The 72,089-nt window shown below is 41.6% G+C and overlaps 1 long non-coding RNA gene across 1 annotated transcript; it reads left to right on the forward strand.

Moving 5' to 3' along the window:
* Positions 1 to 14,643: 14,643 nt before the first annotated feature.
* LOC140697852 (uncharacterized) lies at positions 14,644 to 24,050 on the forward strand. Its single transcript, XR_012075225.1, has 3 exons — positions 14,644 to 14,716; positions 18,420 to 18,614; positions 23,908 to 24,050. It is a non-coding gene; the product is annotated as an uncharacterized lncRNA (long non-coding RNA).
* The last annotated feature ends 48,039 nt before the right edge of the window (positions 24,051 to 72,089 follow it).

Raw genomic sequence — 72,089 nt, forward strand, 5'->3', positions numbered from 1 at the left:
ACTAGTCTGACTCTGTTTACTTATTTATTTATGTAATGGAGGTACTGGGGATCGAACCCAGGACCTCGTGCATGCTCAACACTCCCTCTACTGCTGAGCTGTCCCCTCCCCACTTGACCCTGTGACTAGGAAACACTCTGTGGTAATCCCATCAGCAGCCCCCATGTCGCAAACCAGTGGCGGTGTTATTCAGTGCCTGTTTCTGTGCTAAATGCTGTATTCGTGTGATCTCACTTAATCACGCAACAGCCTCATAAGCAGGTATCACTATCAACTCCATTCCACAGATGGGAAAACTGATGTTCAGAAAGGTTAATTTATGTGTCCAGGGTCACAGAGCTGGTGTGGCAAAGCTGGGATTCGAGCCCAGGTCCGCCCGGCCCCAAAGCCTGCCTGTGTTCTGAACCAGCACTCTGTGCTGCTACCCTCGGATAAATAAGCCAGAATGGAGTCTCCTCACGTTGCAAAGCAATTTCTTCAAAGTAGAAATTTCACAGGTGTGCCGCACAAGACGCTTCCATGATCAATACTTGAAAATGCAAATGCAATCATTATATTATGTTCACCTCAGAACACAAAAGCTTGATTGCATAAAAATGCTGCTTTTATTAGTAAACAGGAGAAGGTTGAAACAGTCTTGCAATTTCTGTATTGCTTTATCACTACTGGTTTACAGTCTGAAAATTTGATCAAAGCACCTTCTTAAGAATTCAGTTTCATTTATATTTTCAGTCCCCAAACATAAATATGGCGATGGTACCTATCAGGAACATTAAGGACACTTGCATAAAAATGGAATTGGATGTTGCATTGTAATCCTCTCTTTCATCCAGCAGAACGTGGGGGGAAAAATATACTTAAATGACTCTGCAAGCCATAGCTCAGCAAAATGCCATAAAACAAAATCTCTCTCTGATATCAAATGTTCAGGAGTTATATTTTCAATAAAAGCATCTCTCTTGGGTTTGCAGCACCAAAACAAGAAGAGGTGCAGGATTATAATTTTATGATGTGTTCCACTTAGAGAAAAAAAAAAAGAGTTTTCTTGACTTGCTTTGATGTTGTCAAAACAAATCATCGCCCTACTTGCTGTGCTTCTCTCCCTGGTGAGGCAGGAGATTCGAAAGGGGAAGATGTATCTGCACGCAACAAGGGTCCTCCAAATTTTACCGGCAATTAGAAGGAAAGATATGATTTGTCACAAATCTCCTCACCATTCTCTGCAAAGGAAGTTCCCTGAACTCTCTCTTTTAAAGAACCTGGTGATGAGTCCAGGCATGGTTCAAAAATGTGACTCCTGAGCTCTGCTGGGCCTGAGAGGGGGACGACCAAGGGTGCCTCTAGTCCCCTACAAGCTCATTCTCAACTCAGGCCACCCCCGCCAGGAGTCAAGCAGATAATTTGCAATGTAGCATCAGCGGCATTTGGAAGGATTTTTCCGAGAGCTGCTGTAATCAAGCACCGCGGAAATCAGGTGCAGACACATCAGTCAGGAAAACAGCTTTGAAAACTCTTGTGTATTTGATGGTTTCCAATTTAGAAGCAGGCTCTGCCTGTCGAAGGCTTGCGTGTTCGCCTGATCTGTGGCAGTGCTCACTCTCACCTGACCCAGTGGGGAATTACTATCACTTTGGCTCGAAATCAGTCAAAACCGTGGACGTCACCATCTAGGGTGATTCCGGGTTTGTCAGGAGGTGTGGAGAGGGCACCCTTCCCAGGTGGCACCCACAGGTGGAGCAGGTTAGTTCCGAGTCACAGCGGGGTCATGGGGGAGAAGCACGCTGTTCATAATAGGACACTGACTACATCTTTGAAGAGGTCTCCTGTGTCTCTTAATTTTTTTTAAGAAACCTAAATTCCCTCAAAAAACAAAGAACGAAGTTATATTCAGATACACGTCCATGTGTGCTCCCTAGGGGGGAAAAATACAATTTATCTTCTGTTTTAAGATGAGAAGGTGCCTAAAAATCACAGGTGGAGAAAGGATTCAGTTAACTCACAGTGTCAACCAAAGAATGTCACCTTTCATGAATTATAGATTTTCCACAGTACTGTTTTATCTTAGTTGCCCACCTGAAGTGAGTGGCGGGGAGTTAAAAAGAAATTTCTCTCTAGGATAGTCTTCTTTTTTTTTTCATGATGGAATGCTTTTACCATGTTTCACCAATTCTTAGACTTCTGTTTTCTGAACAATTTAACATCTCTGAATTTTGCGTCCTAAAATGTTTGAGGCATCAGTTTAATTAGCAGCATTTCTTCTTTCTTAGTTTCAAGAACATATGGTATTCCCAGGATAATTTACCTATTCTAAACCCCCAGGTATCCGCAAACTTCCTGTCTTATAAAGAAGCCCAGGGCTATCTTGAGATATATTAAAGACCTGAAGCAGAAACCCACCTCACGGCTGAGTCTGAAGCTGGCCAGCCTCTGCTGTCCCAAGCACACAGGATCTTCTCAGCACGATCTATACCTTTGCTCCTCACCTGGGATCTTGGGCAGTGACTGACCCAGCTCTGGCCCAACCTGGTCTACTCGAGACTAAAAATGAACAGTTCTCACCATGTTACCTCCAGTGATAACCACCGCTACCCCTGGTCTACCTTCTTTTCTGTATTTTGTATGAGCTTGCCAGATATATTTGATAACTAGAAATAAAGCAAATAATGAAGGGTTAAAAAGCACTGACAATCTGTATATGGAACGAGCTGGTGAAGGAGCCCTCAGACAGGGACTCTGTCTTCAAATATCCAGGCCCTGAGATCTTGCTTATCAGTCATAACTTCCGGGATCGTCCCCAGCACTGAAAGACTCTGTAGAGGGTGGTGTCATGCCCAAAGATTAGATGAGAGTAGGCTTAGTATCTGCACGATAAAATAATTAAAACAAAACAGAATAAAATTAGAGTAAAATAGAATAAAATAAATTCCTCTTGTAATTCTTTAAATTGGAGAAGGGAGGGAAATTGACAGGCTTCATATAGCTGTTTTTAAGTTTATTTGGATGTTTTATCTGGCATATGCTATTTTAAAAGGCGAAGACAGGGAGGGTAACTGTTCAGTGGTAGAGCTTGCACTTAGTATGTACGAGGTCCTGGGTTCCATCCTCAGTACCTCCATTATTTATATTTTTAAAAAAGGACGAAGAAGGGAATTTTTACTCTGTACCACCAGCTGCTTTAAGCTGTCATAAAAACGTGGGAGTCAGATACAGAGAAGACGACTGGGGAGAAAAATGCTGATAGAAATGCTGTAATATTGATAAACTAATAGGATATTTACCAGATAGAAAGTTAAACTAAAGTGCAAAACCAGTCACAGAACAGGGTGGACTGTCCAGGTGAAGATCTGGCAGGCTTGGCACTGGAGAGTGGGCAGGAGTTTCAGAGGCCAGAGATCCAGACCAGGAGACACTCACTAGTGTGTTATTATAGCCACGGTGGGGAATGCACCTGCAGAGGCAGAACGTGCAGAGAGAAAAGAAGAGGGTCGAGTACAGATGCTCTGGGTGGACAGCCACATTCAGGAGATCTGAAGCAGAAAAGAAATTAGAGAGACTGAGGTGTAACTGAGGGACAGAAATAGGAGAGTATCACATCATGAAACCTGAGGCAAGAGACACTTAAAAAAGGAGTGTTAAACATTACCAGACGCTGCTGAGAGGTCAAGGATACCAGCAGGGAAAAAAAGAGAGGGATGTGGAATCTGACAGTTGCAACGTAAGTGAAGAGGATGTTGTGAATAGAATTGGGGGTGGGGGGCAGAAGCCAGATATTAAGTTAGGAAGCAAGTGGGAAATGAGAATGAAGGCTTGGCTTTCAGAAAGTCCAATGTTCTGGAAAAAGCACAGAGAACACAAACCATGTTTGTAACATACTCACCAACCAGGAATCCCAAATGTTGCTCACTTTGTAAAATAATAGGCACACTTCTTTTGTTTCAAGACATCTTGGGAACTTCCTAGCTATATATTTCAAAATCACCCTTTCTCCCACCAAACTGATCAATTCACCCCTTGCACAGCAATTACTCTTTGTGGTCAGGATCAGGGCTTGGAAATCGACCCTTGTCTGAGGTCAACGGCAGCACCGTGGTTCTGGCTTCCTCCTTGCCACTCAGCAGCTGTCCTTCTAGAATTTACTGAAAACAGTTCCCCTGCCAGGAAAATTTGCCAGTGCTATTTATTGATTTCAGAAAGCTGTGACAAACAACCATGAATCCGCATATAGTAAATTGTCAGAATACAGGGTATCACCTACGGCTCTCAATTGACTTGTCGGCACTGTGAATTCACCAGAAACTGGTGGCTTTACAGCACACCAGATTTGCCGTTTAGTTGATTCTTTGGAGGTTCATCAAACTTCAAACTTGATCTCATGTTAGTTGTAGTCCACAGAAATAAGCAACTTTATGCACGTGCTCTGTGTAATGCCACTTTACAGTAAGTTTGGGGACCATTCAGTTGACATTACACCCCCTGTGAAGCCAGAAATTTACTCCACTGAAAGGCTGTAACAGACCAGACTAGCAAGCTCACCCTCTGCTATCTATGTTATGTCTTATCTGCTGTGTGTTCTGCCCTTTTGGAAGTACTAATCTACAACTCAATCATAGAAAAGATGATATAAAGCTGTCAGCAGGAGAGGCAAGATAGCCACTCTGGGCCAAACAGTCATTTCCTTCCACGATTCTCTCCACCCTGAGTTCTGTGCCTCAGGACTTCAGTCTGCGCGCTCAGTGTTGATCGGCCTTAGGAGTTGAGCTTGCCTTGATTGAGCTGGAGATGATGATCTGGGGAATGTCAGGTTATTAATCTGCCATGAGAAGCCCAACTTCGCAATGGATCAGGAACTCAGCACCACTCTTCAGCACATCCGCCCATAGGGAAGAGCAGGTGACCTGATCTCAGGTGGAGCTGGAATTCATGTATTACCTGCCACTCAGCGGCTGCGTGATCCTGGCCAAATAAACTCTCTGTGCTTTAGTGGCCAAATAGGTGCAGTTGGTGTAGTAACAGTGTTTTTCATGAGGCTGTTGCAAGTATTAAATGAAAAATTCATGTAAATGTTCATCACAAAGACAAGTAAATGCTGACTGGGTATTTTCTACTACTGCTGTGTGGAGAGAGAAACCATAATCAGACTGCGGTGACCAAGGAATCAGAGAAACACGGACCTGATGGAGAATCTCACTCCATCACTACTTGATTCTGGGCTACTTGTCATGCGTAGAAAAAGCTTCTTCTACCCAGAGCTGTCAAATTATTTTCCCATATTTTAGTCTAGTATTTTATGGTTTTATTTTTCACATGTAAATCTTTACTTCCTCTAAAACACATTTTGCTTAAGGCATTTGGCTTTCTTTTTTCCTTAAATGGTTATTCAGCCATCCCATTTGATTATACTTTTATTTTTCTATTTTCTCCCTGATGGATACGTTTCTGGGAGTAGAGGCATACTTTCACACCATATTTGCTCTTTGCCGGTATGAAATTCTTTTCTAGGAATTCTATCTTTGTAATTTTTAAATGATGCACATATGGCTACAGTTTTGGATCACTTTGCAGATCAATATAATGAAATTTCCTGAGAAAGGCAGAGAGCATTGCATCAGGATATCTTTTAAGTTAGACAGCATTAACTAGGTCAGCACAAACCCTTACACATTGCCCTCATCACCTGATTTCAGGCTTATTTCAACAGGTGGCTGCTTGGTCTCATGAAAAGGGCAAAGAGCCAGGGACCAAATATCTGAGTTCTGACCCTGGAAAAATTACTTAATCTTTGAGGCTTAAAGTTCTTATCTGTAGAATGAGTAAAATAATATTTGTTGTTTTTCTCTCAAGATTGTAGAAAAATAAAACGATATCCTAGAGATGCTTATGCTTTGAAAAAGCAGTAGCGCTCTCCAACGTAAGGGGAATCGTGGACCATATGAGGTTTAAGAGATCTTTGGCCTGCCAAGGGGAGGTTTCCTCTTGATCATCTTGAATAGGAGTTGTTGAAAAGGAAATCTACCTGGGAAATCAAGGATTGAATTTGGAAAATTGGAAAAATATTGATATAATTAGGGATTTTATGGTTAAGTATGCTCTTACAATATCTCCTGATTAAAAAGGACTGCAACACCTGCTGCAGTGTTGGTGCTGGAGGGTGCTCCACAGGAACTGCAGATGGCATAAATCACTTACAAACTAATGGAACCAGGGTGGCCCCAAACTGTGTCTTCACATCTCTTTCCCACCAATCAGTTCTCGAACTCTCCAGTTCACACTTGCATACACACCCTCAGTTCACAGCCCCTGTGGTGGCTTTGGGAGTGTGCCATTAGGTCTCCCTTCAACAGCACCTGCCTTGTGGAGGGTAGGCAGCGCCAGCTGTGAACTTGGATCCACTTTGGATACCTTTGGATCCACTTTGGTCTTCGTGCTAGTCGATTATATTCTTCCCGGGCTGCTCCCAACTGATGACAGAGCACAGCAGCAGAAGTCGGTCCAGGGGCTTGTAAGTTAGGGACTCCCCTAATACAAGACCTTTGCCCCGGGGCTCCCCATCAGCCTGGTCAAGACTCAGCTGCCTGCAGTCTGAGGCTTTTCTTTCCCAGTCTACTTTTCTTCTCTTTCTCTGTAACCTTCATCTCAATCTGAAGGTCTCCCCACCAACTCCTGCTCCCTCCCAAATGTGTCCTTCATGGGTGATTCCCCCCAGTAAATCTCCTGCACATCTCAGTCTGTCTTGGTATCTGCTTTTCCAAAAGCCCAAACTACTACATTCACTCACTGTCCCACTCCTAATTTATAGGTATTTCTTCTCACAAACTTTAGGAAGAAGGCCATTGTGGTATACAACTCTAGGGGGCACCATTCACATCACCAACTATATGAATGTATTGACACTTATCTGGGGCCTAACATGATCTACCCTGGAGAATGTTCCACGTACACTTGAAAAGAATATGTATTCTGCTGTTTTGGGGGTGGAATGTCTTGTATATAGCTAATACATACACTGTGTTGTTTAAGGCTAATATTTCCTTATTGATTTTCTTCTCTGGATGATCTATCCATTAATGCGAGTGGGATGTTTAATATCCCCACTGTTAGCGTGCTACTGTCAATAACTCCTTTGTGTCTGTTAATATTTGCTACTATGTTGTGTGCATAAGTATTTACAAGTGTTATATGCTCTTGTTGGATTGTTTTCTTTATCATTATATAATATTCTTTTTTGCCTCTTGTTACAGTCTGTTTTAAAGCCTATTTTGTCTGATACAGGTAATGCTACCCCAACTCTCTTCATGTTTCCATTTGTATCTAACATCTTTCTTCTTCCCCTCATTTTCAGTCTGTGTGTGTGTCTTTAGATCTGAAGTGAATCTCTAATAGGCAGCACATATTAATTTGGATCTTTTTTTATCCTTTCAGCCACCCTATGTCTTTTGATTGAAGTTTTTCATCCATTTACTTTTAAAGTAATTACTGATAGATACATACTTATTGTTGTTTTGTTAATTGATTTCCAGTTATTTTTGTCGTTTTTCTCTCTTTCTTCTTCTCTTGATCTCTTCCCTTATGATTTGATGACTTTTTTAGCATTACATTTATATTCCTTTCTCATCATTTTTTCGGTGTCTGCTGTCAGTTTTTTGTTTGTAATTACCATGGAGTTCTTATATAATAACCTATCTATATAGCAGTCTATTTTAAGTTGATGGTTGCTTAAGGCTGAGCATGTTTTAAAAGCACTATGTTTTTACTACCCCCCATTAAGTTTTGTGTTTCTAACACCATATTTTATATCTTTTTATTTTGTGTATCCCTTAACTAATTATTGTAGGTATATACAATTTTGTTTCTTCTTCCTTTTTGCTGTTCCAATCATGTGATTTCCAATAGCCTATCTTCCAGATCACTAATTCATTCTTCTGTATCATCTAATCTGCTGTTAGTCTCCTCCAGTGTATTTTTCATTTCAGTTATCATATTCTTCAGCTCTGATTGGTTCTTGTTTACATCTTCTAGCTCTTTGTTGAAGTTCTCACTATGTTCCACCATTCTTTTCTGTTCAGTGAACATCTTATGACAATTACTTCAAACTCTTTATCTGATAGATTGCTTATCCCCATTTCATTTGGTTCTTTTTCTGAGGCTTTTTTCTCAGTCCTTCTTTTGGAATATATTACTTTGTCTCATCATCTTGCCTAACTTCCTGTGCTTGTATATAGTCAGTAGATCAGCTACATTACCAGCCTTGAAAAGTGGCTTTATGTAGAAGACGTCCTATTCAGCCCAGTAGCATGGTGCTCCCTGGAAGCCAGCTCAACATGCTTCAGAAGTGTCCCCTGTGTGGGCTGCATGTACCCTCCTGTTGTGACTGGACCAAATTCTATGAGCACTAGAGGGGCTGGCGCTCAATGTGACTGGCTGTAAGGTCCGAATGCAGCTGTTGCTCTGGTATACAGGGCCTACCTCTGGGGTGGGAGCTGCTTTGGGGGGATGCTGATGAGAGCTAGGGAACCTGTCAGGTCTGGTGGGGTGGGGGGCCACTTTGAAGGAGCACTGGTTGCATTAGGTCCATAGGTAAACCTGGGGCAGGGAGAGCCATTCTGGTAAGTTAGATGGGAAGAGTCAGAAATGACACCTGCCGACAATGGACCAGCAAGGTAGAAGATGAGCAAAAATAAACAAACACTAAAAAGCTGGCACCCACCAATTCCTCCATGCAAAGAGAAAGTTCGAACAGACCCCTGCTCCTGGGCACATGCCCTAAAATTGGTCAAAGATCTCCTTCGTGTATGGTCCAGGCTCTTTCCAACCTGCAGCCTCTGTCCTGGGACTTGAGGCAAGTGAATTTTTGTTCATGATGTTTAAGAGTGAGATCTCAGTTTCCTATATCCCTCTGGCTCTCCTAGATGTAAGCCCTGCTGGTTTTCAAAGACAAAGGTTACGGGGGCTGGTCTTTCCAGCGCAGCTCCCGCAAGCTGGGGAGCTCAAGGCGGGGTTGGGAGCCCTCTCTCCTCCGGGAGGACCTCAGAGCCTGTGACACCCCACCCGTCTGTGGTTTGCAGCGCTGGGTTGTGGGTCCCGGCCCAGACCACATTTCTGCCCCTCCCATCTGTCTCAGTGTGGCTTTTGCTTTTTATCTTTAGTTGTGGAAAATCTTTTCTGCTAGTCTTCGGGTCATTCTCGAAGCTAGTTTGTCTATATGTAGCTGTAATCTTGGCATGTCCGTGGGAGGAGGTGAGCCTGGGATCTTCCTACTCCGCCATCTTGTCCTCTAGCTGGCAGATGTCCTACTCACAGACTAGGATGCTGCTTGAGGGTTTCTGCAGCACTCCAGGACACCACCCCTACCATGCCCAAGCCAGCCAGTGAGTCTCAAAGTGGCCAGTCTAATTGGCTGCAATTACTTAAAGCCTTTCCAGTGATAGAAATAGCGTTTTAGGGCATAGAGCTGCAAGCTTTTTCTGTAAAGGGCCATAAAGTAAATACTTCTGGCTTTGTAGTCCACATAAGTCTCTGTTACAACTACTCAGCTCTCGCACTGTTGTGTGAAAGCAGTCGGAGATCAGGTGTAACATGAATGGGCATGGCCATGTTAAAATAGAACTATTTATGGTCACTACAATTTGAATTTTTTTATAATGTTTACATTTCACACATATACACACACACAAGTCTCTTTTTTTTGGTTTTTAAGTCAATCATTTAAAACTGTCAAAATCGTTTTTAGCTTGCTGGTGGGCCAAATACACAAACAGGTGGGGACCTGGACTTGGCGCACAGGATGTGTCTGGCTGACCCCTGGTTCAGGCTTCTCTGTAGGATCACTCCAGGGAGATCAGTGAGGGTGCTGCTGGTTTCGGATTGCTAACACGCTGGTCTAGTTTGGCCCTGTGAGGACACTGGATCAACTTTGATCTGAAAATGACCAGCTTGGGGAAAAGGGGAAGGTGCTCATTGCAAATTTCTCTGTATTCCTTTGGATTCCCAGCCTTGCTATTGTCAGTGTCACTGACCTCAAAAAGCTAGAAAATGTTGCTGGCTGGTTTCTTGCAATGTTCTGAGAGTTTTAAGGCCATCTTACTTGGATTATTATGTTCAGAATGAAAGTCACAGTTTAACCCCTGAGATGGTGCCTTCTTCCTGGGCAGGTGTCTATATATATAACATGTTGCAGATTAGAGAACATTCTCCCATTGCAAACATCCTGCTGTGGGATTTTTTGTTTATTTTTGTTTGTTTGCTTAGTTTGGGGGAGAGGGAGTTTTCCTTGTATATTTTTAGGAGATACAGAAAAAAAAGATAAAAGGAAAAGCCCCTTAACTTTCTACCAAATGTGACTGAATTAAGCACTGGGATGAAAATGCAATATTCTGTATGGTTTGTTTGATCACACTGTTCTCTGATGCCATATCTAATTTTTCCAGCCTGACCTTTCCTAAGATTCTGCTGGCTCTTTCATCGGGATTTAAATGAAAGGGCAAAGCATTTTGCATGAATATAGAAACAGAGTAGGAATTGTATAAATCCACTGAAGCAAAAGAGACCCAGGGCAATTGATGGCATTCGTTGAATCCACTTGCTCTCAGGGAACTTACTATCCTCCACCACACAGTGGACCCCTGGGGAATGCACTGTTTATCATTTAAGGAGGAAAAGAGGGCTGTAAAGAACAAGAATGTTCATATATCAAAATCAAACATTAATCAGACCACTGGTTTTGACTTGTCTATTTCAAGAGTAAAGACTTGGATGGTTAGTAATGTTCTGTGTACCTGTGACCCAGCCCCTCCTCCAAAAAGTATCCTTCCCCATCAAAAACAACCCACTCCCACCCCATAGACAAACAAAAGTCTTACTTTTTAACCTATAAAATAATATGAAACATGCCTAGGAATTTTCACAGTTATTGAAAGTCTAGATTAGCATCAGCTCCAAAGAACAGCGGGACCGATTGTTAAACCCAGACTCACGTTCCACGTCCTCGCTTTTCTTTTGAAGTTCCCAGTAACTTTGTCTTTTTTCTTTCCTTCTATTTTTTGTTTCCTTTTATTTTTAAAAGTTAGTTTATTTTGAGAAAATTTTAAATTATGGAAAAGTTCAAAAAATATAACATCACATTCTACCATCCAAAAATAACACATATCACATTTCCTTCTGTTACAAAAAATTAAATATTGCAACTGTAACTAAAGTCCCCCTTCCCCCTCCCCAGAAGCAACCACCATCACGAGTTTGTTGTATATTTTTCCATTCCATTTTTTGTTCTTTCCATACATATATGAATCCACAAATATTCCACAGTGCTATTTTATAGATTTATATTTAAATACATGGAATCGTTCTGTATGTATCATTCTGCATCTTGCTTTTTTTCAATCAATACTATTTTTTTAATCTTTTCATGTATATCCTCTTTCTTCTTTAAAGCTGTTCATCACTCACACTATCCTTTGGAATTATTGCCTCTGCCTTCCCAGAGCCCTAGATTCCTGATGCATCCAAATAACAATAAATAGGTCTTCCTAATTTTAAGGATTTTATTACCAAAAACGATAGGAAAATAGGAAATGCTAAATACAAGAAAGATGGAAAAGTACAGAATTTCAGAAATCATAGAAAGTTCTTAAAATAGAGCCCCATGCTATAATTCCTAATATCCTGGCCAAATAAAGATGGCGCTGGAAACCTGTATCCTGTTCTGCTTTTGTTTTTGAAAGCGGAACCCAACCAACCTCATCCTTCCTTCTGACCCAAAGAAACGATTCTGCTGACCCCACTTCCTGTAGTGAAGCTCTACCTAGACTCCTGTATTGACATGAAGGGCACAAAATAAACACTCCTTTAGTTCAAGTGGGTGCGTTGCTCTCTGAGGACCTCCAGATCAGACAGAACCCAGTTCACAAAAAGATTCAGCTGTGAAGAAGGCAGAGGGTTTAAGAGCCAGCAGTCTGGGATCCAACGGCCTGGGTTTAAATGCCAGGTCTGCCCCTGCCTAGTTCTTCAGACTTGGACAAGTTTCTTTACCTCCAGGAGTAATATTTTCTCACTTCTAAAATGAGAATAATAATAGTGGTTTGAGCATTAAGAGCTAATCTATAATGAGTCCTTGGTAAGTGTTAGTAGCTATTATTATTGTTATTGTTTTTCAGGGTCCCGCACACTCATGGTCCCACGTCGATTCACAGTCAATGAAGAGAAATGAGCCTTACGCCTCTTCCTGAAAACTTGTCATTTAGATGCAGTCAATACTCTGAGTTATCTAGTGATATTCAATTTTAAGGGCAAGCTGAGCTAAAAATCCATACATGAATATAGGTTCAAAAGTTGATATCTCACTTACGTGCAGCCCCATGAATTTTCAGGATTAAAAAACCAGCATCATTACCTTCAAGAAGGTTTGTGGGTTCACATCAGAATGCCAACTAGCGAATCAATATTTTAGCAATATTGAAGTCTGAAAAAGTGGGCCCTAAAGAATGCCCTGAGGACTGGGTGAGGCAGTTATCTGTCCCAGTTATTTATTGTCTATGAAGACAGTGGTCAACAAAGAAGATGTTTATTAGAGGTTATGATTATTTCTGCCAAACCAAGCCCACTTGGTGGAATCACAGTCACCCACAGAAGCAGGAAGATTAAAATAATTATTGGAATATTTTATATACTTGGGAAAGTATTCGCTATGATTTTTCTTTACAGGAAGGAAGTTCCTATGATAAAATCAGGTTGAATCGCCTCTGTGATCATTTAGAAGTTTGGACTGCTTGTCAAGTGTTTAGGTGGAGAAGCTACCTCTGTCAGTAATGAACAACTTTGCCAATAACCATTTTGTGTAACTCTGAAGCTCAAAAAACAAAAATCCCCCAAAATCAGAGCCAAAGGGTAGGAGGAAATTAAGGACGGGAGCTCGAAAACAAAAAAGGAATATAAAAGGCCAGTAGCAACTTGAAAGATTTTAAGCAAATGGAAAACACCAAGAACAGAAGAAACCCTTACTGAATCAGCACGTGGGTTAGGATTCAAGAGTCCACTGAAGGACAATTCTGTACCTGTCCTGAGCACAAACACACTCTGAGAGTCAAAAGTCGGCCTCCACTGTGTTCAGTACACATTCTAGAGCCTGAACTTGATTGCTACTGAAAACACTGAGGTGGTAAGTATTGTGCAGGGGTCCATAGAGGCACGATCAGTGTACACCTTATCTTCATATACATCTCAGGAAACCATTTAATGGACTTGTTTTTAAAAACGGAAGACTAAAGCCAGAGCCAATGTTTGATCAATTTCTAGCCACAGAAAACTGGACTCAGCAACCATGTCTTCTATAGCATTCTAAATTTCACTTGGGCCATATTGGATCTTATTCAAATGCACAAATAATTATTTTTAATTTCCTAATAAGAAAACACATGGAAGCCTCTGACTATTAGCTCATGCTGGACTCCTGTCTGGCCAGCTCTTTGGGTGGGGCTCTAACTCTACCCGAGGAGGTTGTTGAACACCTTGGTGCTCCCACTGTGGATTAAGATGCTTCTGGGAGATAATGTTGGCATCATTTCCTGGATTGTAAACAGGCCTCATCCAGGTTATTCATCAACCGTTAGCAAAGAGGACATATTCCTCTGATTAAGGGAGATTTTGTTCTTGGAATTGCTTCCTGAATTCATGACTGCATGGTTTTTGTCCGATTAATGGTCTCTCTGTTAACAGACAGAATTTATTTACCGTAGGTGATCCCTCACCAATGCCAAATCTACCTTTCATAGCAAGATGTCAATGTCCAGTGGATTTAAAGACAACTTTAAAACTGTGGTTTGATGATATGTATGGTATATCTAGTATAGAAAATTTTGATACTGCTCAAATTAGAGTCTACTTCTTTCCAGCCTTTTTTAAGGTGTTATCATGGTTTGGGATTATTATTGGCAAGTTTCGTGTATTTTAGGACATCAAACCCATAAATAGGAGATCAAGTTTCTACTAGCCAAGGATTCATCTTTTCCCCTTAGCTGCTAAAACATTCCACTTTGATGTGACTTAACTTTGAAAGAAAAGTTGCAGCCCATAATAAATTATTTTACCACAATGCAAAGTAACATACATACTCATTATAAAACTAACAATAAAAATAAATCCTGCATATGAAGGACTTGGATGAATTTGAGCCATTAGACAAAAAAAAAAAGGCTGATCACACATTTACTAAATATTAATTCTCTACTGAGCCATGAAATGGAACAAAGTTCTAAAGATAAATATTAATGGGGAGTTTCTGCCAATACTATCCAAAAGAATACATTATAATAGTAAACATATCAAGTGAGAATGTTTTTCCCTGGAATTAAAATAAACCAAAACTTCCTTTTAAGAAGAAATCTTTTACTGGTTTGAATTAATATAGCCTCTGTACAATTATTTTCCTTTAAACATTGATTATTTGGGACCTAGAAAGTCTTCCTAACCTTTTGGTCTTTTGAGAAAGCTCTTTGCTCTGTCCCTGTCAAATGCCTGCATGTTGACTTAGTTTTCATGAACATCTTGGTGGCTTTAATAGAAAATCTTGTATCCTAGATTTTTCTCTGCCACTCCGTGACATCATTTTAGATAAATTCTTAAAAAGAACAATGAAAAGGGTGTTTAAGATTCTACCATTTTAACAGATCTGTCATTTTCCTTCTTGATTTATCCACACACAAAAAATTAACTCACACTTCTAGAGGTAATTACTAAATTTATATATTCATAGAAAAACCAGCATACAAGTAGATGATATCACAATTTGATATTTATGAAATGCCAGTTTTCCATAAATATAGAAAGTCAGCAATTATAACGGGGATTGTTTATTAACATTTGGAAGAAAATAAATAACAAATGGGCTCACTATTCATTAAAATTCCTCAATAATATAACAACTGTCTCCATCTCAGAATAGTCCCGAGTGATGTCCATGTTTTGACTTCAGAGCAACTTACTCTCATACGCTTAAAATTATCCTTGCTAAAATATTCTCATTAGGCATTTTTGTTTTTAGTATTTTCTTAGATGTTTAGCAGTTTTAACTATTTTGTATATGTGTGTGTGTTGATTCAAAGCACAATCTTACTTGCTATCAAGAATCCGATTTGTTACCCAAGATTGTGGGTGAGATACTGAGATGGAATCAGCACGAACCTTTTCCATTAACTATGTATGTGTGTATATATATGTTAAGCCCCACTAGTCATCTTGCTCTTGTATCAAGAAACACATCAGCACCCCAGGGAAGGAACCTCAGGGTGCCCGAGGAGGGGCACGCTTACTGGTTCACAATTTAAAGACGGAAATAAGTAGTACACTCTTTATCAACCCAAACTACTAAATTTTCTAAAGAGAGCATTAAATTTTCCAAAAATCACCCTTTGATCCAGCCTTCAGAAGTTTTTCAGGTTTTGGTTTGTTTGTTATTGTGGTTGTCCCCTCTCAAAGTAACAGAGATTTAGATAAGCCATCTCTTGCCAAGGTTCCCTTCAGCTGTGGCTAAGAGAGCTATTTTAAGATGTCAGTTTCTACCCAGTTAGGTGTTGGGTTGTAGCTTTTGAAGGAAAAAAGGAAACAATGCACAAATAAAACAAGTTTAGGTAGATTATTTTCTTACAAAATGACAGCTGTCAGTTGTGGAAGAATTCACTGTTGTTGAAGAATTGAGAGTAAAAAGAAAGAATGTGGAAAGGCATACAATCAAGATCACGGGCTGTAATCGGCTCAGAGATCAGGCACTGAGCCCTTCAGAGCTCTACCAGCAATACCCACAGGCTCTTTCTCGGATTCCGCGTGGGTCGGTGAATTACTCATTCTGGCGCTCATCCAATGCACTTGAGTCATAAACATGGGTTTTGGTGTCCTCTAATCTTAGAGTTGGAAGAAAATGTTAAGGACAGCCAGCCTAACCTTCTACCCAATCTCTTCTTTCTTGTCCCCAACAAATGATTATTCAGCTTTTTTTCTGCTTAAATACATTAGCTATTACTATTCATATTCATTGCCAAATATTTAGATAACCTTTTTTACGTATGTAATATGCTCTTAAAAGGGGAAAAAATGTCCCTACAATCTCACCAACTAGATTAACCTTTGGTGCATAGCTATCTATTTATAGACACATATAAAACCATCCTATAAGGTTTGTTCTGTTACACATTTGTTTAATCTACTATATATCATGAACCTCTTTCTCCGTCAATAAGTGCTTACATAGTCATTGTAAAGCCTGTAGAGTGTGTGGATTTACTATAACTTATTCAACCAAATCCTTTATTGTTAAGTAAATACATTATTCCATATTCGTGATATTTTAAGCATTGGAATCACGATCATATATCTTTGCAAACCTTTCCAGTTATTTCTTTGAAAAAATTTCTTGAAGCTCAGCCTGTTTTAGAACTTTTCTACTGGTGGGAAATTCTGTACTTCTTGGGACAAACTTTTTCATTATTGGACAGGTCCAATTCAAATAAAAGCTGCTCCCTATTCTTTATTTTTTACTTTTGTGGGGAGAATTAATTAGGTTTTTATTTATTTATAATGGAGGTACTGGGGATTGAACCCAAGACCTTGTACATGCAAAGCACCCACTCTACCACTGAGCTGTACCCATCCTCCAGCTGCTCCCTATTCTTATAGAATAAGTCTAATTCCACTTTGGGGCTAGAGCTTTTACATACTTGATAACAACTAAAAATTACAATTACTCAAAAAATTTGCTTTCCACATTCTCACTTCCTGATGACCTTTCTCTGGGCATTCCCTGGTGGTTTCTTCTCTCTTCAGACATTTTAAAGGGTGAGGTAGAGTTACACAGATGCTGTACATTTTCATATGTTTCAAATGTTGCATGATTTCAACTGATGTGCAAAACGATCCAAAAGGCCGTCTTTTATTTTTAGGCTTGGGTGGATGTGGCAGAGATTGTTGGATTTCCCCCACCATCTAATCTATTCTCTAGGGACAGAAGATTGTGACCAGACACAAAACTACATTTCCCAACTTCCTTTGCAGCTAGCTGGCCAGCAGGATGTAATTGGAAGTGTTCTGTGGAACTCCCAGCTTAACGGGAGTTGACTCATCTGATATGACCATCCCTTTTGTTCTTCCCCTTTCTTATTTCCAATGCATGCTGGCTGGGGCCTCACCAGGACTGCGAGGTAATCTTGTGGTTGGAGGCCATGTCAGAGGATAGCAAAACTGAGCTCTAAGGGAAACCTAGTGTCTAATAACCACTAACCTTCCATTCCTGGGCTCTACTACCTAATTTCTCGACTTCTTTCAGGTGTGGGAGAAATAAATTTCTGTTTTATGTAAGCACTGTTGTTTCTGGATTTTTAAAAAAAAAAAATTTTACTCTTTTCACCTTACTAATTGCTTAATGCAATTCCCACCAGATACAGGGGTCATACCCACTAGTACTAATTGAGAATAATTATTAATTATTCCTGCCCTCCCAGGATCTTGCCTCCATATATGACAAACTCTTACTAGATAAAATAATGACCCTGTCAACAAAGAAAGCCATATAAAGTTCATATAATCAAAGTACATAATCAATTGTTTTGGAGACAAATTTCTTGATTTGTGTGATAATCCTTATAACCTTGTATTCAACTAACACCCTAGCCTGGTATATACTAAACACTCAGAGCTTATCACAATAGTCTACTTGGAAACTAATAAATTCTGTTTAATCCTCTCTGTAATTGTCCAAAGCAGGATGGTTTGGTTGAAACAAAGACAGAAGTTGAAGCGAATGTCAAAGAGATGAGTTGAGAGAAGAAATAAACTGATGTTCATGATCTCAGGGGTCTGTGTGAATGTATGACTATTTCTTAGAAGGCGATGAATATAAAAACACATGGGAAAAAAAGATTTGGTTGGAGAAGTTACAAAGGAGAAAACAAAAGAGATAGAATCCTGCCAATTATCTTGTGACTTTAAGTACTAGGCAGCTACAAAATCTTTGTTCCCTTCTGTCGCTGTTCTCCTTTTTTTTTTTTTTTTGCATTTTCCTTGGCTCACAGTGAGACATAAACTGCAGAAGAATATATGGAGCCATAATTGCAAGTGTCATTCAGCAGTCAGAAGACTCAAGAGAGAAGGGAAAGGAAGAGGAGTCCTAATCATCTGATGGTCATGGAGAACTTGTGGGGTTTGCTGTTTGCAGCCACTGTCATTAAAATATATCCATGTGTTTGATTTCCATTTTAAATCGCTTTCCTATTATGCAGAAATTGAATGATATTAACATAAATAGTCAATTTAAATGTAAGACAACAATGATGAATATAATTCAACAGCAATGTTACAAAGCCATTTTAAATCAACTTTTTAAAAATAGGTTTAAATTTCATTCAATGTATACTTTTTAATATAGTTACAAATTCTTTCAGAAAACAACCATGGAAGTTTTGAGTCTACTGAATTACCACTAAAGATCTGCCAAGGAAGAAATTATAAATGAATTTTAATGACTTTAATGGCAGTCATTTCCAGCTGGGAAACATCAGAAAAGAGATGTTTACCTTTTTCTACAGAAGTCAAGAAGAAATGAAAGGTTTCTGGTCATCAAGGGAAGTGTGTTTGGGGTAAGATTCTATCTTAGGTATAATGATTTCTCTTTCTATTTTGGTTATCTAGAAAAAGCAAAGGAAGAATGACAAAGGGGGAAATGCTCAAGAGAATTCTTTCCTTGGGAAGCTCTTGAGTAAGTAGTAACGGAAATTATCGCAGCTAAAGTACCCACCCAGCACACACAAAATCAGCAACGGCCCTAGGTACCTAACATAGCCAGCACGGACTTCATACACCTCAGGAAAGATTTCAACTGTTAACTAGAAATGAAGGAACATTGAATGGTGACCATCATCCAGTGCATAATCATAGGAGCTGATTCCAAAAGTTTATTGGTGAGAATTATTTACTTTTATTTACAATTAAAACGTGTTCTAGATTCACCTACTTCAAATAAAAAGTGGTGGAAAGATTTGCTTGTTTTGTGATCACTTAAAATGGTTAGGATGAAAAAGGAAGCGAAAGACCTTTGTTCCCATTGTAGAAACAACAACAACAACACAGCCTGGAAAAATTCAAAATTACACTTGTCAGTGGGGCTGGCAAAGAACAGAGGATGCAAAGAAGCCTTGGTTCACTGAATTCCAGAGACAAACAAGCACTGCATAGACAAGAAGAGAACGTAGGGGCTTCCATCACGTCCTGCGAAGTTGAGAACTACAAATCTGACTATTTGCTAAGCTTCCCCCATGAGGATCTATGCACTGGTATTTGGCTATAATTATCATAGACTAGAATTTTCCTAAGTAAATTTCTTTGAATAAAAAAAAAATTCTGAAGTAAAACAGGTACCAGATGCCTACCACATCTCCCTCCGAGAAGCCATTCTGGAAAAAGTGTCTGAACTTACTTGAATCGGTGTTTCTTAGGTGTATTTAATCATGGAATCCTTTTTATTACTCACCCCCACCACCACCACAACAGAAGCTCATGGGATTATCCCACAGAACTTCGTTATCTGTGGCTCTCACTTTGGGAAATGTGGCCTTAAGTGTCAATATGCTTGGCTCCTGAGCAGCCGGAGATCGCCATGCCTCAAGATGGCAAAAGGCAAGTGGGTTCAGAACTGAGAACCCCGGAGCACACAGAAATCAGCACATACTGCTGCAAGTTGTAGCAAGGCGAGGGCAAGGAAGGGGAGACGGCATGGCTGCAGAGGGCTTCTCTTAGAAGCTCAAATTTAAAAGACGGATCAAAGGGCATAGGACCAAGGATAAAACGTGAAGGATAATGTTATCACAGTGGAGACTGAAAAGGCTGAAACTTGCAAAAATGGTTAAGGACGACGACTGTTCAGTGATTAATCTGGAGTAGTAGGAAGAACTTGGCAGGGAGATGAGGGCTCTCATATTCACTCTGCCTCCAGTTCCCTGGGGGGCCTCCAAAGACCCCCCCAATATAAGGAGGGCCTCACCGCTAAACAGGAGACTTGGGGTCACTTATCTCTCCAAACTTCCTGTTCTTGATTTTCAGTGTTACTTCAAATCATGCTCAAACCCATCATGCTTTTTTATTTTCCCCTTATTGGACTTTTGTGGGAACCTGCATCAAAGAGGCTGGATGCTTATCATGTCGAGAAGCTCCCCTTTGTAGTTCTGACCACAGTCATTTGTCAAAACAACGATGTAGGTAGATTGATGGCATGGCTTCTAATTCTACATACCTCCAGGAAATCATTTATTTTGTAGCTGATTCTTTTTTCTCCCCCACCCCCCGAAAAAGGAAGATGGATTAAAGTTCTATTCCAGAACAGGATTCTTTCCAATAGGTAATAAAGTTGAAAATCCACAAAACTAGAAACTTTAGGGAAGACGTTAAAAACTTGCATTGCTATTCCTGAAATTAGAAAATTGGTCAAGGAACTTCAATTCTTGATTTTGAGATTTCCTAGTGCAGGCGATCGCCTAACTGCTAATTTCATTAATTTTGTGGGGATGCTATTATAATATCCATGAAGAAACCATGAAATAAAAATATACAGAATGAGACCAGGCAGTTCTGCTGTTCGGTCACACGCGACACAAGTTCAGCTTGCGTTTTGTCAAATACCCTCAGCAGGCCCTGGCTCCACATCTTCACCCGAGCAAAAAGTCTGCGCATAGCAACGTATAAAGACAAGTTCTTGTTGTCAAACAATCTCCATAATGATGTGAAGCACTTAGAGGCCACAACATAATACAGTTGCACTGCCATGCTAACTAATGAACGAAATTATAAAAATAATTATGTGCTTAAGTATTTTGGTCAAAACAGAAACTCAGACTATCGGAAGTGCAAGAAAACTGTTAGCAATTAACTGAGGAGGGTTTGCAAAGTGGTAGCCAGCACTCACAAACTAGCCACAAACGCCATTATTTGGTTATGATTTATTTGACATGGGCAGTCTTTTTTTAAAGGCAGTCAACTAGTAAATCGTACAGGGGGATTGCTGTAACAGCTTGCACCTGTTGTCCTACACCCAGCCTGATTCAATACTTAACTACTTGAACAGACTCTTCAAACTTTTGAGTTTGACATTCTCATCCCTAGTCAAGATTTTCAAAGCTAGAAAGGACTTTGGAAATAATCTAATTCAATGGATTTACAGCTGTTGATGGACCAACAAAAGGGTAGGAATTTTTATATTGATAAATAAGACAATTTTTCCCTCCAAAATAATGACTACCTATATCATCATGCTATCATAAAATAAAATTATTTTTACAATAAAAAATAGAACAGTTGTTTCTAAGAAAAGGCACTTAGCAATCTTCCAGTAACAAATATATAATGATGTAGCTGTAATAGTGTATTTTTTTCTTATTCACCACTCACTAACCAATGAAAACTTCCTTACAGACTGACACTGCCTCTCAAACTAATGTCTGGAAGCCATTGACCTGGTTCAACAACTCATTTTCGAAATGAGGATATGGGTTCCATGTTCCCAAAGTGGCACGGCTGGTAAAAGCCAAAGTCAGACCCATCACCCAGCTTTCCAGTGCCAAGACTAAGGGTGTTTAACTTTACCAGCTGCTGGAAGGCACTGTGTCATAAGGCTTTTCTGAAGTCAGATTGAGCCCAGTAAAATCCTGGCTTGGCTGTAGAACCTTGTGGCGAGTTAGTAAAAGTCCCAAAGTTCCTCTACCAGTGCCTTCCACATTGGACAGGTTCATTTATTTAAGTTCTTTGTCTCTGTCTTCCCATTCATCCAGCATGCACGTTGCTGCATGTGAGACACAATTTCCTGTCTAAATCTATGGGAGGTGTAACCCGGAGGATGGCTAACGACACTTACGTTTCCCTTTGTCGCCCTCACAAAGCCAGGCCTGTTTGCTCTCTCCCCAAGATCAGCCCCAGAAAGGGGCTGTGGGTTTGCAGGGAAAGAAGACAAGGTGGTGGCCAAAAAATTAATAGAAAATCAAATTAAGTCTTTACTGTCATCTCCTGGAAATGCCACAAAAAAAAAAAAAAGGCTCATAAACCACAGCAAATCTTTCTGAAACCCTCTTCCCCTCCCTGCTGCCCTGCTCCCCGCGCACAGCTCCTTGGTGCCAGAGCCAATCCTCATGCTCCCGCCTTGCTCCCAGCTCTCAGAAACCCACCCTCCCATTTAGCCAGAGCAGCCTTGCTAGCTCTTTTTTTTTTTTCTCCACTCTCTCTTTTTGGCCTTTTTCTCTCTTCAATGAGTAATACCCTTCATCTGCAATATAAATCCCGTTAACCTGCTTTCTCTTCAATTTCCTCCTCCCTCCTTACTCTGACTTATGTGATCAGGCCAAGACTTGGGCTCCTTAGAAGCTGGTTTGGGGGCGGGGGATGGCGTGTAGGCAATCATGCTTTAATAGTTGGGTCCCTGCCACGTATTTATTTGCCATATATTTATGCTACAAAAATACTTTGTATTCTCACACATAGTTAAACTTCTTACATTGGCAAATGCACAGGAAACATTATTATTTGCATTTTACAGAGTAAGGAATCAAGTAAAGAAGGGGCATAATTGATTGCTTGTGGTCACACAAGCCACTTGAACAAGACTAGAGTAGTTGCTTTGTTCTTGTCCCTGTCTTTGAAAACATTTTCAACAGTAAATATTTGTCAACCGTAGTATTTACTGAGCACTTACTATATTCCAGGCACAGTTTGAGATGCCAGGAAAATAGGAATAAACAAGGCAGACAAGATCCCTGCACTTATGAACACTGTTATTACAGCTGGGAGGGGGAGAAATGGGGAGTACACGGACGGATGAGTAAGTGCTCAGATAGTGATAAGTGCTATAAAGGAAACAGCACAGAGTGATACAATGGCCAGTAAGGGGGTGGGGGGTGGGCTGGCGGCTAATTGAGTCTACATGGACTGGGGAAGAGTTGAGGTCAGATCATTCTAGGAGAGGAACAGCAAATATGAAGGGTCCTAAGACTGGGGAGTGGGGGGAAATGTGGAGGGGGAAGGGAGATTTGTGTGTTGGTAAAATGGAAAGGAAGTCAGTGCCAGTGGAGACTGGAGTAAGTTTGGCAGTGGACACATTAGAAAAGGTGGCCAGGGTCCAGGTCACATGGAGGCTTATAGGTCGGGACTAGGAGCTGGAATTTACTCTCATTGCAATGGGAAGCAATTAGAATTCTTAAAGCAGAGGAGAAATATGATCTGATTATTTTTATAAAAGCCATCAGGCTACGTGGGAAAAGGATTTGAGGGAGGCTGCATGGAAGGATATTGCTCTGATTTAAGCAGGACGTGCAGTTGTTGGACAAGGGGAGTAGCAGGGGAGGTCAGGAAAAGTAGACTGCTTCAGGGCGTATTTTCAGGTAAAACAAATAAAACTTACTGAGGAACTGGATTTGGAGGTGAAAAAAATGATGAGGCCTAATTTAGCAACTGGTGAATGGAGAGTTGAGCTATTTCTGAGACAGAGAAGAATGTAAAATATAGGGATGTGGGCAGAATCCAGTTCCTGTTTTACCTGTGCTAACCCTGAGATGCCTCGTAGCCAGGAAGGTAGCTATGTCAAATGACAACCAGGAGTCTGTCGTGGGGAAGGTCAGTGTGCAGCTCTCTCTGTCCAGAATACCTTCCTCCCCTTTTCATCAATTTCCTACTCATCCTTCAGGTGTCAGTTCAGATGCATCTCTCTGGAAGTTAGTCAATAAGAAATAGCCTAGAATTCCAGCTAAGTAGGACTGGAAGGTACCATAAGTCTGAACAGGCATAGTATCAAGTCACATTGCTGGGGGTCAAGGCAGGTCAAGGAGGACCAGGGACAATTGCTGTGGGTCCAGAAAGGTGTGGTTCAGAATCTTCTCTCTTGTCTTCTTGTCACAGAATTAAGTCTGAAGAAGAAGAGGCCAACTCACAGAGGAGAGGAGAGCCCAGCTGAGAGACAAAGAGCAACTTTTACCTGAAGCATCTGGAAGCCAGTTCCACCCCTGGGCTTTATAGCAGCCAATAAATCTGCTCACACTTTGGGATTTTCTGCTACTTGCATCTGAAAGAGACCCTGATCAGTCAGATTGGAATAAGGCAGCATCTCCATCCTTATCTTATTTTTGAGGAAGGAGTCTTATTACAAACAAAAATGATGCATGCTTAGGGTCTGGGTGATGGATAATAAGTGCAATTCCTGATCTGTAATGTCAGAGAAAGACCTGAAATATTCAATAGTCTTATCTCTTCCATTCTTGAATCAAGCTTTCCTTTTTTTTTTTTTTTTGGCTTAAGGTGGCAACATTTCCTATTAATTTATAAATAAATATCTGTGACATTTATGTTAACTAATACAGATGAGTACAGGTAGGATTCAGATTTACCCTACAAAGAAGTGAAAGCTTGAAAGAAAAATTAGTCAGCTATTTTTATTTGGGGGAAATAGGATAAGCCAATGAATCAAGAAGTCGACCCACAATTAGTGTTCCTATTGTGTCTCCTACAAAATTCAAAACAGCCCATATTTCAGGTTTCTTTCAGGTAAATATTTATAGTTTATTTCAGGAGGTGTGAACAAGGCAACATGAAAGATAACTCTTACTGCTCTCAGAACTCAAGGTAATTTTAAAAGAAGTGAATGGAAAGGGAAAGAGCCTCTTAACCAATTAGCCACACTACACTTTAGAATTAAAATTACCCAGACACATGAGAGGTCCAAGTAGTCTCATTTATATCATCAGAGAGGTTCTGCAGCTATTTAAATGCATAAGAGCATAAGAGTTTTAATGGTACAACAATAAAATGATTAAGATCACGTAGAAGTAGGTAGGACCTATATCCCTTCCAGTGATGGAGATGTTTAATGAGGCAGAAGAATAGCTTTCATTACCTGGTTTATTTTCCAGTTCAAGTAATTCCTGTATTATCGTGATGTAAAGAAGAGAGTTTTCTAACTATAAATTTTCTTTTGTCTTCTTCCATAGACAGTATATGTTTAGTTGCTCTTACCAAAGGTTATATTTATCAGTTTAGATTTATTAGCTTAAATCAACACACACATTGAAAGAACCTCCCAACTCTTGCAGATAATTTTTTCAGAGTTCTGAGGAGAATGACGTGGAAAACGATGGTAACACAAGGAAAAGTAAGTCCCTTTTTCTAAAGCTTTATCAATATTGGGAGCAAGAATATTATTTTCCAAACAAAAAAAAGTGTAAAATAGTTATGTGCTTACCTTATTATTTTTATAGCCAATTTTTATTCCTTGTCATAATCAGCTTGCTTACCTTCTGAAATTTTTGGTGCAAATCAGAGAAGTGGTGACCAACATTTAGGTAACTTAGGCCTATGCTCGATGGCTCATTGATTATTGGACAGAAAACAATTCTAGGTTCCCTCTCTCTGGCAGGATGGTAAGAATGCAGATTACTGCCTGCTGCTCTAAGAACGGACTGGGTTCCTAGAATTTAGTATTCACTTTGGTGGATATTAGAAGAGAATCTTAGGAATTTTTAGGAAAAGAATTGCTTTTCTTCTCTCCTTTGTGTTTTTGTTGTTGTTGTTGTTTAAAAACATTTGGGGAAAAGTGTACATGCCTCAGTCAAGTCATGTTGCATATTTCTCAACCGTCTTTTTCTCTACCATTCCCCTCTGGAGAAAATCTTATTTTAATCAATGAATTTAAATTAAATCATTTTAATTAATTACAATTTAGATTAAATTAAATTTCTCCCCAATGAGAAGGATTAAATATTAAGGAATAAGATTTTATTATCTCTAAGATTCTTTTAACTCCCCTCGCAAGAACCAACTTTCACCCCTTTGGGGAGATGAACGCTGAGATCCCCTTTCTAACCGAGCACAGTGAGGAAGGTGGGCTCACCATAAAGATCCTGGAGAACGTCCCACAGTGACAGCACAGCCGGGCTTCAGAAAAACTGCTGAGCAATTCAGCCAACAGCTGGCTCCATCATCTCATAGCTGAGCTTTCTCTACGTAGCTTTCCCTTACTCTGAGCAAGCAGCCGCCTGAATGCCAGCCGTTCACAGATGCTTTTGGAATCAGGAGTGTCCATAGCATCACCTGCGGCTCGGCTGCCGACAAGAACACGATCAATGGGAGAGCCACTCGTGACCTGGCTCATCAAGGTACTCACCCGGGGGCTATGTTCTAAAGCAGGTTTTCAAAAAAGAAAAAATAAATCTGATAATTTCCCAGGACCTCTTTTTCCTCTTCCTATTAATTTACCAGGTGGTAACAGCAGATTCAGAAAAATGTAAGTTCAGGGTGGTTTTCTTCTTGGTTTGTGTTAGACAGTGATGCTTTCTGCTGTGGCCAATCCTATCCCTTCTCTTTCCTATAGTACAGAAATTTCTTAATTTCTGGCAGAAAATAATACCCTTTCTTGTTTACTAGCACTGTGACATGTTTATATCTTTTCTGTCATTTTAATGGGTTTTAAGTTTAAGAAAAGGAAAAACGTATGTCCTTAGTCCACCATCCTGCTCCCGTCCCCTAGATCTCCAAGTTCCTCTCCTCAGTTTTCCTTGCTTAAACCATTGGCGTTAAAAACAAAACAAAACAAAACAAAGTCCCCCAGCCCCATCAGTCAGTGAGAAGCCATCCTGCAATTTCTTTTCCCAAATACGGAAGTTGCAGAGTAAGACATCCCCTTACTTCTCCAGCAACGTTCTCACCTGTATGAACACAAGCCAGGAGCCCACGGTGAGGCTCGTGAGTCCAAACTGCAGGGCCCCACCAGCAGTGAGATGTGCGCATCTGGGAGGGTGCCTTGTTCCATTACACCGTGGCTTCCTCCATCCCAGTCATTGCAGAAAATAGGTTAATTAACAAGCCGACTTCAGCCTTGCTAAATTTATTATGAATTATATGTTCAGGGATGTTGGTGAAAGGCCAACACTGGCATCTCTTTAACTAGTAATTATTGTGTTTTATTGTTGGGGACCTATAACGCATTAGCCAGCCGGGACTCGGCTTTATTAGAATGCACGTGGCTCCCCGGTTCCATGCATATTTATTATGTGAGAGAATGGGATTCTTCTTCTCTAGCCTTCACTAATTTAAAAGAAGATATCCTCAATGAAATGTATTCAAATATTTTGACATTTTGCTTCACCTCACTTACAGAGCAGAAATTGTTTCTGACAGTTATTATACAGTGCTGGAATCCTGCTGCTTCCGCTGCCGAGGAACAGGTTGAAAAGACACAGCGCTTGCATTTTGTTCAAAGAGTGATTCTGTGGCTTAGAAATAGCAGCACTGTCAGCTGTGATTCACTGAGAGTTTAGATAATATCCAGTCTGTAGTCACTGCGAACAGGGGCTTCTGGTCTTGGAGCGGAAGGAAATGAATGGGAGCTGGTGCCCTGAGGTTACTCAGGAGGACGAGGGCAAAATATGTAGCTGGCATCAGGCCATCTAAAATTTGGGAAGAAATCTTCCTCCCCCTTCTCCACGTGGTCAGCCCCCCATTATAACAGGCTTAAATTTCAAATGCATCTATTTGCACAAGACGCATAACAGTAAATGTTAAACTGAAACACTGGGGCATTCCAGAATCTTGAACTGTCTAAAGCAATTAGAGGCAACATTTGATAGGCGTTTCTTTGATCTCACTGTGCTGAAAGCCAAAAATCGCTCTCGGATCATCCGTAGGTGGCACGGGATGATATGCCACAGAACGACTAACTAACCTAACAAGCAACCTTATGTGATGTCTTTGGGATACCTCTGGTTTATTCAGTAGACTTCTGCTCTGAATGCAAAAGTATTCTTCTGAAGTGATAGGATAAAATATTTACTTGCAAAGGGCCTGATAGTAGCAGCGGCAGAGTTTGGCACCAACGGATCATCACAGAGCTCCTGAGACAACCAGCAGCAAGGAAAAATCCATTCATCAGAGGATTGGATGATAAATCATCCAGAGCCATGATTTATCAGTTTTTCTCCCATTTCACATCCAACCCAAGGCTATGTCTGGAATCAGAGCAGCAGTTTAGAGTCAAGACTGAACAAGGATGCTGTCAGAGGGGCCAGGAGGACTCAACCGACCATACGGCGTGTACGGAGCCATGGCTGACTCTGTTGGGCATAAGTCAAAGTGAAGAGTACACCCGTGTGGGGATTTAACCTGTTCTTGCAGGTTAACAAACACATCACAGATGGAGGAGATGCTGACATTAAAAGGGAAAACTCACAGGGTTGTGGCTCTGTCTACAACAGACCAAAGGATCTAGAAATCAGACTGGTGCAGACATGCACCCAGGGGACAGAGGGTGTTCTGGGTTTGACATCCAGGTGGGTTAAGGCTGAGGTGGCCCAGCTAAGGAATAGGCTGAGAAGCCCCAGGAAGGGCCTCAGCAGAAGAAAAGGATCCTGCAGCAGATCAGGGGATTTATTTGCTGGCGACGTCCCCAGGGACCTGTGAGTAAATCTGGAGAGCACTGAGGGGTGACGAGTCCCATTATTCATCGAAATGAGACACGGCCAATTCAGCCTCATTAGGGGTCTCTGCCGGGCGGGGAGAGGTCATACCCCAGCAACAACTTGGGAATAGATGAGAAAAGGCTTTGCCATTTTGGAAAAATGAAAAGAAATACATCTAGATTTTTTTTTAGGTAAAGTCGACCCTAAAGGAACTGCAGAAAAATGTCTCCATTAAACCAAGTAAGTTGTTCCGGGGGTCTCTCTCGGTGAATTAAAGCTGCTTAAGCAGGAAGAGAGGAAGCAGGATCTTAAAGCATGGATCACACTGAATAGCAAATTATCTGATCCTGGTCTTATTCACTTTTATATCTCTTGTTAGTACCTTACAAAATGCTGGACACACAGTAAGTGCTAAATAAATATTTGTAACTGAACGTCAGACTCTTTCATGTCCAACGTAGTCACAATGCGGAAGCAGGTGGGAAGCCATATATTGTGATAGCTTTGAAGTCAGCATTAACTGTGGCTACCCAGATAACTTCTTAAAAGACAAGATTTGTGGGTTCTAAAAATATTTCATTGTTCCAGACTATCTCTAAGTTTCTGGATTTCTGAATCTCAGCAATTCATAGGTTCTCCACTGGTCATGATAATGTAGTTAAGTGCTTGACATGTGTTGTCTCATTTTGAGGTAATTTTGCTATCCCCAACATATTAAAATATTGATTAACATATAAAATATTGATTAAAATACATTAAAATATTGATTAATATATATTAAATATTGATTCATGTATTAATTGATATACATATATATGATTTATGTGGGTGGCAGATGCATATTTAATGGTCTACCATATGCTAGGTATTTTATCTTTTTTTTTCCTTAACAAATAAATTTTTATTAACACACATGAGAATTTCAGAATGTTTTTTGATAAATGCCTACCTTTGGAAATAAATCAGAATTCTTGGACGTTAAATCATTCAACCGAAGCGAGGAAAAAAGATTTTTTAATAGAGATAGTATTAGCTAAGGAGGAGACGACCAAAAAACTACTGCAGAGAAGACAGAAAAAACCAGGACAAGAGGACAGGACGCACTGCCCACTTCCACGGGGGCAGAAAAATTTAGCAGGAAAGAGAGAGAGATGCTGAGAAAGTCTTGGTGGAAAGCCAGTCTTAGAGAACAACTTCTCTTAAAACTAGACTTAGAACAACTCCAGAAAAATGAACTATTTCAATCTTTATCAAGAGTCTGCTATGTGTGGTAAGCCCATCCAGGCTTGACACATCTAATTGCACATTTGTACACCCATGAAAACACTCAGAGGCAAATCACATCATTCTGTTTTTGCCCCTTCTTTTCTGGAGGAGAACCTATGGCTGGATTCGGACACTTTTAAATCCATGACAAGGCACAAGTGGAGCAGGACTCTAGGACAAAGCCCTCTGCCCAGTTTCTAGGCCGGTTTCTACCAGGTATTTCTAATAACAATGAACTAATACTTGCTGACCACTCACTAAATGCCAGGCACCGTGTTTTAAAAAGCCTAGAACTTGATCATGGAAGGTTTTATGGGTGACTGTTATCCTCCCTGTTTTACACTAAGGAAATGAAGGGAGGGGGTAAGTAACTTGCCCAAAGCCACACGGCAAGTAGCAGAACAGGCTGTGAAGCCAGGCAGTCCGACTCCAAAGCCCATCAACTAATTAATAAATCCAAAAGCACTGGGGACACAGCTCTGTTTTCTGACTTCTTTGTGTTTCTCTTTGTGAATGAAGACCTGACAGAAGCGTTTGTGCCTCTTGCCCACTTTGTTCAAGTGAGGACAAGTTTTTGATAGAAAACAGCCTTCACACAAGGTTAATTAATGTGTAAAATGTGCCAATATCCTTGTGCCTTTCAAAGCACTTTCAAGTTGAGGATCATCTCAAGCTAACATCAACCTGACCTCATTTGTCATAGTCATTAACCTTCTTTAACTTTTGAAACAAATTCCCAAATACTAGCACTGATTGCCTAATCACCACACAAAGTGAGTTATACCTTGTTAGTCTGATAATGGTTCGCTAAAACACAGGGTAATTTGAAGCAATCACTAGTTCCTATCCAATTAAATGAACTATTGTTCTTTACTGAAGCATTAGATGGTCTAAATCTTACTCATTCAGAGCTTTCCAAAGATTTTTGCTCCCTTCTAAATTAACCTGAGGTTTCACCATATGCATTATCATTAAAATGTAAAAACTGCTTTGGGAGCCAATTATATAGCTTGCTTTATAATTTTACCTTTATTTGCACACTTGGACACTAAATCATTCAACTTTCACAAATCTTCCCTACCTAAAATCATCCCATTCAAAGTTGAATATCATTAATAACATTATCAATATTTACTCGAAGTTCATTTCAGATAGTTAATATGCTTCAAATCACATTTTATTTGACCTTTTATTTAGATCATCGATCGAAATAACTTTCAAGATATTTTTGATACACACATTTAGTTATTTTTGGCATTTCAGTGTTAGCAAACTTGGTTTTCTCTAAGCATTGAATTCAGCACAAGGTAGGTCAAATTCCAGCTTTGATATTAGTAAAGCCATAGCAGCTTTCTTTTGGTTTAACTTTACATGATGTATCCTTCCCATTCTTTTTCAATTTTCTTGTTTATTATTTTTTCCAGCTTTATTGAGATAAAGTTGACATGTGGCATTGCGTAAGTTTAAGGTGTACAAGGTGATTTGATACATATATATTTTGTGAAATGATTACCACAGTAAGATTGGTTAACACATCCATCACCTCATATAATTACAATTTTTGTGTGTAGTGAGAATATTTAAGATCTACTCTCTCCCTTTTTTTTATGATAACAGCTTTATTGAGATATAATTCACATACCGTGCAATTCACCCAGTGGGTTTTAGTATACTCACGGCGGGGTGCAACCATCACCACAATCAGTTCTAGAATATTTCGTCACATCTAAAAGAAACCTGGTACCCGTTAGCAGTCACTTCACATAAGTGGAAACATAAAACATGTGGTCCTTTGTGTCTGGTTTCTTTCATAGCATCATGTTTTCAGCTTCTATCTGTGTTGTAATATGAATCAGTACTTCTTTTAATTGCCAAATAATAGTCTATTGCATGGTCATACCACATTTTATTTAGCCATTCATTTAGTTGGTGAACATTTGGGTTGTCCCCACTTTTTGGCTAAGATGAATAATGCTGCTGTGAACATTTGTGTACTGGTTTTTGTCTGGACATGTTTTCTTTTCTGTTGGATATATACCTAGGAGTGGCATTGCTGGGTCTTATGGTAATTCTACATTTAACTTTTTGAGAAACTGCTACACTGTTTTCCAAAGTAGCTGAACCATTCTGCATAATCTCCCGCATCCTCGCCAACATTTGTTATTGTCTGACTTTTTGAAGATCTACTCTCTTTGTAACTTTCAAGTACATAATATAGTATTGGTAACTATAGTCATGATGCTGTATGTAAAATCCCCAGAACTTATTCATCTTATAACTGGAAGTTTGTACCTTTGACCAACATCTTCCCAGCCCCTGGAAACCACCATTCTACTCTCTGTCTCTGATTTTGAATCTTCTTAGACTCCACATATAAGTGATGTCATTATAGTATGTTTCTTTCTTTGTTCAATTAACTTACATAGCATAATGCCCTCAAGGTTCATCCATGTTGTCACAAATGGCAAGATTCCCTTCTTTTACAGCTGAATAATATTCTATAATATATATTTCACATTTTATTTATTCATATCTGTCAGTGGACCCTTAGGGTGTTTTCATGTCTTGGCTATTGTGAATAATGCTGCGATGAACATGGGGTGTAGATATCTCTTAAACATAGTGATTTTACTTCCTTCAGATATATACCCAGAAGTGGGGTTGCTAGATCATATGATAGTTCTATTTTTAATTCTTTGAAGAACCTCCGTACTGTTTTCCATAGTGGCTGCACCAGTTTACATTCCCACCAACAATGCACAAGTGTTCTCTTTCCCTAAATCCTAAGAACATGTCTCCTGCTCTGTCCTGGAAGAGACAGGATGTTTAACAATGAGATACCAATGACCATGTATCTAAACTGAAAATTATGAGCTGGATTCTGTGAGACCCACTAAATCATAAATTTGGATGGGCCCAGTACCAGTCTATCATAAGATGGAAATGGAACGTCCAAGATTAGAGTAAATGCAGTAAACCTTCTGCACATCTATTACTGTATTGGTGTCATCTTCTAGGAAGACCTAAATTAACACAAGCACCTACTGAGTTCTTAACTTCTTTTATTATTTAGTTGTAAATTTCCATTTGATTATTTTTAACTATCTTCCAGTCCTCTTGTGAAATTCTCTCTCTTCTTTCCTGAATACATTAACCACAACTATTTTTATAAGTCCCTACTTGATAATTCTAATATCTGGATCAACTATAGGTGTCTTTCTAATGTTTTTTGGCTTTGGACATTGGTCTATTTTCTTGGCATGTCTGGTAATGTCTTCTTGTATCCTGGACAATATGTTTTTAAAATTATAGAGGTTCTAGGTAATATCTTTTTTTTTCCAGGAAAGTTTTAATTTTCTTGGCAACCAGAGTATGGACAGACCACCTAGATCCAGTAAAAGTGAAGTTGCAAGCTTTGGTGGGGCTAATATGCTTCTGATTTAGTCTTGCTCTGATCACAGACTTAACTCTTACAGTGTAGTCCTGTTAGGGTCTTAGTTGAAATCTTGGGTTCACTACCAGTGTTCCTCTATTTTGGTGGCTTCCAGCCTCACCCTCTGCTTTCCCAGGGAACTGATGATATGTCTGTTCAGCTTTTTATCTTCCCTGATGCTGCTTTTTGTCAGGTGTCTTGGCATCTCTCCTTTTATCTTCATAGCTTCCAGTTCAGCAAATGCCTCAAGATAAACTGCATAGAAAATTTCTGGACCACATCTCTGTAGTTGCTTTCTGTCCTAGACCCTCAAGTCTTGGCTACCTTGGCAACTCTAAACTCCAACTTTTAACTCTCAGTCCAGTGAAACTGCAGAAAGCTTCAGGCCACCACTTTCTGCCCAGTTTCTTCTCTCCATTTCTTGGATCAGCAAATGCCTGAAGGTGAAAACAGATGCATTGGGTGAGGCTCATCTGAGTATGCTTTCTTTCTCTCTTGGACCTTGGCCCCGCAAACCTGGGTTTTCTGGATGGCTCTTTGATGCATTCAAACACTTTTTCTTTTAACTAATCCAGTTCTTCAGGCTTCAGATAGGCCACACTTCCTCCTAACCCCCGGCCTTTGCACATGCTCTTCTCCCCTTTTACAACATAGTCTCACCTTGCCCCCCTGTTTAGTAACAACTCTTCTTTCAGATACTGGCTCAACCATTGTTTCTACTGAGGGGTCTTCTCTTACATCCTTGGCTACATCAAATCTTCTCTTGTAGGCTTTCAGGCTGTCAGACCTACCTCTACATTCTAGCTATCATCACTGATATAATTTTATTTTTATTAGTGTAACCATTGGATTCAGTTCCCTCTTTTCTAATAATATAGGTATTTATCGTATCTGATCGACATTTTACCTCCAGTGACTAACAAGTGCCTGACACTTAAGGAATGCTCAATAATCATCTATTGAATGAGTATGGTGCTATAATCACCTTTTGAAGTAGCTTATCCACCATATTGGAATGTGAATATGTGAATTAAGATCGTCAGTGAGTGAATGAAGTCAATAGGTAACCGCTGAAGAGTGTCTCTCTCACTAACAATTACACTGTTCATGTTTGTGTATGTGTGTGTGTGTGTGTGTGTGTGTAAATGGAACTGAGTTATATATATGGCAAAAATGTGAACTCCTCAGCAGTAGGGAAAAGACTTCTTGGACAAGTACCTGAATATTCATTGAATCCAAAAAACTACAAAGATCTCCAGGATATAATATCAAATTCTGATAAGAGCATTTATGTAGTAATTCATTGAGCAACTCTACCAAAATGAAATGCTGACAACAAGAAGAAAGATCAAAGAATGCTTTCAAGGACAGAGCAGGAATCGGGCATTGCAGAAGGGAAGTATGACACGTTTGGCAGAAAGCGTTAGTGAAATGGAGAAACGGCGCAAAGAGCGAACTGCTGGGGAAAGCAGAAAGTTCAGAGTGTCATGTTGCCTGTCCTCAACACTGATCAAAAAATACCCCAACATTCCCACCTCCCTGACTTTATAAAATGAAACAGAGGTAAAGGATGAGAGATTAATTCCAAATAGCCTAATCTTTCTGCTGCAATATCCCAGGAGGCCCAAAGCATTCTTCATGTGCCAAGGACTTCCACTACTTTGCTGAAAAACTAGGTCAGAAACTTAAACATTGGACAGTGTATTAGTTGGTAGGTGGAACTGATTCAGGTTTACCATGGTTATCTGGAGCCAAAGTAGACATTTGATCAACTCACCCAAATAGCCAATCAAATCACCCAAATTATCAGTTTCAGGGAACTAGTCAATTTAGTCACATGTGGACTGAACAGCTCCACAGAGAGACCCCCAAGTCCAAAATCTGTCTGTCTTGCCTGGAACTAGAGTCCAAAGCACAACATGTCCTTCTCCGTGGTGTCATTTGCTGTCATTGTCTGGCCCAGAGGACAAAAGCAAGTCGGGCAGGCAGCTTCGGACTGACTCTTGTTTGCCATGTCTATGACTGTGCATCATGAAATCTGCGGTTAAAAACTGAAAATAACCCCCTCAACAGCCCACCTGCCAAATGTTCCCCAGTGTGACAGTGTCCAGTGGTCGCTTAGACCTGTGTTGCTGCTAATGCGTTTTTACAAGCCTGGTGAAGAAACTGCACTTCTGCACACAGTCGTTCACATTCCCATATGAAGGTGACTGCCTTTGTTGATGATGACATTTTCCCAGATGCAGAACGCAGAATCAACGAGCCAGGACTGCACAAGCAGAGCAAAGTGCAGGGGGAGAGCTTGGGGATGGTGAAAGGGATTATTCTGGGTGGCAAGAGCCAGGTGTAGGGCGCACTGAGTATTGCAGAAGAGCTCTGACAGACACAATACCGAAAGCAGAGCAGAACACACAGGGAGCATGAAGGGAGAATGCAGAGCCTACACTGGGCCAGAGAAATATTGATAGTGGGGAGAACAAAGTTTCCCTAAATACTAGAGACAAAGAAATCACAGGTTGTGGAGTTAGGACTTTGCCACTGCTGAGCCATGAGGCACTGACAAGCCTTCTTCCTTTGCAAGTGCCAGGAGCCACACTGTACCTACAGTGGGCAATGCTTTGACCTGAAACCAAAGGAATAAGTCTATACCCACGATGGCAAGAATTTGCTCCGAGAAATATTATAGCGGCTACAGGACTCAGAGGCCAATGGGGACAGGAAGGACCTCAAGATTTGCCTATTTAAGACAAAACAAGTGAAACAAGCTGGTCATAGGCCAAGTCATGTCAACTTGAATGTAATAGGAGGCCCCACATAGGTCTGAGTCACAGGATAGAGACTTTCAGATTCCAACAGCCATGCTGCTTTAGTGCCCCCTTCCATATGCAGGGGCCATCAAATCAAGCATTCTTGACACCTCGCTCATAATGAGACTCTGTACATCAGCTCAACAGGAAAAACAGGAGCGCCTTCCCTCAGTCCAAGGAATGTGATTGCAGGTTTGAAGCTGCTTTGAAAGGAAACACGGGTGATGCATGGAAGTGAGCTCTTCTCAAACAATTCTAGCTACACTGCCTGACTATGCCCAGAGTTACTGGTCCTGGGGCTACGTGGAAAAGCGGAGTTGGTCTCATTGGTATTTTTCAAAACATCAATTGCTATACTAGCCCCCTCACCAGCTTGGTCTGGGAATTTTATTAATTTAATCTCCCATATCTTCACATGAGAAATGAAGCAGACAATACTAAACAAGTGTTTGCCATCTCTCATCAGAAATCCCTCCTTCCTCAGATATGCCCCGCTCTGAACTGACCAATGCAGCAGAAGACTACACACAGATGGTGTCTGGCTGAAATGATCCCCACTCTTTGTGACTGGAAAGGGAGTAAATTCATGTAACAAATATTCAGCCTTTGTGCAAGGGACTACAGAGGGGTTGTGTGGGAGGACCAGGTGCACGGGACAGGAGGAGCAGTTTTAGGGACAGAAGACTTTGGTACCCAGAATTTGGTCTCAAAAGCAGACAGCACCTGTTTGGGGTTCCAGGTGTTGGCAATGGGATAAAGGGACCCAGCAACTCGGGATGAGAGGCTCGAGGGCCTGGAGGCACAGATCTCGCGCCTTCCCCTCCTCCCAATCTTGTTTTCATTGTAACAACCACACTGATACCTCTTACATTAAACTACAACTGAGAACGGGAGATTGGCAGAATTTTCACTTTTCATCTGGATGATTCAACATCATGTAGAAACAGCTCCTGTGGACCACCTAAGGAGGGAGAGGTGGGAAACATCCTATCTTGAAAGACTGATTTAAAAAAAAGTTTAGAAGCCACTAGGTGTTTGGTACTTATTTTCAAGGCTATAAATCCCACAGCAGGTGCGCCTAGGCAATCAGGGTAGGCAAGAACTCTGAAAAATTCCGCGGTGATACTTAGGGCCACAGAAACCCTGGGAAGCTATAAATAGTCATTAGGAGTGAGATGTTGCTGAACACAGAGGGAGGAATCCACCAACGGAGCAGAAATGTAAATCAGGGACTACTATGATGAAAATGTGTTTTCATATTAAATATGAAGGAAAAAAAGAGAGAAAAATCAAGAGCTAGAGTTCATCCTAATGCTTAGTCAGAATCTGAGCCATTTCAAAAGATGTCCAAAAAGGGGAAAAGGAAGGAGGGAGGAAGGGGCGAGGGGGACGGTGGAAAGAAGGAAGGAAGGAAGGGAGGAAGGAAGGAAGGGAGGAAGGAAGGAAGGAAGGAAGGAAGGAAGGAAGGAAAGAAGGAAGGAAGAAAGGAAGGGAGGGAGGGAGGGAGGAAAGAAGGAAGGAAGGAAGCTCCCCTCCCCTCATTTCATTCAAATATCTATCTGAGTCTGGCAGGGTCAGTCCAGATGTTCCAGCTGTGGCCACAGTCAATGAGCTCACTGAGATTTTCACAGGCACTTCAACCACCTTTCAGTTGCCAAGGTGGGTTTCTTTTTTTGCAAGAGAACAAAACTTATTGATAAACACTATTTACTTCTCTCATACTCTCTGAGGGCATCGGGATGATTAATGCATGTTTGGTAAGTCATTCTTGAAGTGTGTGAAAGCCCTCGCTGCAAAGGTGGCAGGCATATGTAAAGCAGTCATATGTAATCATTTTCAAAATTCACTTCTCGCCTGTCTCCACTTCCGAAAAAAAAACAAACACATACATTCTCATCATTAAGGTGCTTTGGTTTATTGAATTACAGCTCACAAATTTCAAGGAACAATAGAAATGTATTTCCTTATATTATATTTAACAATGCAGTTTTCAGGTTGTTTCTGTCGTATAGTTGTGCTTTTGATCATCTTTTTCATGAATGATATTTCTATTATTGGAGTAGGTCACCTTGAAAAGGAAGTTTGTACTCCATACAAAGAACTCTATGGAAGTCAGATTTTTTGAGGTTCTCTCTCTTCTGTGAGTGTGTGTGTGTCTTTCTAGCAAATTTCACATATGGATTTATAGAGCAATTATTGTTGCAAATATCTAGCAATACGGAATCAGAGTGGTGAAAGAGTTGGTAATGATATTGTTATACCACTTAATATGTTCTTGGCTGACCCACACAGACCCTATTTCAGAAAATGCTCCTATAGACCCAGAATATAATTGATTTATTTCCTCGGTCAGGGAAGGGTGGTCATTTATTAGCAATTGAAAAATGAGGTTCAGCATCAAATAATGTTTTATTAAGCCCTCCAAGTGTGATCAGACTTAAAGAAAGAAGGCTGGGAGTTCTGAAAATAAATAGAGGGGATAAGGAATAACAGTGACTAGCATCAGCTTTGAAGGTGAATGGCCTGGGTTCGAACCCTGGCTCCACCACTTACCAGCTTTCTGCCCAAAGCTGTAAAACTCTGGACACTGACTTCTCTGCTTGAGCGACTTATTTTGTAAAATGGTAATATTGAGAGTCCTTGCCTCCAAGATTACCATAAGGATTAATAAAAGTATCCGTGTAAAGTTCTCAGCACATAGTACACACCGTGCAAATGCTTACTCGTAGGAATAGTTATATGTATATTGAGGTGTAATGCTGGGTCTCTTCTCCACCACTGCCTGTCCCATATATTAACGTAGAAGGCCACTAGGTCCTCTTTGTCCTCTCAAAGCCTCTCACATCTTTGCCCTCCTCTCCATCCTGTTGCCAGGTCTGACTGCAGATTCCCTTCACCTTGGTACCTGGACTATTGCAAAAGTATCCTGACCCCAGCCTTGATACCCTTAGAATCCACCCCAACCCACAACTAACTCCAGTTCTGCTTTCTTATAGTCATGTCTCCCTATGCTTAAAACAATGTTGTTTCCCAACCACCCACAGGATGAAGTTGAAATGTTTTAGCCTCATCTTCAAAGTCCTTCCCATCCTGGCCACAGCCTATCCTGACAATATTTCCCACTGTCCATCAGCACTGATTCTTTGCCAAGGCAAGCTAATTAGCCAAAGCAATGGCATGCTGCCATGTTCCTAAATCTGAAGCCAGTACATGGATTCTTAAAAGCTTTTCTAAAGTGTTTTTGTTTTTGTTTTTGTTTTTGTTTTTGTTTTTGTTTTTTACCATCAGAATGAAGGGAAAATCAAGGACTGTATAGATTCTTCCCTGTGTCAATGCCTCTCCTCTTCTCATCGTAATACCCTGAAAGAGAGCAAAAGTGTGTATCACCACTCAAAGAGCTTTGAGAACACCAGGACTGTTTAGATCCACCCACATCTGAGAAGCCATCCAGCCTATTCAGAATCAAGATTCTCAGTGGGAAGGTCAGGATGGGTCAAGGTCAAGACAGGGCCAAGAGTAAGGGGCTGTAGGATAAAGTCAGGGGAAGCCACTAGCCCCTAGGCTGCAGGAGCAGCACTAGTGAGGGAAGGGACAAGAGGAATGAAGATCATTCCCTATTCTGGTTACTATTGCTGCATAACAAATTACTCCAAAACTTTGTGGTGAAAAGTAATCGTTTTGTGTTGCTAATGATATCACAAGCCAGGAACTTAGGAAGGGCTCAGGACTTCCTAGGGCTAAAAGATATGGAAGTCATAGACACAAAATTTGTGATTGAAATCATGGTGGAATATGAGATCTTTCAGGGAGAATGTGCAGAGAAAAGGAGATGGTCAAGAACAGAACCCTGGGAACACCAGCCTTCACAGGGTCAGCCAAGGAAGTTCTGTCTTATTCACTTCCAACTTGAACAACTCCTTAGATATTAGTGACTCCTTTGAAAAGAAATCCCATGGCTGCTGAGAAAATAGGTACCAGAAACCCTCCTTTCCTACTTAGTTCTTGCTTGGAGTCCCTCCTGGGGTTGTAGTCAGATGCTGGCTTAGGGCTGCAGTCATCTGAAGGCTCAACTGGACTGAATCTCAGCACACATTTTTGAAGTGAATTGAAAAAGGAAACATCAGCATTATGTATTCACAATACACTATGTTTTGCTGCAGTAACAAACAAACTCACAATTCTAATGATGCAAACAACAAAGATTATTCCACATCATCATCAAGGAAACACAATCTTCAACGTGCCCTTAATGAGAGAGGAACAAACACTACAAACAGCATCAACGACTAACACTACGGGCGCTCGCAACAAAAACGTTTGGCGTTGGTTGGGAGATCAGGGGAGACCTACTTGGGGGAACCAGGAAAAGTAGCATTTGTGTTATACATAACAGGTGAAAGGATTTAAGTGAATGGAGATGGAGAGAAAAGAGAGAAGAGAGAAAAAAGCATGGAGATAGGAAAGCGTTAGACAGTGTGCTACTGAGAAGACTCTCTTGACCGGTACACAAGGTGCTAGTTCATCCTAAAAAATGTTGTGCTGGAACTATTTACAATAGCCAAGACTTGGAAGCAACCTAAGTGTCCATTGACAGATGAATGAATAAAGAAGTTATGGTGTGTATATGTGTATGGTGTGTGTGTGTGTGTGTGTGTGTGTGTGTGTGTGTGTGTGTGTATAAAATGGAGTATTACTCAGCCATAAATGAGAATGAAATATTGTCATTTGCAGCAACATAGATGAATCTAGAGATTATCATACTAAGTGAAGGAAGTCAGACAGAAAGGCAGATATCATATGATATTACTTATATATGGAATCTTAAAAAATGGCACAAATGAACTTATTTACAAAACAGAAACAGACTCACAGACAGAAAGATGTGGGGAGGGATAAATTAGGAGTTTGGGATTGGCAGATACGAACTGCTATATATAAAATAGATAAACAACAAGGTCCTACTGCTTAGCACAGGGAACTATATTCAATGTCTTGCAATACTCTATAATGAAAACGAATACATATATATATATATATATATATATATATATATATATATATATATATATAAAACTGAATCACTTTGCTGTGCACCAGAAGCTAACACAACACTGTAAATCAACTATACTACAATAAAAAAAAAAGGTTGTGCTAGAGAGAAAGACAAATTTGCTCTACACCAAACAAACGATGGATAAGCTTAAGAGTAAAATGACATGCTAAGTTGTAGAATGGATAAGGGGGTTGCGTGCCATGAAACGAGGTTCACCAAGTAAATGAAAGAATAAGCCTTGAGGATGAGCTTTAAGAAATAACTTTTTGCTTAAATCACAGAGACAGGGAAGCTTCTGTTGGAATTAAAAGATAATAAAAAGAGTGCCTGGCAAGAGGGACACGCATCTTCTTCTCAGGTAAATTTTCAGTCTCCTCTCATGAATAAAAGAAGGGACTACGTGGCTTTTGGTTTTAGACACCACTGTGCTGTTAACAATCCCGAGTTCTTTGGGTAGGAGAAATTATTAACATTAGAAATATCTTCCCTTGTCATGATCATCACATAAGAGAAAACTGGTAGTTTCATTGCTGCTCTGAAAACCAGTTTGGGTTTAAAGCAATAGGTGGTTAACTATCAAATACCAGTTAACATCCTCTTTATTGTAAGCTCCTGGAAGGCAGGGCCTGCATCCTATTTAAAGTTATGTCTCCCTTGTAAGCACAGAGAAGATATTCAGTAAAATGTGTTGAATTGTCTACTGGAAAGAATAGAAAATTACAAGGAATTACTTCATTTGGCTTGTTCATACTTTCCTTTTAAGGCAAATATTTTGCTTCTGTAAGATTTTTTGCCTGCATTAAAGCTTTCACGGGCAGAACGTGTATGGTTTGAATACTGATGTGAATTACAATTTTCCTTAAAATTGTATTCTAGGCTAGGCTCTCTTCTCTCTGTTTCTGCAGTACCGTCAGCTTCCCACCCTGGTGAGCCGAGGGGAACAGCTTGGTAAGAAAACGCAGACCGCCTGCTGAAAGCGTCCAGCCAGGCGCACTTTCCGCTTCTTCCCTCGGCCCCAGCACACTCGAGTCCTGTCTTCCGGCTTACTGCTCCAAAACTCAGAGGAAGAACCTGAAGCAAAGCATGAAGGGGAAAGTTCTTTCGATGCCGCTACTAGCGTGGCCTCTTCAGCTTTCCTAGGTTATAACCTTCTGCGCCGTACACCTGGGCTCCCTCCCGGAGCGCCGGGCCCTCAGACGCCGGAAGAGGAGAAGGCTGCCCCTGCCGCCCCAGGGCCGCCGGGTGCCCGCCGTTACTTCCCTGCGCACAAGTGTGGCAGCTTCGGTGATGGAGCAAGAGTATTTACGTACTCGACCAGATCCCTCCCTGAGGAGGCTGAATTGTGAGCGAAGGGTGTTAGGCCAATAGGTCATGAAATTGGTTTTTGTGAGTTAATAGATATAACATAGATTCAACATTTAACGTAACAGAGATTTAACATAGTTATAGATTAACATAGGTAACAGGGGGAAATACTTATTGCCGTATAAAAGAAAGAGGCATTTAGAAAGCACCTCCAGTTTCTGAGAACTGGGCACAGTTGCCTAAAATCAGCCAGGGAATGAATGACTGAGGCAGGGACGCCGGGTCCTGGCTGGCCCCGGTGAACTGGGAGCATGTGTCTCTGCCCTCGGTGTTTGGATGGAAGTTCGTTGGCGAGATCGGCACACTCCGCACCGTCCAGTGGAGCGCGAGCTGCATCCCGGCTGGTACAGAGCAGGATTCAGCCAAAGATGCTTACAAATAGGTCGTATTAAGCAAACAAAAAAATCACTCAATCCTAAGACATTTTATAAATCCTGTTTGCTTAATGGAAAGTCTCTTGACAATTCTTTTGTGTGTGTATCACGGTGTTAAAATGGGGATCCTCCGGCCTCGGTTTTGACTGTGGCATTGATACAGCAAGCCCTGGGGAGCTCCTGAGAGCCGTGCCCCACACGCCCCAGGACCGCGGTGGCGGGGTGAGCATCTGCCTGTCAGTCTGCACGTGCAGCGTCAGCTCCCCCTGCACCGGAAAGAGGCCACGAAGGAGCCAGATTAGATTGGGTCCTAGGTTTCAACAGGAGCAGGCTGGAGCTGACCCACACGGCCCGGGAGCCAGGAAGAGGCCACATGAACTCCGCCTACATGGAGAGAACTGCCGGTGAGAGGACCCAGTGATGGGACTCTAAAAAACAGGAAAGCGCCCTAAGGGACGAGCCCCTGCCTTCACTCCTCTTCACCTCCCACCCACCCCCCACAGCCTTGGCCCAGTGCAGATGAAATGCAGAAAGCAAGTAGGAAGCAAAAGCCATCAATACAGACCTTAGCCTGGGGGCGGGGTTTCAGCACTGAAGCCTTATCTTTCCAAGAGGATAAAAGAGATAATTTACCATTTGGATATAGTTCCCTGTACTATACAGTAGGTCCTTGTTGTTTATATCTATTTTATATATGGTAGTGTGTATCTGATAACCCCAAACTCCTATATTCAATAAGCTATAATGGAAAAGAACCTGAAAAATATGTATATGTATATGTGTATATATATATGTATGTATGTATATGCATAACTGAATCACTTTGCTGTACATCTGAAGATAACATTGTAAATCAACTGCACTTCAATAACAAACAAACGTTTTTTTAAATAAATAATAATTTACCATTTGGGCCAGAAAATCTAATTTCTGAGTTAACACTTTATTTTTGGCTTAAAGGGATCATATACCAATCTTTTACCTTAGAATAAGCATTAAAGTCATGGGATCTTCTCTCTAGGACAGAGAAGAATTGTCCTCACTGCCTAGATTTTAAAAGAGCAGTAAGTAGAAGCAAATCCAGACTAGTGTTCTACCATATCTCGAAGCCATGCACTCGGCAAAGCAGTTACATTTATGATCACCTCCTGAGCCCGGACTCTGACGGTAACATCACTGTATCTAGTTACATGTTCATGAAAACCGCCACCATCTTTCATGTGATGTGAAACTCTACAGTTTCCTGAGAGAGAAAATTCACTCTATCAATCTGGATCCCTTGAACTTTTTATAAGTAATAAAAAGGCATCCTCTGCAGAGCTCTTGTTTTCTGGTCAGTGACCCAAGTGTAGCCAACTCTTTCTCACAAGTTACGGGTCACTGAGGCTTAAGATTTTAAACTAAGATAGGAATATAAAAAGACAGTATTCTGACCCATCCATGAAATTTGGTAGCTACTCTTTTCTACTGTAGCTATTAGCTGCCATTTCTTTGGATGTTGGGCTACTGAAATTTCCCAGATGACAAGGTTCTCATTCCTCCACCAAGGGGAATCTTTAGAAACTTAAATGGCAGCGGTGTGCCCGTGGGCTATTATTCACTCGGAGTTGAAGGTGGCAGGAGATGGTGCCCTTGACTGCAGTGTGGTTACCTGAAGTGGGCTGCACCGTGTTAAAGAGCAATGGGAACTTTGATTGTCAAAGTGAGAGTTCGAAATGACTTTTATTATTAACAACAACAAAAAAAAAGATTAAATATAATTCTTTATCTTCAAAGGGGTCCTTTTGAAAAATTGTGATATTTCTACAAAAGATGACAATCTGCCAACACAGAATAACTTGTGAATGCAAATATTGCTCACTTCATTGTTCCTAGTTTCCTTCAGAAGCTACATAATCTTGCTTTCGAAAAAATGTAGGCTGCAAAGTTAATAGAATTCAAAAAGACTACCTTTCAATCTGAAAAGTTATAAAGATGTGACTTCTCCAAGTCTTTAAGGAAATCCAATTATAGGTCTTTTTTTTATTATTATTATTCAAGCGAGGACCAAAAGAGGAGCTTTTCTTTCCTGGTGTCATTTGCTCAGCAGGAACTCACCTTGACGTTGGAGCTGATTTTCCTGCATTTCTCATTAAGAAATTACTACCAGATACCCGAACTCAGTCATAAACTAGGCTTAAGCAGTCCCAGGTTGCTCTGCATACCTCAGATATGCTCTTTTTACACTAATTCATCACTGGCATTCAGGCATTGGACTAGGGCAAGGCAAGGGAAGTGACTTGGGCACCAAATTTAAGGAGGAACTTACTGTCAGGGTCATGCAAATAAAGGGTGTGACTGAGTGACTCCTTCAATTTCACACCCTAGTTGCCTCACTCCCTCACCCTAGCCCTGGTGGAACTTGTTATTTCTAAGTAATCCCCAATCATTAAAAAAGAAAATGAACATAAATTTTTAATAGTCTACCAGAAAGTGTACTGAGCTGTTTTGGAGACTTTCAAAGAGTAATGATTAAATATTTAATCTTCACACAAACAGGGAGTTGAGTGAAGTAGACATTGACTGATAAAATCTTTCTGTGAATTACACACACACAACAGTCATCCCAGAGAGAGCAGGACTGTTTGAGGTGTTCAAAACAGAGAGATATCTAGAAACATTCATCTCTGTCCTAGGAGATAGGTTCTTATTAGCTTTGCCCAAACTAGCTAGTGAATTTAATATATTGACATGAATATAACAATTGGACTGTAATTACCCTTTTTCCTTCATCTTGTCATCATACTAATTAAACAGCTTTATGACACAATATTTTTTATAGTGATTAATTTTTCCTTGCCCAGGTTTTCATGATGACCCATTTCTAGCAATTTTTACTATGGTGCTACCTCTTAAACTTCACGAGAATATAGAGTTTTGTCTTTAAGACCACATGAGACTGTTCACCAAGTCTTGGGTTTGTATTATAGCAGCTCAGTGCTTCAAGTGCACACTGACCACAAACAGCTAAAGAACAGTGAGTATCAATTAAAAAGGGGAAGACTGAATCTTAACAGGAAATTCCTTTGACTGGCAGATATATTTATCACACATGTTATTTGGTCCATTGTGTTTTTTTATGCTACCAATAGCAGAAAATGTAAGTATGTGGCTATTGACAATTGAAGATTCTATGGCCAATTTTCTCAGCTCATATAGTAAGTATAAAAGTAAATGGTATTTTCGGCTATTTCCCAAGAGTCTTAACCATATTTTTTTTTTTTGCTTACCTCATACTAATCATACTTGTCCCCTTTCACCAAGTGTGGCCAAAGAAAAGTCAGAAGCTTGTGTTTCTCTCTGAAATCAAGCTGGCAATTATCAGGAAGCAACCCTCTGATGCTTCTGAATGGCTGAAGCAAAATATTCTGCCTTGACTTAGGCAAGAAAAAAGCCCTAACATTCCAGTTGTTTTACTAGACTTAACATTACCAACAAATAAATAAATGAAATACTGATTTCTCTTTCTTCATAGCTTTAGACCACAGCACATGCCAGCATCGCCAAGAGGCTCCATCACCCATAAATCAGTGTGTGTGTATTTCTCTCCAATGAACTAATTTACCATCCTGTAAAGATCAAGGGATTTGGTGCCTGTATCAATCAGATAATTGTTATAAACAATAAACCTCAAAAGCTCAATAGACATTTATTTCTTGTTCACTGAACAGCACTGTGCTGTGTTTCTGGTAGATGGGCAGATTTCTTCCATTCAGTGAGTGAGAGATTTAGGCTTCTTCCATCATATGATTTTGCCATTCCCTAGGATTACAGACTTCTCCACATCCAATCATAAGGGCAGGGAGACTTTGATGAAGGCACACTCTATTCTTAATATCCTGGGCCAAGAAATGATGTACACCATTTCGCCTAACAAGAATAGTCACATGATCCTACCATGAAGCAAGGGTCTTGGCAAAGATGTCCATGATTGGGCAAACACTTTCCAGTGATAATTCTGTGACTGGGGAGCACATATATCTCTCTCTTCCAAAATGTCCAAATGAACATAGAAATTTTCATGAACCCATGACATAACACTGATCTCATTTTCTATTTTGAAGCAGATTCTCTCATTATCAAAGCTACACCATGACTATAAATTAATTTTTCTAAAATTCTTCACTCTTTGAGGTTTGGGGGATACTTTTAATACAATAAAGAAATGCTGTACTAAATGTGATCCAATATCCCAAAGATTTAATGAACTTTCCGTGTGCTTCACTCCCAGAGAATACAGCATGCACACTGAAGCATCAGTTTGATAGTATGACATTTACACATGTTCTGTAATTTTTGCCTGTATTTTCTTATATTTTCACTTTTATCTTTAAAAATGATCTGGAATTGAACATTGTTTATAGAACCTTCAGTTCTTGAGAAGAAAAGTATATTCAGTTCTAATTAATAAGCCAGTCAGTTCCCTCTGCAGCCTGTCTGCTCCTTATTGGATCCATAGGTCCATAATGTGTCAAAGATGGCAAGAAACTTGGACTTGATCCAGCCCCAAACTCCTCATTTTACAGATGAGCAAATATGCTAGCTAACATTATTGATTCTCCCTCTTCAAATGAGTTTTCCCTTTGCCTTTCAACCCTTCATCATTCCTTTTTACCATTGCGAATGCCAGGCCATTACCCAAACTAGCTTCCCCGTGACTCATATACCCTTGTCTGTGTTTACTTGTGAAGTAAAAGAGCTTTTGTTATCCAAGCAATTTCCTAAGTAATATGGCAGGCACTGTGCATCCCATTTCAGTGTTATTAGTAAAAGTGATCTACTGCTATTTCTATTTAACTCTTGGCATTGTTCTTCTTTGACAGATATTCGTCAGTCAATCTAAAATAAAGTTCTCTTGTTCTCTCTCTTCAGGAACAGAAACTACGAAAGAAATGCCCTACATAGCATTCTTGCTTTTTTGGTTAGTTCCTGCCACCAGAAGCTGGAATTGTTGTTTAGTTCATCTGGAAGACTCACTTTTCCCCATTAATCTGCTCCCCACATCCTCATTGACCTTCCAGTAGGATAATCACAGAACCAAGAGCTTTTAAAGGTTAAAGATGTCAATTATATCTCAATCAGGCTGGAAAATGAACAGACAAACGAAGCAGTGTTTCAGAGACTCACACTAGGGATGTTCAGTCAGGAATTTACACACACACACACACACACACATACCTATACACCTCACAGGGCTGGATATGGAATTCACACTCTGAGGATTTTCATTCCCTTGTACCAGAGTACATTTCACTAAATGTTTAGTCAGTCTACAAACACTTTTTCTCCATAGTATCCACCTATGCACTGAAGTGTAACACATCACTATCAGAAGGTGAGATGCCACCATCTCTAGAACTCCTTCCTGAGCTCCTCCACTGTGACATGCATACACACTCCCGAGGTGGGCAAAGCTCTCTCCCTTTGCATTTCCACAGCAGCTTCTATTTATATCTGTCTTAATACTTATCAAGGCATAGACTTCAGATCTGGAGGCAGAAACTGAACCATGACACCTAGTGAAATATGGGATATTTGTTAAGTAAATGCATAGAAAGGACTTAACACGGTTCAGGTTAACGCAGACATACACATTAACACAGACTCCTAAGGCTCAGGCGTGAAAAAGAACACAACAGATAACAGGAAGATTTCTCTATAATCGAAAGGAGCGATAAAATCACAATCAGGTCAGTGGAGCCAACGGTGAAATTTGTAGTCTCCTGATGATCACTGAACTCACAGACAGAAATATAAGACTGAATATTTGTTCATTTATTAAAAAAAATATTTATTATGTGCCTACTGCTTACCAGGGGCTGTAAATAGGAGGAAGAGTGTGGATAAAGCTAAGGGTGTGTTTTAAGTTCTTTATTAACAGGCCTTTAAAAGATCCCTTTTCCCTGGTTTTCCCATTGTGTTTCCAAGAGGTTATATCCTGAGACCCTTACTCTCAATATTTCTCTGTATCAACATGTTATTGATATTCATCTGAGCCTCACTATGTATCTGTCTCTGCGCTAAGCACTTTACATGGATTATCACGTTCAATCCTCATAACAATCCGTTTTGAAGATGAGCTAGAGAGACAGAGAGGTGCAGTCATCCTCCCCAAGGCCCAGGCTGCAGAAATGATCCCCAAGCCCAGGCAGTTAATCACACCACTGTACCCCTGCATGTGGTTTCCACATGACCCTCCCTGGACCTCCCTTTTAGAGGGGACATTCACACTCCACGTCGTGTCTTTGACAAACCCTTGCTCAGGGTCAACACCGAGCCCCCGTGTCTTCCTGCTGGCACTTCGCTTACCTTTCTGTGCTCATTCTGTCTCCCACAGCCCCACCTTTAGAGGCTTTGCCCAGTGCTAATCTCCTGCACTATCTCTGAAAGGGACACCCATGCGCGGTCATTCAGGATCCCAACATAAAGAAGAACAAGACAAGTTCTGGAAGCACGCCGTGGTGAGGGTGACGGGTTGGGCACACTGGGCTGCCCAGGGCCCGTGTGATCACAGAGCCCGTCAAGGCCTTTAGGGATGGGAAATAAGCCGACCTGCTCGGAGGACCTAGGGGTGGGATAGATGCTTCCTTTGACTCGGCAGTCTCCCTTTTGACTGCAGACCTTGGGCTCTGGGGGCCTTCCAGTGAAACCTGCCCCATCCCGCCTCCTCAAAGGGAGGCCTGCCACTGCACACAGAGGCTCTGAGGCTCGAAGAGGAGAAAGAATATAAAGTGAGGAACTGAAGGGTCTCAGAGGACATCTCTCCCAACAAAAAGCAAAAGGACGTGCGTATAAAAGACCCATGATTTCTCTAACAGTACGTAAAAAATACAGATTGCTAGTTTGTCATATCGTAAACGTTTTCCCCACTGACTCGGAAGCCACTGTGAGCTGAACCAAAACTGAATTAAAAGAGGCTTCAAAGGAAGCTTAACAGTTGGTCACAAGGGGTAAGTTTCCCCGCACTGCAAAAGGGAAGGCTCCCCAGAGGGTGCTAAGTGGCAGGGTCCCTTCAGTAGCTAATACACTAGGAAATCATAACTCTTCACAGGCCGGAGCCGGATGCCTCGGCCACCTTCACCAACTTGCTCAAAGTCGCAGTAAAACAAGGATGCAAACCCACAGCTGTCATCTCTGATGACGGATTTACTGACTTCGGATGGCCGCTTCTCTTTTTAATACTTTCCTCCCCCAGTCAGGATGCGAATGCCACAGACACACGCCACTGAGGTTCAGAAAACTCTTCCCACACCTGCTGGGTTTGGAAATAAAGAGTCACCTTCTCAGAGAGCGGGACACCTTCAAACAATTACACACGTGCAGACAAAGCAAGAGGAGAATGTGCAGGCTGCCTCAGGGGATGTACTCTGCCCCCGGCCGCCAAGCTGCTCCGGAGGCCTTTCTGGATGATGAGTTACATCCCTCAGAGGGAAGAGGAATGTCCACACTGTTCCCTTGAACTGGAGCGTCTGACTCCTCATCGGGGAAGTTGTACGTGCGTATTTATTAAACATTTCAATAGCGCTATAAGCCAGAATCTGTTCTAAATGCCTTACAACTTAATCACTACAGTCCCATTACACCAACAAGGAAAGTGGGACATAGATTTAGCAACTTGCCCCAGATCTCACAGATGGTAAGTGGCAGAACCAGGTACCCAACCCGGGCTCTGGTCCAGAGTCCAAGCTCTGCAACACCCTGCCCTTGGCCTCACCATTAACTCTCTTTCTCTACATGAACTAAACTCACGTCCCTATTACATCAGAGTTTCCTCTAGGTTTGATATTCCCGGCAGGGTTCATAAGTTATCAGTGTTTCGAGGTGCAGTTCCACCAGCTGGCCCAAGATGCCGGGGGAAGCGGGGAGGCCAGGAGGCGGAGGACCACACCATTCCACTCCCCTGGGCAGTTAAATAGGGGCTTTGTTTTCCGCTGCTATTTTTCCAGTCAGGAAACCAGGGAGCGTCCGATTCATTTGCTGCTTGGGGTGATGCCTCTTACACCCTCTGTTTGCAGGCTCCTCCGGGTCTTTTATGTCCCCGCTGGTTGTTACTTGGTTCCTCTACTTCTGAAATGTCTCTGGACGCTGTTTCATTATGTAGAGTCGGGCAGGAGACAGACAGAGGCGTGTGAAGCGGCGATGAAGCTGGCACCAGGTCTGCGGTGTCGGGGGTGGTTTATTACTGCTGCCAGCAGAAGAGAAATCTGATCCTGGCAGATGCAGCCTGCTGTGAATCAATATTTTACAGGTAGTATACTTTGAAGAGATGACATCAAGACAGAATCAAAAGCGAGGAGGGAGAGAGAGGGAGAGAGAAAGAAAAGGCACAAGTAGGAGCAGAGAATTTATCCTGACATCCTTTGACAGTCCTTCCCACAAGGAGTGAGAGGAACAAGCCCGGGTAAGGGGAGGCGACACGGACGTGGGGGAGGACGGACTCCTTGACAAAAGCCATTACTCCCTGCCCGCCTTCACTGCACACGCGCTCGCACAAAAGGAGAAACGCAGCTGTGATGCCCTTTGGACCAAAGGATGCCTGTTCTTAGGCAAGCTGAGACACACCCAAAGACACGGCAGGAAACAGGCCTTCTCTGCCCTGGTCCGTGGACTGGGAAGCTGAGAAAGCACTAAGTGCGGAGAGGAATGTGTCCTTCGCATGCTTATCCTGATCTGTACTTTCCCGGTGTCCTTGGGGATCTCTGGAAAGCATTCCAGAGTCTCTGTCTGAGGATAAAAGTATGGGGGAGGTGACAGGAGTTTGCCAAGGTTTTCGGGCTCCCAGTGGGCTGAGCATGGGGAGAGCTCTCCCCGCCAGCACGCCTGCAGGCACAGGCACTGGCAGATCCCAGGACGGGGAGGGGAGGGTTGCAGCGCTGCTGATGATACAGGGAAGCTGCATTTATATGTGGCCTAGAATTGTGGGAGCATGGCTTCTCGAGGGATGAAGATTAATGAAACAGCAATCAAGTTCCTTCTCTGGACAGGAAATAAGAGTATGAGAGAGATGCAGAAACTAATAACCCCTCAACCCTCACCTTCAAGGGGAAATTAAGACACACACACATTCTGCACTAATGCACAGTCAACTGTTGAGTGTCCAGGAGATACAAAGATGACGCACTGTAGGATTTCAGAAAAGACCGAGCTCTCTGATACGCTAGAGTTGTAGCCATTTAAGATCTGGAAGGAGCCTCGACTTAAAGGATGAAGAAAGCTGACTTTACACTTGACAGTGAGATCTGGGAGAGGCTCCAGGCACTGGTGCCAGGACTGCGAAGATGGGTTGAATCTGGGGAGACGCACTGGATCTCAATAGGGCAACAAGGCATCCTAGGGGAGGAAATTATTTAAGTCAGCATTTCTAAAATTGTATTCCAAAGCACACAGGGCATGAATGAGAGATGTTATGTTATGTGAAATAGCTTCTTTGACAAATAAGTTTTGGAATGGCCAACTTCCATGGAGATAAAAACTAACCCAGGGCTAAAAATGTTAGAGAAAGTTTTAGGGGGAAATAAAAGAGAGATGACTAATAGCTAAAATCTATAGCAATTAGAATGAATTTTTCAAAAGGAAAATCTGATCATTTCACATCCCCAATGAAAATCCTTCCACGGCTTTCCCCTGCTCTTAGAATTAAGTCCCACGTTCTTAAGAAAGTTGCCTTAAGCTCCTCCCTGGCACCATTCTGAGCTTGTCCTTTCCCACTGTGGATCCAGCGTGTGCTTTTCTTCCAGACCCTTGAATGAATCACATTCTTTCTAATGTCCAGGCCTTAGCATGTATGTTTTCCTCTTCCTGGTTAATTCCAAAAGCTTCTTTAATGTTTGGCTTAATGAGAACCCCGAGCCAGGTTAAAGCCTGAGGGTCTGTAACCCAGTGAGCTCTGCTCTCCCCTTCACGACCTCTTGTGCCGTGAGGGCTGCGCCCTGAGGCTCCATCCCAGGGCCCACCGTGCAGGGAGCTCAGTAACACGGGGGAGAGGATGACCTGCTAATGCTAGGTCATGAGGGTCTCCAGGGAAGGAGATCAGGTATCATTAGTAACAGGCACAGAAGATGTAGGAGAGGGAAGACAGGCTTGAAGCTGTTTCTTAAGATCCCTTGGCAGTGACGCGCAAGGTGGTTTGGAGTACAGAGAGCCTGGTGACAAGAGCATTCGTTAAGGAGAATATTGCAAGAGCCTGGCTAGGGGTGATGAGTCTGGGCCAGCTGGTTGCTAAGGAATGTGAATGGATGAGAGGCTGGAAGAGAGTGTGTGGCAATAGTCTCAAGGGCTCCACAAGAGGAGGGACAGAAAAGGAGAGGGGACCAAAGGTGACTCCAGGTTTTGAGCTCACGTGATTGGAAGCATGGCGATTTTGATCACAGAAAGGCAGTCAGGAGACGGAGCTAGGGGTGAGAGGAGGGGGCTGAAGGAGGAGGCAAGGGGGTCCATTTTGGATACTTGGACTTAGACTTTCAGGGGCAAGTGGGTCTGGCCCTCCGTGTAATCCCTTTAGCAAGCCTGGGAGTCAGCCTCACCTGCTCCCCATCTCACACCCCTCATCCTGCCATCAGCCCCCTCTTAGTGGGCTGTCACCTTGGTCCCTTCCTCTCCTCTCTACAACCTGACTACTGCCTTTATGCAGGCTTTACCTTCTCTCATCCAAATCCCACATGCACTGTGATAGCTAATTTATGTGTCAACATCACTGGGCCACAGGATGCCCAGATATTTCGTCAGACATTATTCTGGGTGTGTCTATCAGGGTGTTTTTGAATGAGGTTAACATTTAAATTAGTAATCTGAGTAAAGTAGTTTGCTCTCTTCAATACGGGTGGGCCTCATCCAATCAGTTGAAGGTCTGAATAGGACAAAAACTGACTGTTCTAAGAACAGGCAAGAACTCCTCTGGCCTGACTGCTTTAAGCTGAGATATTAGGTCTGGGCTTCAGACTCAAATTGAACTTTGGCTCTTCTTGGGTCTCGACCTGTAGGTTTTTGGACTGGAACTTACACCATTGGCTCTTCTGGTTCTCAGCCCTTCAGACTCAGACTGAAACTCCATGCCAGTCCTCCTGGGTCTCCAGTGAGCCGATTGCATGTCTTGGGACCTAGCTTCCAGAAATGCATGAGCAAATTTTTTATAGTCTCTCTAGATAGCTAGATAGAGATGTATCCTATGGGTTCTATCTCTCTTGAGAATTCTGACAAACACATGCACTCTTCCTCCCCGCTGTGACCCATCTCTCAGCTTTCCACTCCCTCACCATGTTATGCTCAATGGAAAAACTGCTCTTTCTAAATTAGCTCACTTCCAACCATATTACTCCCTGGAGAACCTGGATTTATAAGGGAGAAGGGTAATGAAGAAATCAGCTAAAGAGAACCAATAATCTTAGAGTGGGGAAAAAAGAGGTGATCAACAGTTAAACGTCAGGGGGGAGGGTATAGCTCAGTGGCAGAGCGCATGCTTAGCATGCACAAGGTCCTGGGTTCAATCCCTAGTACCTCCATTTAAAAAAGAAATTTAAATATCACAAAACATTGGAAATAATGAGAACCAGAAAAGTGATAGCATTCAGTATTTGTCTTCCTCTGTCTGACTTATTTCACTTAGCATGATGGCCTCCCGGTCCTCCCATGTTGTCACAAATGGCAAGACTTCATTCTTGTTTATGTATGGCTGAGTAATATTCCTCTGTGCATATATATATATATATATATATACATACACATATACACCATATCTGTATCCATTCGTCTGTTGATGGGCACCTCGGTTGCTTCTATATCTTGGCTATTGTAAATAAGGCTGCTATGAACATTGGGGTGCATATATCTTTTCCACTTAGTGTTTTTGTTCTCTTTGGATAAATACCCAGAAGTGGATATTACCACTGGATCATATGGTGATATCTCACTGTGGTTTCAATTTGCAATTCTCTGATGACTAGTGATGTTGACCATCTTTTCATGTGCCTGTTGGCCATCTGTGTGTCTTCTTTGGTGTGCACCATATTTTGAGTAGCAATGGTTTGCATCTGCACTGTCTTGTCTGAAATAGTAGCCACCAGTCACATGTGGTTATTGAGCATGTGAAATGTGATTATTCTGAATTAAAACATGCTCCAGATAGCAAAGGCTTAGCATGAAGAAGAATGCAAAATATCTCATTAATACTTTTCATATTGATTACATGTGAAGGCAATAATATTTTGCATATATTGGGTTAAATAAAATAAACTATTAAAATTAATTCCACCTTATTTTATGTGGTTATCAGAAAATTTTACATTACATATGTGGCTCACATATTTTTTGGACACTGATCAAAACACTTTTCAGGTTGTGTGTCCTTAAACCTGCATCCATTATGTTATTGAACCATACTTGGGTCTGCTCACCCGCACATAGTAAAACCAATCTACTGGCACCAGGTTCTGGTGAAGAAAAGCACAGTGCTCACAGCAAGGCAAAGTGAGGGAGAGGGTCTTGGGCTGCCTGACCAGTTTGTGGACATTCTTCTGATTGACTGGTGCTGAGGAAACTGGGTGATATTTCGGGAGTCAACGTCATCAGCCTCTGGTTCCAGCCAGGCTAGGGTCTGTGTGCTGGTGGTCATGGTTACCTTCCTCCACCTGGTGGGGGTTTCAGTATCTGCAAAACAACTCAAGGCTATGGCTCAGGAAATTATCTGTGTCTATATCCTCCCTGGAGAAGGAGCTAAACGTCTTTGACTTTGTTAGCTAAACTATTCTTATATTGTCTTGCTTGACTATTTCCCTTCATTTCTGCACTTTCTCCCTTCTCTGATTAAATTGCTCTTTGGAACTCGGGAAAGGCCAAGGAGGATAAAGCTTTTCTACAAACAGTGGCAGGGGGTACAGGGTGGGGACATCTGTCCCCAACAAGGCCCCATAGGGTCTTGCTTGGTTTCAATGGGATTCACACTGGGCAATTTATTTTGCCATAGACTCAAACCACATCCCTGTTTTATTTATTAGTTATAGAATCATATCCTAGTGTTTCCTAAAAATACTTGCTTCCAGGCTGAGCTGCACTGAACTGAACCCACAGACAAGGGACAACCATCCCAGTACTAGGGAAGCCTCTTTTTCTTTTTCTTTTCTTTTTTCTTCCCCCCGCAGGTGTGAAAACTAACAATGGAAAAGGGCAGGAACACCAGTGGGCAGGAGGACGAGGAGATGGGTCTTTGGAGGATTAGGTGAGCTTCCGCGTAGGTGTCAGTATCTCGGTGTGTTGACAGGGCTCACCAAAACCCTAGTGGGGAACTGTGGTGTAAGATGCTTTGTTAGTCTAACTCATCTAACTAAATACCGTCTGCACGGCAGGCCTCAGGTACTTCTTATATTCAAGAAGAAAAGTTGTCCTTGGAAACAATGAACCATCAAGTCCTGTTCAGGAATCATTTGCATTTTCAGGAATATCACCCCAATTGAAGGACTCTCTACTGGCAGATTCACTGTGACACAGTATCTGAAGAGCATCTTTAACTTGACTGAGAGACTTTGCCTTAAATGTGGGTTGGGGAAGGAGGACAGGATACAGTGTTAAATTTATCCAACGGTTTTGTGCTCTTTAAGTCAACAAACAAACATTCAGCCAAGGGCAGGGGCGGATACAGCTCAGTGACAGAGTATGTGCTTAGCATGTACGAGGTCCTTGGTTCAATTCCCAGCACCTCCATTAAAGTAAATAAACAAATAATCCTAAGTACCTCCCTGCTCCAAAAAAAAAAAGAATAAAGAAGAATACATGTGCATATATGTATGTATAGCTGAATCACTATGCTGTGCACCAGAAAAAAATACAACATTGTAAATTAAAAAAAATTCAGCCAAGACTCTTTTTAAAGATTTTCTAATAAATGAAAGAATAATAAAAAAAATTATTATTGCCAATTGAGGCTATTCAGGGTTATGCATTTTGCCAAGAGTAATAAATCGGGTTCACCCCACTCATTCAAGACAGTTCATTTCTTATTGCACATACAGCAGGTTCTCACTGTGGCAAATTATTTGCTGTTTTGGAAATATGTCCTCTTCTACCTTCACTGTCACTAGCAGGTGGTCTGGCCAGAGACCATCAGCCCAGTGTTCTCCCTGCCACCTCCACATGTCCCCTCTCAAGAGGCACTTTCCTCACGCAGGGCCGTGAATACGGGGTGAGGGAAGCAAAGAGCTTTAGGACCTCTCTGCCAGTTTCCAAGCCATCTAGAGCCTCGGGGCAGTACTGAGGTCACACGCTTAGGCTCAACCATTTTCTTTCTTAAGCTTGGCATCAGTCACAGGTAAGAGTCAAATTTTGTGGCTTCCTCTTTAACCCCGTAAGATGGGGGATGGACTTAACGCACTTGACTGTAGAATAAGCGACAAGAAAGAGTGACTGTCACAGATCGTTATGTGGAAAAACCTAAAAAATATAACCATGCAGGGGCATGGTACCCAAATACTGAAAACAAAAGGTGACCACCCACCCCAGTTTATGTCTGTTTTCATGGTAGCATTACTCACAGAGACCCCTTTCATTCCCCAAAGTGCCGCTATTTGGACCATAAAGTATATGGCCACCCTACGTAACCTGCAAAATAAGATGAGCAAAACAAGAGGGCGTGCGACCCACTCAGCCCCATTGCCTCACTCCTATCAATCACACTCAGAAAAGCAGTGTACGCTAACCAGATGCTGCAGAGCCATCATTATGATTTCCATCGGGAAGTGACCATTGATTAGGAAATGGAGTTCTTTTTATTGGAGAAGTGTAGGGCTAGCCAGAGGTTAATGGGGACAAAAACAGGCTGGCCTAGAATCCTTGATAGATTAATACTCATTTGCATGGTGAAGGTTAAGTGCTGTGTGGGCTGCCAAAGGAAATGCAAGTGTCTCAGAATGATTCTGGATAAACAGGCAGGTCAGAACAGGGACAAGGGCAACCTGTGCTCCACTCCCGCTCTGGTCCTCAGCGGGTGAAATGGTCACCTCGCTGGGGGCCAAGCTCCTAAGTTCTCAGCGGCTCACCTGAGTTGACAGCCTGGGAAGAGTAGCAGGAAACAGTGAAATACATGCTTTTACAGTACAGTCGTCCTTGCCACGGCCTATGTCTGGGGTGGAAGTCTCAGCATCTAACACCAGGCATAGCCCAGTCAAGTGGACGCTCGCTCGAAACAGACAGTGCCGTGCGCCTGCGCTACTGTGCTCCATCTGAGAATCACTGCTACCGACAAAGCCCAGCGAGGTCTGACTCTACCCACCTGCTGACACAGCCCCACTCGCTATGTTCCAGCCACACTGGCTCCTTTCCAACCGCTTGGACAAGTCAAACTCATCTCCACTTTCAAGCATCTTTCTGTTCCCAGTGCCTGGTATGTATGGTCTTTCTCCAGGTCAGCAGGTGTCAGTGAAGAAAGCAACTCCCTAAAGTGGTCCTCCAGACAACTCCATTTAAAGAATCATCCTCCTAGGATATTGTCTGTCAAGTCCCCCCGTTTATCTCCCTCATTATATGTCACAAGGTAGAATTGTCTCGTTTGTTTGTTTCCTTCATTAATGTTTGTCTCTCCCTCCAGAACGAACTCCATGAGCACAGTAGCCCTTATTCTTGTTGGCCATTATATAATTGTGGCAGGGCCTGGTGCACGCTATTTACTGAGTGAGGAAATGCATGGATGGATGGATGGGTGCATTGGTGCATGGTTGTTGGGTGATGTTAACAGGGAAATGGGCACAGTGATCTCCATGGGGGGATAGCTGCCCCAAATCTGCCTTATCAACATCATCCTCATGGAGTCAAAACATCTCAAACAAATAAGAAATAGCATGGCTGAAGGAGCTCCTTTCTGGACACCCAGCATAAGCCCAAAGACGAGAGTGAAAGAGTGTCCAACCTCTTCCCAAGATGCTCTGACCAAAGATTATGAATTACACAAAGCCCAGAAGAACCTGTCCACCCTTCCCAGGCTCTCTAAGCTTCCATTCACAAGAGCAGAGTGAAGTGTTGGGAAGGGAATTTATGGAAAAAGACTTATTGAGGAAAGAAGGGGCAGGAAGAGGGCTTTAAGGAGGCTGGGAGGAATGAAAAAAACAATATTCTGAGTGAATCAGGTTTGTGATCTGTTCTGAACACATTGCTGCCCCATCCATCCTCCACTCCACAATGCTTGGACAGACACTGCCTAAATCTGAAGAAGTTGCCTAATTCCTAAATTTTCATTTTCTCACCTGGAAATTGATAATAGGGAGTTACTTCCCCAGCTTCTCTGAAGAATAAGCACTTTGTAGGTGAAGAGGGCTTGGAACACTCACCAAAAAGCAGGGTAGTTTGGTGATGATGCAGAAAACTTCCAAAGACAAATGCAGTTGCCCATCAAATTACACCAAGATGCTCTTCCAGCTCAGAGGGGAAAATACTCTGGGTATGAGAAGGGGCCGTCCGATCTGTCTCCTGGAGATAAAAAAAGCATTTAGGTTTTAAAATGTGAACTTTTCCTGAGAAGGAGAAACAGTTTAATCACACATCAGTACAAAAGTATTCCACATTTTGTCAGGATTTTACAGAAGAAAATGTTAACGTTAAGACACCTCAGCAAAGCTGAGAAACAGAACTGGGGTTAGTGTCAACGGAACAGAGTGAAGGGTGCCTCATTCCCCCGACATCTTCAGGCTGAATCACCAAAGAGCTATGACACTGAGGCTAAGGAAAGGCAAGGGTTTGCAACTATCCAGTTTGCTTAACTGATTTCACCATACTTTTTTTGAAAAGTACTGTCTGAAATACTCCCTCAAACTCTATCTATAATTTCATAATAATAATAATTATTATTATTACTATTATATTATTATTATTATTTCCATGCCACAGTGACAAGTGCTCCAAGCTTCAGAGTGGCATGGTGGGGACAGTTACTGCAAACAGCACATGAACTCTGTAAGGTAGCTTTGCTCAAGTGTAAAAGGGATTCTTTGATTTGATCATAGATTTATGAACTGAATTATCTCTAATATAGGAGATTTTATTAGGGTACCAATGGCCTTTCCAACACATTTAAAATTTAGTTCTTCAACTTGAAGAATGGGAAATGGAACAATATCTTTTCCCCCAAATTTTGCCATATCCTTCAATTACTTCTGTGTATCCAGAGGAATTCCTGATTTGGGTATTTTACTTTTTTTTTTTTTTTTACTTTTTTTAAATTGAAGTATAGTCAGTTACAAAGTGTGCATTTCTGCTGTACAGCATAATGTCCCCGTAATGCACATGTATACATATATTCATTTTCATATCCTTTTCATTAAAGGTTATTACAAGATATTGAATATAGTTCCCTGTGCTATAGAAAAGAAATTTGTTTTTTATCTATTTTTATATATAGTGGTTAACATTTGCAAATCTCAAACTCCCAAATTTATCCCTTCCCACCCCCTTTCCCCTGGTAACCATAAGATTTGAATATATTTTTAATGTGCGTTTTCAGATGTGCTTATTCATGAATTAACATGTCATTGAATAAATAAAGTTTCAAAAATCTCAATCTAGAAGCTCAGTTGGGAAGTGAGGCCTGGATACTTGTTAAAGTCATCATATGACAGTATATAAACTTGTCAGCTTATAAAAATTTGAGAGATATTCTGGGGCAAACATTAACCATTAACAATTGGCTATTGTCTGAGTGCCCTGACGTGAGGGTTTTATACGTGAATTCAGCATTGTGCACAGAAGCATGGCCCCTGGGGGAGCACTCCAAGCATCTCAGTGGATGCCTGCAACCTTGCCTCTGTGGTTCACACAGCTTGCACTTGGCCTTGGTCAGACTCGCCAGTGCTTCCCCTTTTATGACTTCCCTCAATGTGCTGCCCTTATGCTCATAACAGGCTTTGCATTTGAGTATCTTGTTTTAGGGTTGCCTAAAGGTAACATTAACACTTGACTAAGCAACCCTTAGCCTATAGCCCTGGGTGTTTTCACTCCCGAGCTCTGGAACTGACGGCTGGGCCTGCAAATGCTACAACCCACACCCCCTGGCTGAGTGTGCAGCCAATGCTCTCCCTGAGTCTGTGTGACAATGACTTTTTCCCCTTCTGCTCCTGGAAACATTTCCATCTGCATTTTTTCTATAGGATACAGAAGACCTGTTAATAAAGACATCTCGCTCACTGGGATAAATGAGGGAAAAGCAAGTTGAACAGAAAACCCCACTCTAGAGTTAACCCAGGGCCAAACCAAACCTGGTACACCCAGATCTTCATTCGAACCATCTTAAGGTTTCAACATCATGACATAGCTTTTATAAAAGTAGACAGAGGTTATTTTTGTTTCCTGGTTACTTTATTTTGTTTAGAATTTTAAAACTGGTTAACGTGCTCATTAAAAAGTTTTAATTTTATCATAAATAGTAACCAATTTATTTGACATCTTGTTCCAGTTATTTGATTTTTTGTTTTAATGTCTATTATTCTACCTGTAAAACTAAAAATCATACCCATATGCAAAGTTTAGAAAATATCGATAAGCACAAAAACAAAATAAAAAATCACTCAGAATCCCACTGTCTCTCATTGCATGGTGTTGCATTCTGATGCATTTTTCTTCCTTTTTTTCTTTCTCCATTCATTTTAACATAAATAAACAAACTGGCACAGAATCCAATTAAAAGCCCCGCTCCATTGTAATCCTTTGCTGAAAAAGAAGCCACAAAAGAAAGCTCAGCTCCATTTCACAAGGCCCTGCCTCTGGACCAAAAAAAGGATGCCATCTCCTTTAATAAACATATATTGAGCAATTTCTGTGTGCTAAGACTCAGCTGTGGGCAGTGAACAGAGATAAACTCAGTGCCTGCACATCAACTGGGAAGGGCAGAGAAGTAAATGGACAATTTAGTATGAAAAGCCCAGGATAGGAGTAAGCCCAGAGGGCAAGGATCAGCAAATCCCTTTTCGGTAGAGGATGGCAGTGGGCTTGAGTCTCAGAGGACTCAAGAAGCTAGTCAGGCAATGGCAAACGTACACGCCACCGAATGGGAGCAAGCATCACGAGCAGAACCTTGGCACAGGACACACTGGCAGATTCAGGACCTACCAGTCGTTCAGTACAGCCGGGGCAGCTAAAAGGGTCACCCAGCCGGAGATGTGGTCAACTCAGTAACTTCCTCCTAAGGTTTTGAGAAGCCAAATTTCTTTTATCTGGATCAATCTATGTCAAAAGTTGAGGCACTGGCATCAAGACAGCACTGATCTTTTGGATCTGAAGCTATGACCTATGGACTTTCCCCAGGGGCCCACTAGACTTAAATCAATCATTTTTAAGGGTGGCCAATGTTCAGGTTGATTGAAGACATTTACTAAATGCCAGCTTAGAAAGGAAGCAATCTTCATCAGGTTTCTTTTTTTTTTTTTTTTAGTTGTAATCTATCAGTCTAATCATCTACAGAGGTAATACGTACTTAGTACAAAAGCACAGCTTCCTAAACTATCTACTTTAATAAACAGTCATGTAGAGGCAAGAGAATGACTAGCGTACGTACCCTCCAACATGCACGTGAATATATGCTCCCTTATTTCCATCTGTGCAGTCCTCATCCTCACCAGCCTCTGGTCAGAGCCCGTGCTGAGTGTTAACACTGCTAACGAAAGCAGCAACGGATGATTGACAGGACGGCTTGGACCGGGGATGCCAAACAGGCTTCATTTCACTTGCCAGGTCCCGCTGGTTGGTAGTGGCTGCCTGCCAGTCAAGGGCCAGCAAACTTTACCTGTAAAGGGCAAGACACTGGATTGTTTAGGCTTTGCATGCCATATAGTATCTATGGCAACTATTCAACTCTGCTGTTACCGTGTGAGAGCAACCACAGATAATACACAAACAAATGAGTACTGTTGTGTCCTAATAAAACTTTATTTACAAAGACAAGTGTGGGCCAGGTTTGGTCTGCTGCCTCTGGGCCTAGAGCCCTGAACGGAGAAGGGCCCATGGCTACATCTCGGCCAAGTGGTGAGAGTGGGGACACAAACTTGCAATCTCTGTATTATATTAACTCCATCTAGGAGCTGGAACTTGGAAATGAGACCACTTTGTTCTAATTTTGGCTCTTTCTCTAATTTACCAGGTAATTTCAAGACAATGGTTTAACTTTTGTATTGGTTAGTGTTCTTGTTTGCAAACAACAGAAGACACTCTCGCTGGTTTAAGGCTCAAAGTCATTAACCACATAGTGGGATCAACACACTAACTAAGGACCTAGCGGTTCCATCACAGGTGACTAGAGAACAAGATGCCTTCACCGCTGTGTTGGCCACGGATTCCTCACCTGGACACCACCTTCTGTTGCTCACTTCTGTGTCCAAGTCTCACACTCGTGCGTCAGAATGACAAAGTCTAAGTCACACAGCTGTTCCCCACCTGAAGGGAACAGCTGGGAAATACAGGGTTTGGATTCTGTCTTGAGAAAACCACACTCACAAAATAGAAAACCATCAAAAGTTAGAAATGGTGAGCAAAAAAAGATGCAAGCCAGCATGGCTGACAAAAGTCCACTCTGTCTCCCAGTCTGCACCTCTTTCCCTAAAAACTGGCGACCCTGTTGTCATGTTGTATGTTGTACCATGCTACTCAGTATGGCAATTTATAGGTGACATAGATGTTTAACACCTCAAATAAGGAAAATTATTTTACTTTGACATAATTGGTTATTTTTAAACCTCCCAGGATTCCAACCTAACATGTGAGCAGCTGTTGAAATACATAATAAATATATGGCTTAAAACCTAATTTTATCACTGATTTTTACTTGTAATTCATTACTTTATTTTCATCCCACCTCTAAAAATAGCTTCCCTGAGGAGCAGAGGAAATCGCAGAAAAACACAACTGCTTTTAATAACCACATTAATAACAAGCGTCTTCCCAGTCATACTTTCACCATAGACAGAAAAACAATTGATGGCATTTTGCTCTCCTTGCAATTTTTAAATAGTTCTTTTCCTTTCCTTTTTTTCACTCTCCTTTTTTCAAAGGAAAGCAGGCCAGAGGCCCTGGCACCAGGCGTGTCCCCTCTGCAGTCTTGGCAAGTGTCCTTTGCACCTTGACAGCTTTATCACCTACAGTCAGCCTTTTCCGTAAGCCAGGCAGGCACATTATTGGAAGCAGGTGTGCTTCTCCTTGCGTGCGTTTATTGCTGTTCTCATCTTTGTCTACAAAGGAGGAGGCTCTTTCATGGTGGTGGGGATAATTGATTCACTAGACTTTCCTCGGGTCTCTCGGAAAGCTTCTCACCTTATCACTTACTACGATTGTAAGCCTCTCTCACAATTCAAGCAGTCGGGTGATTTTCCAGACCTGCTGAAAGCTTCCCTCGCTCCCTTTTTCATGCTGGCGTCTCTTAACTCTTCCCTGCACCGAGGAGTCCCCCTTCCTGCCGTCAGTCGTTACCATGTGGGTTGATGAAATTCCTCACGTGCACCTCCTTCTTCCCATCTCTCCAAGTGCTTTTCTAGAGAATGTTTCATCTAAGTCAGAAATCAGCTGCTGACATTTTTTTCCAAGATAACATATACAAAACACACATTTGCTCCTCATAATCAACTTTTCTTACCCGTGGAGAACTCACTCCATTTATTGAAAGACACATGAAGTTTATTCCCAGTCATCTCGGTCTTATTCATTACCGCAAGCTGGGCCTGGCATACAGGGGTCCTCACAAAAACGTGTTGAATAGATAAACAATTGCGCTCATTAACCCTAAATGTTTATGTACAGAGTTCCAGACTGCGCTCCTAAGCCTTTATAGTCAATAGCACAAACGCCCTGGTACCCAGAACTAGATAAAAATAATCAGTCACAGCAAAGGAAGTAGAAATGGCCGTCAATATCCTTCTCAAAACAAGAGAAACAGAAAATTGTTCACCAAAGGTCCAGTTATTTGGTTAGAACATTACATTTGTAGGTTCACTAAATGTACCACATCCATTTCTTTTCTATAAGTGATGGAAACAAAAGCAGGTCAGGAACCCCGAGTCTGCTAAGCTAAGGGAACCAGAACTCTCAGAAAACGAATCACTCTCCGGTCATGATGCTGAGCCACTGGGTAGAGGGTATAAATTGTTCTTTTCACTTCACACTTGGCAATTCAACATCTCTAACACCTGGGTTATTAATGGAAGTTCATAGATGGGTTAATACACAAAATGTAGTTTATATGTGCAAAATATACCAACAGAGAAACAACCCACAGCTTTAATCAGCTTTTCAAATAAGTTAGTGACCAAAAAAAGTTCTGACATAAATGTAGTAGTGAAATCTAGCTATGCCTGGTTTTCCGTCTGTTTGATGTGTCCCTGCCTAAGGTAGTTTGAAAGGAACAGGTCGGGGACAGCAGTTCTCGCTTTTCTGGGAATTCTATAATTTGGTAGTCTAGAAGCATCATAGACTCAAGATGTTAACTAACTTAAACTCCTCACCAAAAACTGTGCTCTGTAAGGCCAGGAGCAGGAAATTATGAATCGAAGTCAGGCATTAAAAAACAACCTAAGATGAGATTCAGTCTTACCTACAAATATTGCCAAAAGCACCATACTCTGCCAGAGGCTGCAGACAACACCCAGAATGTGGAATCATAAAAACAGAAAACCACACCTCGCAAGTCACAAGCTGAAAGCAAAGTGTGGCCCGTAAGAGGTGTGCGTTTCAGTCCTCGCTGACAGCACAGGGTGGCGTTGTTACAGGATCTGCTGGAAGTCCAGTGACTCTCCAAGGATACGGAGAAGGGACACGCTATTGTGAAAATTCGAGTAATGCAGAACTGAACGTGCAGAAAGGCCAGTAGATCCATCCTTAGGAATGGTAGGCTTTTTGAGTAAATAGAGATCAGCTCTTCCCATATTACAGGCACACTGAACTCCTTCCTGTTTCCAAATGGTATTAGTTTGTCTCTGCAACCCACACAGGGTTGAGAAATTTACTTCCTCTTACTCTTTACAGCCTGGATCAGTGTACTCTGTCACTCAAAGCAGAGGAAATGAGGGAGACCCCTCTTCCCCATCCCTCACCAACATACAGCTTCTAAAGAAAGTATTTACTTCGCCTGGGATGGAGGCCTCTTATTCATGTACCTGTTCCCAGCTAAGACGTGCTTCTTAAGAAATGCATCATCTATAAAGATTCAGAAAGCTCAGAACCAGGCTTCCAAGCTTTTTTTTAAATCTAGAACAACAGAGAGTAGATTGCCCATGTTTTTTACTTCTTATCAAGGTATATATACAACATAGTCTCTTCAAATAGAGTATACTTTTTAAAACAGAGGTTCAGAGGGACTTTTCTCTCCTAAACAAACACGGGAAGCTAAGTACAAAATGCAGTACCTCTTTCAGAAAAAACAAAACAAAACCTAAGTGTTATATTGGAAAAGGAGAGAGCGAGGTCTGAAGAGAATGAGATGTAGAAGAGGTACTTTTTGATCTGTAGGATGGAAGGCAGGTGAAAATAAAAATTTGGGCATGTGGAGTTCAAATGGTCTTAACTGGAAAGTGAAAATCTGAGTAACTAGTATTTGAGTAATTAGCCCAAACAAAGTGCTTCCTGAGTAGAACGAGGTTTTACATTTTCAATTACCCAGAAAATTGCCTTAAATTTCCATTTCACGGCACAAGTATAGATACAGCAAAGCTATTTACTGATGGAGGGGCAGGGGAGGGGCATGGGGGACAAGTGACTTAAGAGTGAACTGAGAATGGGAAAGTTTCTAACAGCTTTAAACAGTCATTCTGCATAACTTAACATTGGGAGTATAATTTTATAAGTGGACTATTTCTATAGCCTCCGTGAAATTCAGGAAAATAATAATAAAGGTGAATATTAAAAAATAAAGCTAACCAGGTATCATTTCATTTTACATAAAACGGAGATTGCTTTCCCAGCTGGTCTGAAGTTAAGACAGCCATTTCCATTTAGTGTGCCCCTTAAAGCAGTTTTAAAAGTATCAGCCTCTCCGCGCAATTGTAAAATGCCTGCTAGTTTTTGAGGGAGTGCTTCGGAGAGTGAGAAAGATTCAGCTCTAAAATGGCTAAAAGACAGTTTTATGAATCTCACTGTGTCTACAAGATGAAGTATTCAGGTGGTTATCATGTGCTTATATTTCCAGGGTATGAACAGGCAGCTTCTGACTCTGTATTGATGACTGCTCACTATGCCGGCACCTTTTGTGCCTCACAATAGGTAACACATCTGCAAAACCGCTCTCAGAAGCAGGACAGGCAGCTGTTAAAATTACACTCTTCCTGCATTAAAGCCAGTCCCCAGTTGTGAGCCTTGCAAGCACTATTAAGAAGTCATCTTACCTGATCCCTGTTGATGAGCTTTATATATATATACACGTAGTCTTCTGGAAATATCTTCGAGGCATGTTGCCAGGCTTCTGTCATTAGCAAGAATTCCACTTCTTGCAAAGCAACAGAAGCCAAACCATTACAGCTTATAGACCCCCTAATTCCCACCTATTGGGCACCCAGTCTCCCATCTGGTTGGAAAAGGCATGCATATAGATTTTAACCAGAAACATTCATTTCAGTAGAAGAGGACATCTCAAGGTGGCAAAAATCTGAAGTTCCCCTGTCCTGTTCCATTTCCCCCTGGCCCACCACCTGGCAGCCCACCGGACTCCAGAGGGTCGTCAGGATTGTGCTTAAAGTTACCCTGGAGGAATTGGGCACCTCGCATTTTGCCGGAGGGAGAACTTTCAGAGAAGATCTTCTGGAATGAAACCAGAGCCCTTGGTTAAGAGCAAGGATTCAACATAAACCTTCATGGAAATCTGCCTGTTTCCTAGGAGGCTGGATGCCCAGAGAGCTGCATTCATGAAATGGTGACCCAGGAATTCTCTCACATTCTTTTCATTAGAAGCCTGTATCAGTTTCCTGGGGCTGCTACAACAAACTGCCCTAAATTGGCTGCCTTAAAACAACAGAAATCTATTTTGTACATCTCAGAGGCCAGAAGTCAGAAATCAAGGTTCCAAGGAAGAATCCATTCTTCTGTCTTCCAGCTTCTGGTGGCTGCCAGCATTCCTTTACTTGTGGCCACGTCTTTCTAATCTCTGCCACCATGACTGCGGCACATCTTCCGCCCGTGCCGTCTCCCTGTGCCTCTCTCTCATAAGGACATTTCTGGTGGCACTGTGGGACTCACTCAGATTATCCAGGATAATCTCATCTCAACATTCTTAACAATGACATCGGCCAAGACCCTTTCATGGTAGCCTTCACAAATTCCAGGGATTATGATTTGAGAACAATAGCCAAGACCTGAATCTGTGAGTAGCCACAGGTTTTGAGAGTTGGTGCAAATGCTGATGGACATGAGGCTGTCAGTTTATTTAACATTTTCCTCTACTCTGTGCCCCGACGTTTGGGCTTTTCTGGCACATGGGTGCCAAAAGACCTGAATAAAGCTGGCTTTCCCTGTCTTCCCTTTAATCCTGCCACACCCACCCTCACCCTCTCTCCCGTCACACTGACTCAGCTGCTGTTACTCAGAAGAAGGAGAACCTGTACAAAGCTTCCCCTCTTTATTTCACTGTCCCTTCCTAAAGCGAGCAGGCAAGAGAAGGAAGCACAGTTGCACAGAATCCTTATGCTACAGTGACTTAGTTTTACTCTCAACCCACTGCCTTCTGTGAGCCGTCATCTGCTCCCTCTTTGTTTGTCTTCTTTATTTTCAGATGAACCAGGCTACGAGAATGTGGGCTGCCCAGCTGTTTGAGCCATAGCTCTGCCAGCTTCCGGCCAAGGTGAGGATTGGCAGGTATTAGGGTTAGGAGACAATTTAAGGCTACAAATCCCCCCTCCAAAAAAAAAAAAAAGTCCTTGGCAGGGAATAAACACAGAAGGATATTGTCCATGTTTGGTAAACTCCCCAAACCTGTGACCACCTGAAATTTGAATTCAGGGTTTACCCTTGCTTCTAACACTCACACTGCAACAAAGAAGAACGGAAGTGTGGGACCACAGCACTGCCTCACCAGCACACGAAACCTACACGGATTCAACTTCACGCACCAAGCTGAGAGCAGGGAGGAGAGAACGTTGAACCATGGGGCTGTTTCCACCTGCCATTCCACTTGTGAGCATATGCTTCAATGAGCATGAGATGAGAGACATTAATTTCTACTTCCTCAGTTAGTTTGGCCCTGGTGTCCTGGTACCTCTCAAATGTAAGTATCTTGCTACACTGTGCAACATTCTAGAATTGAAAGATACGTACTGTCATGCAACACAGTCCTTAAAGACAATCCAACCGCTTTATTATAAATGCATGTAGAACACTTATAAGATGGTATGTATACTATCATATTTATTGCTGTTTATGGATGTTTTAAATTATTTTCAAGAGCAGTTTGGACAATTCATAATTTTTCACTGACTTTATAACCTCTGATAATTACAACTCAACTGTGACAAAAGAAGTAAAGGAATTACACAGCTAGAAGATGTCATAGATGGCATCTCACGTTCAAGTGCTTTTTATGAAAATATTTATAATACCTTGGTTACAGAAGTGGTTTTAAAGACCATTTCATCCAGCATATAGTCTGACTCAGCCAGGAGAGGCTGTTGTGCTATAACATTTGCTCCTGAATCCCAGTGGTTTAAAAAACATCAAGGGTTTGTCTTGCTCTGGCTACGTGTCTACCATGTGTCAGCTGTGGTTCTGCTCTGCACCATGTTCATTCAGGGCCCAGGCTGACCACACACTGACACCTGCTGTGGCAAACAGAAAAGAGACATAGTAAACCATGCCCATTCTCTTAAAACGTCTGCCTAGAAGTGGCAGATGTCACTTTTACTCACCTCTCACTGGCCAGAGCAAGTCACATGATCACTCTTGAGTTCAACAGGTCAAGAGATGTATAATTCTCCTGCAGACAGAGGAGAATGAAATGTTTAGCAAACTTCCAAATATTTCCTTCAATATTTCCCCCAAATTGGCCATCCAACCATGCTTAAGACGTCAATATCCACTCATCAGAGAAGCCCATTCTACTTTCAGTCAGTTCTAAGTTCTAGAAAGTTCCTCCTTAGGCTAGTTACAGATATATTTCCTTGGATTCTCCACCCACTGGTGTTTTGTCAATGAGGACAAATTTAGTTATCTGCCATGGGACAGCTTCTCAAAGATCAGACATACCCGGACTGTTCAACTGTTTCTCACATAACATGATAATTTAGTCTTTTCTCAGTAATTTTATTTTTCCATCTCTCTATTCTGATAGTAAATTTCCTTAGCATCCTCTCTGTCTCTAGAACTTCTAACACATCCAGCTTTGAGCAATGTGCTTCTATCAACAAATTCACTTCACCGGGTTCAAATGCCTGTCCCGGTGCCTGCAATCTCCCTCCCAATATCCAACGAACAAGATGCAGTGGGAAGATACACAGTTACGGCACCCTAGGTATCCGTGTTCTGTGGCACTGTTTGTACCTCATTAGTAAACATTTTCTTTAAATTATCTTGGATACTCATTAAATATTATCAGCTACTTAGAACCAAAGGATAATTATGAGTTTAATGAAGCGTGCGCCAGCTTGCTCAAGTCGAACGTTGGTTTCTCTGCTGGGACCCCATTTTACTTTGCACTTATCCTTCAGCAAAGCTACTCTACAAAGTCACTTTGGCAATAAGAAGTATTTAATTAGATTAATGAATTTTTATCGCCTCTCCTAGGGATTAGGCTTGTTAAATCCTGGCGACCACAGAACAACAGATTTTTTATTACTGCATGTTTAGGGAGGCACCGGTTGTGCTGCCGTGGCAGGCCTCGTAAGTCAGGCTGCTCTGGGCAGTCCTACCTGGCAGCCCCTGGTAGGCCACGGGTATTTGGCAGATACGTCCTGCGCCTTCAGTTAAATCACAGAAATCAAAATGCAAATGAAATCGCGCGCACCCCAGTCAAGGCTTTCGGCAGCTGTCTTTCTGTCAGAGGCTGCTGACTTATGGTGCCCTGACAAAATCTGCCCTCTGCCTCTACCTGCAGGTGCTTGAGAGGAAAGGGAAGACCCCGTACCCAGTACAGCTCTCCACGAGGGCGTGAGTTGCCCCTGATATTCCCCCAAGTCACTGGTGTGGTGATTCATAATGAGGCAGGAGGGGCGGATTTTTTTTCAGAACAGTTGTGTTTTAAAGACGTTAAGCAATATACATATGGAAGACAATTTGGTATCTTTCTTAACTAATGCTTTGAATGAGGCAATATCTTTCATCTAGAAACTTCAAAGCACTTAAAAAAAAAATCCAACCATGTTTTTCGCCGACACATGCCTGTGAGGCAATTTTCAAAACCTCCCCACTTAATGCATGGGGAAACTGAGGCACAAAAGCACAGAGTTGGTTAAAGCTGTAAAACAAATCCGTATCACAGCAAAAGGGCAGTTTTGTGATGACAAGACTGGTGTTCTTGCAGAATTATGTAAACCCAAACGTAATCACAAAAGCCTCTCTCGGAGTTTTACAGTGATGCCCAGGAAAAGAGACGGGAGTAGGAATGAGGGCTAAGAGGAGATGGGAGACTTCCTGGGGCGATCAGAGCAGAGAAAGGAAAGCAGAGACCTGGAGATGTCGAAAGTCAGCTTCCTGGTAGTTCGGAGGGAGATTGAAACTAAAATATAAACCAGGAAAGTATTCCTAAATTTAGTCAGTTTGTAAACATTTAAGACTTATTGTACAATCTACATGGCAAACAGATAGTTTGTCATCCAAATTGGGACATTTCTGAGAGAAAAATGCAGCCCCATTAACCATGATACTAACTGTACTTCTCTAGCTTTGCAGTTAGCCTAGAAATAAAAGTTTCATCATCTTTTAAATAAATATTCTCATTTAAACGCTGCCCAAGTGTTACAAAAACCTTAATTTCGATTAGAAACTAAAAGAGAAGAAAAAATGAACATGGCAAGGGCTTTGCAGTAACTACAAAAATGTGAACCAGGTTTATGGCCTTTTTCTTTCCCAAGATCAATCTTCTTTTCTGACCCTTAGGTGGATGAAATGCTGCCTGAGAACAGATTACACAAGGCTCATTTATAATCTAATTTCTCTCTTCTTTCCAATTATTGAAAAAAATGTTCTCTGCTGCCCACGGTCAGCTGACCTGTCCCAGAGAAGGCAGCATTTAGGGACTGCAGACACAGACCTCTGTCAGCACACTGTCAACAGTGTAGGTCTGTCTAGAGAGAGTTGGACTGGATCCCCCTACAGGGGAAGACTTCCCTTCCAGCAATTAAACCCTAGTGAGGGGGCTTATGGAAACAGCAG

Source organism: Vicugna pacos, chromosome 8 (assembly GCF_048564905.1).
Source record: "Vicugna pacos chromosome 8, VicPac4, whole genome shotgun sequence".
NCBI classification, from domain to species: domain Eukaryota; kingdom Metazoa; phylum Chordata; class Mammalia; order Artiodactyla; family Camelidae; genus Vicugna; species Vicugna pacos.